Raw genomic sequence first — 60,774 nt, 5'->3', positions numbered from 1 at the left:
TGGTGAAGGCCACCTCGCCGGTGACCGGCGGGCATGGTCTTGGGCGAGGGCCAGCAAGCCCTCGACGGCCGCTAGTGAGGGCCGCCTCGCCTGCCAAAGTGAAAGAAAAAGAAAGAACAAAAAAATTAATTAATTAATACATTTTTTTAAAATTATTTTTTAAGAAAATTATTTAAAAAATGTTCATGTCTATCCCAGTCGCACCACATAGGATAACATGCATCCACGTCAGCGATTTCCAATCAAAATTAGCTGGATGAACTGAATTGGTACTAATACATAAATGTTTATAACTAAATTGATTCAATTATGACCAAAAAAATTGGTCCAATTGAAAATTTTAGGACTAAATTTGTATATGTTTAGAATTTTTTTTTTTGGTAGTTCTCCCCAAACTAATGCCTTGCTTAATAATCGTGGTACGATGAATAGAAGAACTCTATATTTCCCAGTATCAAAAAGCATATGACAAGTCGTTGTATGAATAGAGACGATAATGCAAAACGAGTTCATTTAGATGTACATACAAGAATTGAGTAAAACATGATACATAATATCAAACTTATTTTCATTTCCTTCGAGAACTAGCACACGATTCGTTGATATTTATGAGATAGGGAAGTTCTCTTTCGCATCTTTTGGGAAGGAACAAACATGGACAAAACACTCGACAATTTTGAAGTTAAATATACGAGTATAAGTTTTTGACGCAACTCATCTAGAGTAACAACTCATTCATGGATATCATATTGGAACTTTCGTATTGAAATTGGCAAAATATCGGTTGATCAATTAAGCGTTTGATTAGATTGTATGCTATACATTAATATGTTGCTCAAATCACGACGTCCGACTCTTCAATTAATCTTTAAGGCCGCGAATAACACTCTTTCGGTAGGGTCTCCGACCAGACATTGTACGTGAAATGGCGGGAGAAGCATATGTTCTAAGCATATCCGTGTGCCAACTTTGCAAGATGATCTATAAAAAGAAAGCTCAACATAGGATTTCCCAAGTTTTGGATTTGAGCCAAAAAAAAAATCTTTTCCTAAAAGTGTAGAATTTGAGCGCCTGCTCCTAGGATTCCTCGAAGCGATGTTGACATATTAGTGGGCGGAAAAAGGACAAGGAAGTGATGGAGAGACCTCTGAGACTACCCTCTTTATATGGTCATATTTCAAGTGCTTCCTGAAAAGACAACTCAAATAAAACAGAGAGGCGAGAACAAGGGAGGCAAAATGACTGCTTGGCACGGAGTTTCAATCGCCATATTTCTGCTCTTTTCTGTTCCTGAGATCGCGCAAAGTGGTCCGGACGTTACGGTGCTATACAGTATTTGCAACGTTAACCGCTTTACCAGTTCCGATGATTATGCTGGCTCTGTGGCGGAAGTCTTCAACCTTCTGATGAAAAAGACCTCGACCTCAAATTACAATCTTTATGTCACGAGTGATCCCAAGTACGGCAGCCTTTGCTACGGTCACGGAGCATGCAATGGGGTGCTCAGCCACCAGAACTGCGACTCCTGCTTGAAGTACGCGACGGGCTTAATAATCGATCAGTGCGAGTTCAGCATCGGAGTTCAATTCCAGCTAAAAGATTGCAGAATCAGGTACGAGAATCGTCGATTTTCTGAAAGTTGAGCTGCTCTCGTTGGAGAAAGCAAGGGCTTCTTCAAGAAAGCGGGGAAGCATTGGATGAATGTGCTTAGGCGTCGGGGTTTTAAAAACCACCCACAACGAGGGTGAGACGATATCACCTGTTAACCCAGATTGTTTAGCTTTCGGGACATGTGATAGTCTTTGCTTCACCATCACAGAGATGTATGCAATCTTGTTGTACTTTGCTAAAATTGGGACGAATTTGGGCAAGGGTCGGCCTCACCCTCGCCGGCTAGCACATGCCATGGAATTGAAAGAATGTCAAAAAAAAAGGAAGAAGAATTTTTTTTTTCAAAATTATAACAAAAAAGTTATTGTCAACGTTGGTGGTGTTATATAGGACGACGGGCGGCCGTGTTAGCAATTTATGACTTAAATTAGTCGGATGAACCGAATTGGTACCAATGTGAAAATATTTAAGCCTAAATTGATCCTATTGAGCTTAAATTGAAAAGAATATGTGTGTGTTTGTTCTGAGTGACAAGCGATACAACTCAATATTGGACCACTTCAATTTGTATAGTTGTACATGCCTAAAATGTTTCTATTTCAACGGTCTTCATTAGTTTCGCGAAAAATAAATGATTTTGAAAATATTTTCGTAAGAATAATCACCTATGCCGCTTATAATAATTACTTAATGAACAATATTTGTGTGTCTAAATATTCTCGTGGACGATAAAATCATTTTCCATTCATTCTTTTTGGTGAGCGATACAATCGATATTTTTAGGGAGATATTTTTTGAATCATTCATTTTTCACAAAACTAACGGAGTGTATGAAACTCGAATTTGAAATATTTGACAACATCATCGTACTAATTTTAACAAGTAAAATATAAGAAGAACTCACAAAAGAATTGACATGAATGTTATTCCTCGAGTCTCCCGTTAGGTACCTATTTAATCTAATTTAGTCAAATTATGTGCACTTTGAGAGGTCAGTGAGGAGCTCAAAATGGGAATCCTCTCTTTTGATGACCCATCTCCCCCAAGTTCAACTTTTTTCCCTTTATTTTATTCCTACGGACTACGAATGGAATGGCTTTACGAAATAACAAATCGAAAGAATTTCTTTTTAGACAATCACTCCTTGTCCCGCCCAAGGTCTATGGCCTAATCCTAATACATGGTAAACCCACAATTTTAGATCTAATCTCAATTCTGTGTTACATTTTTTCTTATCTAAAAAAAGAATCAATTATAGGTTCAGTCCGAAATCTTTCCCTAAGTGTTTTTATAAAAAAGAAAAAGAAGAATACCAACTTTAACTATATTCCAAAATCTACTCCGAACACATTTTTTTGCTAAAAAAAAATCACAAACCTTCAATAGAGTCTTGAATTTGCCTTGTTAACCCTTCTTCCAAAAATTGCCATTGGTTGTTTCATGTGGTATTTTCACATCGGTAACAAATCGACATCAGCAAGGTGATGTAAAAAATTACCTTGAAAATGAAAAAAAAAATTAATAAGGAAATTAGGGATGACTAGCGCTGACTTTTGGACAAAGGGCTAATGGGAGCAGATTTTGGACTAAAGTTAAAAGTTCATGGTAGATTTAGGACTAAACGTAAAATTGAGGTTTATTTGGATTGGACGTGAGGGGCTTTTTTTTCAAAAAAAAAAAAAAAGTTGGGGACAGAATGAGTTCCGAACTTAACTTTACATTTTTTTTTTCCAAGGTCTATATATGACCACGTTTCAATATATCACCACTAAAATATCTATCATTTATCATATGAGAAATCTATCAATCAAGAAATAGAAAATGAAGTCCTATGAATATTATCCCTTAATCTTTCATAAAATTACCTAACCTAATGCAATCCACGATTGCATTTAGCTTTGTTCCTTTTTGACACAATTGAGAGATAAGTATAGCCATGTAATATGTTACATAACACAAATAGAGTATTCCTTGCACATGCCGGGAATCGGATAAGTTGTGTGCCTCGAGTATTTACAGCAATAGTGTACGCTCTTAAAAAGCTACGCTTTTTTGTTGATTTGAATTAAAAGTATTTCATTTCCCGCCCTAATCAATCTTGTGTTGATATGAAACACATGTCTTTGCTCGTAAATGGGGAATAGAAATAAAAAAGAAAATTTATTTCTGATCAGAAATAGGATTCGAGAAGAGAATGATTGTCACTCGGGTCCCAAATCTAGTTTTGGATCACAATCTGATTGAAGCTCTCGAGGAGGAAGGATATTATGATTGGGCCGGGCTCTATGTATGGACCGAATCAGGTCGGCTAAATCGGAGTTCAACCCACAAAGGAGAAAACCCTAAATTTTCCCCCCCGTTGCGCTTCTCTATATATATATGATCCAAACCGATGGCCTCGAGAAGCAGCGTCGTCTATTTTCCAAAATTCGCTTTCTCCTGTCAAGACTCCGAAGTCTCACAGATGTGGATGAGTAAAACTACGCTGCGCATAGAATGACAGTCGTTAGCTTATACGTTCTTGGATTTCTTGTTATTGTTCTTCTTCTTTGTCCAATTTGAGATTTGTCGTGGAAATCATGCCTCCCACGGGGATCCCTCTGGTCGGGCGTGTCATCGCGGTGATTTGGAGGGACGTCCTTCGTCGTCGATGGGAGAGGAGGCGTAGAGCGTTGTGCAGGGAAGTTGAGTCGCTTCGCCTCAGCTCTTTACCAGGCGCAGTGAATAAACACCCTGCAAAATCTCTCAAACCCTTTTCCCTTCGTCGTCTCTTTGTGGGTCTCTCTTTATTAGAAAGAAGTCAAGATTTTGTTGGGTGGGAGGGGGTTCGGTTCTTGTTCTTGATCAAAGGCGGGGGGGTTCCGATGATGGCATGGAATCTTTGAGACCTGATTGTCTTGTGACTTGATGACAATTACAAGCATTTTTTGGCTGAGGATCCCTTTGCTTTTGCCAGCAGTTTGAAATCTTTTTATTAAGGTGGGGGAAGTAACTTTCTTTGGCGATTTTGCTACATGATTTATCTGGGTATTTGGGGGGGAATTCAAATGATGCAATGTGCACTGGGCTCTGAGGCAGTTCCTAAACTGCCCATCTTGATGGACAATCGCAGCCTAGAAAAGCTCTGTCTGATGATGCCTCGCCTTCATCTATTGTTTTGTGTGAGTTTTAAAGGCCTGTTCTTTATCAATCTTCTCAGTTGTAAGTAACTTGCAGTTGTTGATTGATGAGTGAACTTAGAGTCTCTAGGCTCTCTCCACTATTGTACAAGGTTGTCTCGACTGGTTTTGGAATGAATGCATTGTGAGCAAAGGGAGCAGAGGCTGTGGCTCTGCGGTTGTCCCCACTTGACAAAAGACAGCATTGAGGCGCTGGCTAGTATTCAAAGAAGACAATTAACATGAGTTGGCTTCTTTCTCATCTAGTAGAATCGTAGAAATGCAGCTGGGGAGTAATAACTGGATCTCCCTGGAACTTTGGACTCAACTTGGATTGGAGTCGGAGTCCACACACTATCGAACTACAGTACCACACAATCTGTGTTTTTCTCGAAACTCGACTGCTTTGCCAGTCAAATCGATCATGTGTGAAAATTGTTAAATTGTCTTTTGAGTTTTATTTAGTGACGTTAGCATATATCCTATCTCACAATTTTTAAATACTTAACCTGAGTTGAAAAGATGTTCTTCGGTTAATCTGAGACTCTAAAATCACAATTGATTTTAGGCCTAATACCAAAATAAATAAATAAATAAATACCTCAAATTTTTGCTTTGTCCCAATTTTACCCTAAATTTTTACTTTTATACTAGTTCTACGGGTTAGTACTAAAAAAATCCTCAACTTTAGCATATGCCTTAATTATATTCAAATTTTTTTTTGTAACATAAAACATCTTTAACTTTTACTTTTATTCCAATTCTAACACTATTGGTCTTTCATCTATAATCACAATTATTTAATCTTACGTGGTATTTTTACGTCATTCGGCAAAGCTAACATGAAAAATCCCTGCACTTCTCTTCTTTTATTTGCTTTCTCTACATATTGTGAGAGATATAGAGCTATACATATTGTCGGAGATGTAGAGCTACTTGAGACGGCGCTAAAATAGTTAGACATGTACGAAAGGCTGATGGTGGTTAAAATTGAGAGAAAAGTAATAGTTAGGGCTTTTTTATGAGACAAAAAAAAAATATTGATATAACTGGAACAAACGCTAAAATTGAGGTTTTTTTTTTTTTTGTATTAGATAGGTATAATTGGGAGAAAAATAAAAGTAAGGGTTGTTTATGAGATAAAAAAGTTTTGGATATAATTGTCACAAATACTAAAGTTTGAGTTTTTTTTAGGTATTAGGCCATTGGTTTTATCTAAAGACTATCCAAACTTATTTGTGGATAAAATTTTCGTGTTATAGCATTTTCTTTATTGACACCACTGGGAAAAATCCGAGCTGGGGAGAAAAGAAGAAAACAATGCACAAACAAAAAGCAAAAGAGTTAAAAAAGAAAAAGAAAAAGTGAAAGGGTCCATTTATTTGGCGAAAAATCTACGGGGAAAATAATGTCAATCCTTGATGTTTCGCTTAGATTAGGAAACCTAAGTCAGAAAAAATAGGTCATGACCTCGATGATCGAATCCATTTCTTCATCTTTTGCTACTTTAATTTCAACGGTAGACATTTAAGAGTGTGAATATGGAGCTGGAGGTCTATGAATACCCAACAAATTCCATGCTCGGTTAAATCCACGCTTTTAATACGTCAATGCCTCTGCCCAATGCCAAAATCGTAAGGGTTGACTATGCATTTTTGTCTTTATGCTAAGTAAAAACTATAGTCCTACCGTAAAATTTGTACATAGCATTTTCTACTTAAAAAAAAGCTCATAAACATTCAAATTACATTTTCTAGAACGATTGGTCATTTGAAGCAATTGATAATACAAAGCTACTATCTATTTAATCAATAAAGCTAAATCATACGATAATTAACTAATACCGACTTCAATTGTAATTTGTAAACGACTTCATCTTTTTTCACAGTCTCGTATTTAGTTTAACAGTTTATATATTTGCATAAAGAAATGTTTACTTCAATTTTTCATTTGTAATATTTATGAAATGGCGACATTTTTTTTTAATATACTTAATAGTGATGGTTAATGGACCTTCTCATGTAGAGAAGTAATTAAAATCGATCAATTTGCCTCTAATTTCTTATAGGACAATTTATTTGAGGTTTAATTTAAGCTTAGATACTGTTAATTCTGCAATCTGGGATACCTTATTAGAAAAAAAAAAAAACAATGAAAGAATAATAGCCAGAAAAATGTAAATAGAAAAGGTTGCAAATTGCATCGCGCTTGCACAACACAAAGCGACAAACAAGTCAAGCTGGTTCGGGTTCGGGTTCAGTTTCAGGCGTGCCTGACCCGAAAATGATTCGGGTCCGCCCCATTTGCTCCTTCGACTCTGAGCAGTAAAGAGCAGAGGAGGAGGAGGGAGACACCAACTGCGATTGAAGATGTATGCTCGCTTTTGCTTCTTCTCTCTCTCTCGAATGGCGACTTTGTGGATCTTGCTCTCGCTTGCGTGTTGGAACAGTTTCGCCGGCGCTTCGTCATCTTCCTCCTCCGAGGCCTCCATGCACACCAACAACTGGGCGGTCTTGGTCTGCACCTCCCGCTTCTGGTACGACTCTCTTCACGTCCCGAATTGCACTTTCGAAATGAATTCTTATCTGAACCAGGTGGTCTTTGTTCGCCTCTTCCACAATTAGCTTGTTAATCCGCTTTTCCTTGTCCCGTGAAAAGTTATGTATTGGTTACAATTACATAAACGGTTGGTAACGAATGTGGAGTTAGCGAGTTGCGCTCCCTGAATTGGCTCAACAATACGACGACGACGATGATGATGAAGATGATGATTGCCTTAATCTGCTTTTATTTTCTCGCGAATTATGTGACTGTAATGGGAATGCTGGTGATATATGTGGAGCAATAAAGCTAATTGATCTTCCCTGTATTAGCTCTCTGTGCTTGATGAACTACCTGCAAAGCCTTCTTGATTTACATTTTCGGCACTCTGATAACTTGCTATAATGTTCTTAAGCACTTGATGAGACGATAACTATGATATGATGGCACCTCAAATTTTATATCTAAATATTTACTACGTTGCTTTAGCAGAAAATTGGTCATGAAGCCTAATTGTTCTTTAGCACTTTGGTCCCATGGTTTCCGTTAGGTTGGAATTGGGATTTTAAGTGATGGCATAGTTATTGGAGTCCCAAAGTGGAATTTTCCATTTATCCTGTCTATATCCTCGATCTCATTACATCGCATGACACACACAGATTGAGGTAGTCTTGGACATTATATCTATGAACAGCGACTTTGTTCCTCAGTCTATGGCAAGGTTGCCACCTATTTTGACCCATTAATTCTTTTGGTTCAGGTTCAATTATCGGCACATGGCCAATACTTTATCCTTATACAGGTTAGCTTTTTCAATTGCAGAACAAGCTCCTTGTGGCTTTCTCTATGTTTTCCATCCTTATCTTTGACTTTGCAGGACAGTGAAGCGGCTAGGTATACCCGATGAGAGGATAATACTGATGCTTGCAGATGATATGGCCTGTAATTCCCGCAATAAATATCCTGCACAAGTCTTCAACAATGAAAATCACAGGCTTAATCTGTACGGAGATAATGTAGAGGTGAATGTTTCTCCACTTTTGCTTTTGCCCTTTTAAGCTTCTAAGCCTTCTAATTTAGTAATTGTGCGATTATTTTCCATGAAAGTGATGTGGAAAGCCACATGAAAATGGAACATTTATAGGGAAGGTACTCTCTATATTTGCTTGTATTGTGGACCTTTTCGTTCTGTTCATAAAACATGTATGTAATGGAATAGTTAGCTTCCTGTTATATGTGTTATTTCATGCATGCCCATGCCTACCTCACATCTAAGGGCCATGCTTAGCCCTATAGATCATGCTCGGCTTGTACGCTGATTCAATTTTGTTACTTTTTGCTTTTCTGTCTAGTTAGTATGTGTCTTACATGTAATTTGATGGCTCAAGTGGTTAATCCAACGAACTTCAATTGGGTACCTAGTTTGTTGCACGTGCTAGATAATTGTTTACTGGCTTTTACGTGGTCGTATGCATTAGTTTATTGTAGCTTCTTTTACTGACATTTTGAAGCTGCATATCTGTGGGGGAACAAGATACCAGTCTATGTGCATGTAATGTGTTATGCTACTATTAAGAAGCAAATTAACATGCTTATCTGTCCATCTGTTACATACTGGCAACAATTTTTATTTTTACGGAGCCAACATATATGTCATGCTTCTATAAAGGAACTATTTTTGCTTCAGAAAAAAATAATTGAGAAGTTTCCAGGTTGATTATCGAGGTTATGAAGTTACTGTCGAGAACTTTTTTCGGGTGTTGACTGGGCGTCATGAAACATCTGTTCCAAGATCCAAGCGTCTTCTAAGTGACGAAGGAAGCCACATTCTTCTTTACATGACAGGGCATGGTGGAGATGAATTTTTAAAGTTTCAAGACTCTGAAGAGCTACAGAGTCATGATTTAGCTGATGCAGTAAAACAGATGAAAGAAAAGCGCAGGTTAGATGATTGATCAATTACATTTAGGTTTTCATCCATTCGTATGTAATTTTTTTGGTTGGAAATAGATCACTCAATTAGCCATCGAAGTTCTTTTTTCCTTAATAACGGTTCTACAATATAGGAATTTGTAAAGTGTCCAACAAATTTAGATCAATGAAAGTATGTAAAGGAACCAATGATAGTAAGTATATGAGGAATGATTAGGAGAAACCAATTAAGACGAGGTACAGGCCTCAATCTATTGAGATACGTACATCTGTTCGAATAACAAGTGTTCTGAACGCGGGAAGAAAGGACTACCCTTCAACTTGTGGTGATATCTCATGTTGTTATTTGGTACTTTGGCTTGGCGATCCTTTTATCAAGATGGGTTCTTGGAATTGGCTTTCAAACAGATATAATATCTTATACCCTTTCATTCTTGTAGAGACTCAAGATAATTTGGACAAAAAGGTGATTGTTCTGGAACGTTTAAAAGTTAGAGTCACTTTCATTTAATTGACACCACTAGAGATTATTATTATGACTTGACATTGTTGAGACTTGTAAAATATGTTGTGCCCTAGTGTCTTCATTCCTCTTGTCATTTGTACTTGTATCAGTAGTTTGACATTAGGGCCTTCTCAAAGAGCTAGCTCGGTCCTTCCTTTCTATCATTCGGACAGGCATCATTGAGATATTGTCATATCTGTCTTATAAAAACTGATAATTCACTATTTTGTCTGGCGAGGTTTATGATGTTTAATTGTTTTCATTTTAGGTTTAAGGAGCTACTTATAATGGTGGATACATGCCAGGCTGCCACTCTCTTCAACCAGGTATGTGATTGTCTTGAAGGCTGTTTTTTTTTTCATCTTTCTAGGGTATCAATATGATTGTTGAACATTTTTCATCTTTCGGTACAATTCAGGCCTGTTGGAATGATTTGGGCTGTCTTTGATGCTATTAGTATGGTCACAGAGCATGACAATTATTTAATTCATTTAGTTTGTTTAATTTAGATGTGGGGGCTTATCAGATTCTCCCGAGCTCCTAAGTGACTACATTCCTTGCAAGCATTTGCTTTTGTTAATGGATTTCGATCAAACGTCTGAATCACTGCATTGTCATGTCACTATTGCTGTTGACAATTCAACTGAACAATTGATGTTAAACCTTTTAACCATTTGAATTCAATTTATTGGGTTAAATGAAGAATAACCAATGCGATCATGAACCTTCAATTTTTAGGGAAAGTGAAGCCTGAAAGTTCAAAGAAATAGGCAGTTAGACTAAGATTTGGAATGTTGGATCCTATTGAAGTCAGTAAACATGCACCATTTTATCATACTTGAGTGAATATGGCATCCTCATACTATTAAGCTTCCACGGCATCAATGATATTCTTTTGTAGAGCATTTCATTATACAATTGCTTTGTGCGCGCGCATGCGCTCATGTGTGTGTGTGTGTGTGTGAGAGAGAGAGAGAGTTTCTTGTCACTCATAAGAGCGATGTTCTTTGAACATTGCAGCTTCATTCCCCGGGAGTTTTGGCTATTGGAAGTAGCAGGAAAGGAGAGAACTCCTACTCACATCACTTGGACTCTGATGTAAGTATATTGTGCGCATTCATTTTTGGCCAGGCAATTACTGGTGTTCTCCAGTGCCTGCATTCTTCCTGATAGTAGATGGATTTGCTGATGCCCTTGGCATTGTTAATGTCTGTGGAGATAGGTTGGTGTTTCGGTCGTGGATCGTTTTACCTTTTACACCCTTGCTTACTTTGAGAGGGTGAATATGTACGACAATGCTTCACTAAGCAGGTACCTGCGACTATGCTACTAAACTAGATATTAGGCAGTTTCTTATTGTTGCTTTATGTTGTACTTCAAACTCTGTCCATTTTGTCTGTCCTTGGTGTTCATGATATTTTTTCCAACCCTATGGTACTTCTAGACATAACGGTATAGCATCTCTATCTACTCAGATTAACTGATGATATTTAGTAGTGCAGTGGAGGTTTGGTGGACCTCTTGTTTAATCTTTGAGGGTCATCCTAAATTTTTTTATTATACATACAGCCATATTTGTGCAGAATGATTTTGTGATAATTGGATAAATCAATCTATTAGCTTAATTTTTGGTTGCTTTGCAGCCTTTTCAGTTCGTACAACCCTAGTTTGTTGATGTCGACCACATATTACAGAACAGATTTGTATCAACGGCATCTGGAGCAGGTATGGAACTATTTCGTTGTTTCAGTGATTCTTAGATCGTTTTGGATCCTTCTATTTGGTCTCTTGGTCAAGTAAATGCATCAGAAGTTCTCGAAAAAGTAGACATTTGATTTGGAACAATCTATCTAATTTTGTTGGGGGTAGCAAAAATCATTGCAGCATAATACTGCAGTTACTGACTTTTAGAAGACATGCTTTTCTGGCTCTAAGCTAATTTTTATGTTCCATGAACATGAACAAAATAATCAAATGAATAACTATGTAGGAACATCAGACTGTAAACTTGCTTTAAAATTTTTTGTTTTCGTGAATAATGGCTTTTTCTCATTCTTTTATCAGAATTTAATCCTGTCAAATTTTTAAATTTTATTTTATCCAATTGGAGTGTTTTAAACTCTCTCTCTCTCTATAGGTGCCTGTGACGAACTTCTTTGGTTCAGTGATGGAAACAATCTACACTGATTCACCTTACCGATCTCCCCAAAGAAAAGACTCCCATAAAGGTGATATTAGAATGTCTTCAGACCAGTCCATTGAGGATGAGAAAGGGAAAATGCCATGTGAAGCAGATGTGGTTGACAATGGTGACCTAGATGCGGTATATGAAACTTGATTATTTCAATATCGATTTTTGTTGATATAGGTGATTTAAATGGCAGTGGACATGCCTGCAGGTTCAACAGGGTCTTCTTGGATATATTTGGAGTGATCTCCATATGAAGTTGGAAAGTTTTGGCGATGGTGATACCTTAGTGTACTATGGAATGCTAATGTTGGCTCCATTTTTGGCAGTTTCAACATGGATATCCTTGTGAAGGTAGAGGAACCCTTCCCTGTACTTCAACTCTTGACGGGCTGTTGATGCGTTAACGTCACTTTGCATGCTTTTCCTCTCCATCTTTTCAGTGGATCATCTGACTTCGTTTTTCTACTTGCACTTCATCTGGATCCTCCATTCACTGAATGTTTTATTTCATGAATATTACTAAAGTCTAAAGGTGACTCGAAAGGAAATGGTTGTTGGGGCCCTGTTGGGATACTACTTGCGTAATACAGAAACAACTCACATTCATTCTCTATAAATTTCAAATAGGCAGTGCTTACTGTAGGATGATCCCACCAACAGACCTAACTAACATCATGGGAGTCATAGTTCTTTCCGCTCTATTCCAGGTTACGATACCCTGCCAAGTACTGAAATTTGCTTGTTTTGGCTATGAAGTTGGTTCGGTTGGCCGGGATGAATCTTGCCTGCATTGACATGGCTGAACTTCGGTTTCTGAAATGTCTTCAGTATTTATTTTCCTTTATCAGGTCTCCTTGTTTGTAATGCATTCAGCGTGAAGAATCTTGTGGGCGTGTGGAAGGCCAATGCTAGTGAGGATACTGATGCAACGGCAGATGTTTGCACAGTGTGCGTAGTGCGGAGAAAAGGAAAACCCGCAGCATCAATCAGGTGCGAAGTTGCACAGGAGGGTTGCTGACCACCAAGATGGCACTTTGATTTGTGCTTTCATGCAGCCCGGCTAGGCTATGCCAGGATTGTTTACGCACTGGAACGACGCTTTATTCGTTGTACCCCAGGTCTAGGGACACAAATCCTATGCCGCCACAAAATTTTCTCGGAGGCCCCTTTTTTGTTGCTTTCTCCTTTTGTGCGATTTATCTCCTGCCAGAAACTTGTACTACTAAAACGAGGCTTTCTAGTTTGGCTAAGGAACCCTTTACATCCTCCTTTTTTAAATTATCCATCGTGCTTTAATGTTTAACGTGCTTCTTGAATTTCTTTACACGCCTTAATCTGTTAAAATTAAAGAAAAGGAATGCAATCAATTTGGCCATTCTATAGAAAATTCTAAAATTTAGGAAAATGATGTGACAATCTACAGCAATATTTTGCTTCAATTAGATGTGGCAATCCATGTCACAAAAATGCAAGCGTTGTTACAATAAACTACACGATAAGAGTATGTCGAGTGAATCTTTGAAAATTCAGAAATTACGTTCAATAAAAAATAAAATGTTTAGAGAGCATGTTAAATTAGGGGTGAGCAAATTAGATCGGATCGGCCCGGAACCGGACCGGATTGGGCGGGTTGATCCAATCCTTGAGGGGGGTGGTCCGGTCCCCGGTCCCAATAAATGGGACCGGTGACTAGGCGGTCCGATCCTTGGTTCCAAGTGGATGGGACCGGCCCGGACCGGACCACCCATAATATATATAATTATTTATATATATAGATATATACAATTAAAAAAATGAAGCTTTCATTTGTTTTCAATATTCATTTCTCAAACCATTTCCATTGTTAGGCAGTACACTCTTGAAATGCGGACAGCCCCTCAATGTTATGAATGCGGTATATCCTATTTATTATGGCATTTTTCAGTGCATTATGTAGTGAGTGTACGTTGACATGTTCTTTCCAAAAAGAAATGATTCGATCGATTCATTTAATATAGTAGTAACAATTTCTTACTATTCATGCATTTTCGTTGTTCATTTCAATGAGTAATCCCGTATTTTATTTAGATACGCTGCTTGGATGTTGAATCCGTTTAGTGAACAACATCACTATTAGTATATCTTCGCCGACTAAGTTTTTTCGATTCTGTCCTTTATATATCTCTATTGTGTCAACGGTTAGATTAATGTCATTATTAAACTTATCATTATGTGAAGACACGCCTTCATTATAAAAGTGAGCAAACCGGACTAGCATGCTTTTTTATTCAACTGGAGTATAAATTATAAATTAACATGCAATTGAAACATATTGTATTTCAATGGTTAGATTTTAGCAATCCTACTAGGCCGGGACCGGGATTGGATCGGACCGCGGGTCTCGGTCCGGTCCCGATTCGGTCCTTGGTTCCGAAAATTTGGGGATTGGAACTATTGGTCCGGTCCTAGGTTCCATATCGGGACCGGACCAGCCCGGACCATGTACACACCTATGTTAAACATCGGAAAAACATTTTAGGGGCCGTGTATATTCCTATATCAATATATTTCTGGTACGACGCACTTGTGATTAGGATCGCATCTTGGTTTAAAGAAAGAGAGAGCTTCATCTTCATAATCAGAAAACCCAAGCCAAGCCATCGCCAGACTACATGTGGCCACTCCCTCTTTCAAGTTTCAACTGTCTGTTGATTCTCTTCGGCGCGCTTTAGCTTCTTGTGTTCGCGCGCACTTGTTCCTGGTAAGATGATACGATATCCATTCTTTCGTCTTGCTTCGCCATCGTCGTCTTCCTCTTCTTCTTCCAATCATTGTTGTCTCTCCCTGCTTGATCCTGCACTCTGTATGCCTTGCTCATCGCCTCGCACGTCACCTGTTCGATTGAATTACCCCGGCAGTGAACTATGCACAAACAAAGAAAATGCATATTCTCGCTTTGGCTGACGTAGATTTAACATGGTTTTAGCTTTTCCGGTTATCATGATTGTCTCTCCATCATTATTTGTATTGCGTGCTCGATTTCCGAGGGTAGAATTTCGTGGATTATTAAAGCCAACAGGTTTATTTTGTATGGAAAGATTTAGAAGCCAAAAGGCTCTTGTATTCTTAATGGGCTCTTGCACAATTCAGTCGAAAAACATGATATCGCTTCAAGCGCTGGTTTCTATATGGTTTTACTTGCACATTTGCGTGGGCTTAATTGGGTTTAAATATGAAGCAACATCTGTTAACTCTCGGCCACCAAATTCAAACTTGCGTTTCTGTTGAGGATTTTGACCTTGTCTTTCCATGGTTTCGTTTTGACCTATGAAACAATCTAATATTTTAGAGCTTCCTAGGACATTAGAAGAGGACAGACTTCAGTCCTTTGAGCTGGAATTCATGGGTCATTGGTTTTATGGCTTTCTTTTTCTAAAAGAACATGTGTGAACTCTGTTCCTTAGGCATGACGCACGTTTGGCACACATGGATAATTGAAGTTCGCCATATTTTTGACAGATGCTGCAGATTCACGTACTTCTCCTTGAGAGACACTATGATTGAGAATGTATTCATGTGCCGGCCACTTCATGGGCTATCCAAAAGTTCAACTCTTCCTTGGTCCTTCATCCTTTGGCAAAACCCTCTATTACGTTTCTCTTCTTCTGAGTCCAGTCCCCCACAATCTCAACTGCGAAACCAAGAACAGGACTGTTCTAGTTCTTACTTTATTGGGTCCCCTGCTCGGGTCCAGAAGCTCATAGCCTCTCAATCAGACCCCCTCCTTGCAAAAGAAATCTTCGACTTTGCCTCTCGTCAACTGAATTTCCGCCTCTCTTATGCTTCCTTTCAAATTTTAATCCTCAAACTGGCCCGTGCAAAGCAGTTCACCCTCGTTGATGATGTTATCATTCGCCTTAAATCCAGCTGTTACTCTATCACTCCTTCTCTCTTTTTGAACCTCTTAAAAATCTATGCAGATGCGGATGTTCCTGATAAAGCCCTTAAGACCTTCTACACTATGCTTGAATTCAACTGTAAGCCTTCGCCCAAACACCTAAACCGCATTCTTGACGCACTCGTTTCTCACCGGAACTATATCCGCCCAGCTTTTGATCTCTTCAAGAATGCTCATAGACACGGGGTCTTGCCAAACACTAAGTCATACAACATTTTAATGCGCGCCTTTTGTTTGAATGGTGATCTTTGTATTGCCTACTCTTTGTTTAATCAGATGTTTAAGAGAGACCTACTTCCAGATGTGGAGTCGTATAGAATTTTGATGCAGGGGTTGTGCAGGAAAAGTCAAGTTAATACAGCAGTTGACTTGTTGGAGGATATGCTGAATAAGGGCTTTGTCCCTGATGCCTTGAGTTATACTACCTTGTTGAATGCTTTATGCAGGAAGAAGAAGCTTAGGGAGGCCTACAAGCTTCTTTGTAGGATGAAAGTCAAGGGCTGCAACCCTGATATTGTACATTACAATACAGTTATATTAGGGTTTTGCAGGGAAGGGCGTGCAGCTGATGCTTGTAAAATACTTGAAGACATGCCATCAAATGGCTGCATGCCAAATTTGGTGTCTTACCGGACATTGGTTGGTGGGTTATGTGATCAAGGAATGCATGATGAGGCAAAGACATATGTGGAGGAAATGGTATCAAAGGGTTTTTCTCCCCATGTTTCAGTTTCCCATGGCTTGATTAGAGGCTTCTGCAATGTTGGTAAGATTGAAGAAGCTTGTGGAGTAGTTGAGCTGCTACTAAAGAATGGGGAAGCACCTCACAGCGATTCCTGGCTCATAATTTTAGACATGATATGTGAGGAAGATGATAAGGTGAGAACCCAAAATTCTTTACAAGACATTTTGAAGATGGAGATAACACGCCACACAAGAATAGTTGATGCTGCTGCCTACTTGGAGGGATATGTGATTGGGAAGATACGAGCTAAATCAAGGAGACAGTGAATGCTCTGGTAAATCATCCATCAATCTATGGATGAGATGATATCTGGTGGAACCATATTCTTTCAAAGGAATGAACGTGATCCCATGGTCATTATTTACTGTTTTGAGCTGTTTTACGTGCCTCTTTCCAGTGTTATTCTGCTGTCCTGAAGTGGTCCTGTTGTCCTTCTTTTTCCATTAGAACACTCTAAATTACTAACAATCATTAAAGTTCAGTTCCAGAATTTGGTTAGTAAAGTAAATGATAGAGGCCAAATTAGCACTGCTGATTAGACAGCTCTCCATTTTATTTGGCCAAGCTCGCTGTCAAGATTTTTTTTCCTGGTAGAACAGGCAGGCGATGTTTTCAGAACTAGACTGGAATGGCCAGTTCAAACAGGTGAACCAACGCTTTTCTTTATCATCAACCATCTGTAGTCAAAACTCAGATTGAAACTAGCAATGATAGACGGAACCTGATTCAGTTGGGTGTTGTGTGAAGGTGAAAGATGAATGTTAAGGTTAAATCCCATGCTCTCTAGGAAGTTGCCAAAGGTGCCTCATCAATCCAATTCATCCCCTGATCGAAGTATGTATCAGCTTTTCTTGTTTGAGTTTATTGTGTCCTGGTCTCAACATTACAAATAAACTAGCGTTCTTTTACACGCAGACAATGCCACCCTTTTGTTCGAGCACATCCAAGGAATTGCGTCATTCTTTAAGTGGGAAGATGGGAACACTAGTGTCGATGCTATCTCTTTTCATTATATTATAGATAGGCAGATTGGGAGCAATTGAACATGATAGAATGCTTAAATATTAAACCGCCCCTTTATCTAACAGTTTAAGTTTTTAGAATAGTTGGTTGTGATCCCACAAAATCTCACATGGTAACAGAAGGTTTTGAGTTCAAATCTTTCTAGGTCCAATTCGCCTCCCCAATTAAATATGTCCGTGCTTAGTACTAGGCAAAAAGACCAAGCTAAGCATGAGGGAAAGTGATAAAAATGATTAAATATTAAACCACGCCTTCATCTAACATTTTAAGCTTTTAAAAAAGTTGGTTGAGAGAACAAAATCTCTACCTAATTATATGAGCGCATTTTGATAGCTGGAGTGAGTGGTAAGTTGTGTTGCCAATTACCACGACATATGTAGATTTCGTCTAAAGAGGGGATGACCTATGAATTGCCGATTGATGTACTCATGATCGGACTAGGCGAACTGGTTGACTCACCAACTGGATCCCCTCCAGTGTTTTTCGCTCCTATCCTAGTTTTGAGCACAGTGGCTTAGGTTTAATTTTGCATCTTCGCCTTTAACTATTTCGCTTATGCTTTTCAGTCTCCAAACGGCTGAGGCTAGAAGAGAGAACGAGTAAAATCTTCAACAGAGTTCCTAATATAAAGTAGTTTGTGCTTTTCAAGTGGGTCTTGGTTTCATTATCTCATTTTAGTTTTAAGTAGGAAAAATCATGCCCTCCCAATATGGTTGCCTTTAGAAAAAAAACATAAAACAACTTGTTTGGCTCAGGTTATTGGGAGAGTGAGACTGCTTAATTTACGCTCAAATCTTTTAGGTTTTGTACCTTGGGATGTTTTGCCTTCTAATAACACAAGCTGAACTCTATTCTGTTCCTGGCATTTTCTTTTTGTCAGCACGAGACTAATCATCTACATTCTTGCCATTAATTTGGACAGAGACAGGCAGGTGAGGCAGTGACCGGTTTACATGTGGTGCTCCACACCGTGGTGAACAAGTTGCTTCACATTTAGAGAGATTGTTGGCGACTCTTCTGCATATTGGAACCATGCTGAGAGATTGACCCTCGAACATGCTCAAGATGGCAAGATATTTCAAGCAGAACTGATGGCTCGTTGGAATGTGTTTTTTTGATGGTTTTTATAAGTTCCGGGATGGGAAGTATCCAATGTTGGTGCAGGCGAAGCCATAGCCATGCAAGTCAGGGTGGAATAAGGCAAATTTTTTGGTATGGCACAGAACGAGGTTTTATCAAAAGGAATATTGTAAATTAACAGAAGTCAGTTCTTCGAGTGCAAAAGATATTTGATACTAAAAACAGAGAAAGCTCTTGCCGTTACCATTTCAAGATGAATCTTTCGGGCATTGCCTAATGACATATAGAAGCAGCCGCATATGATATCTGCGCACAATTCCAAGAGCTTACTTATCGATTACCTCATCTTGACCAACTCGGACCACTTGTTTACCGACGTTACGGCCCTTAAATAGTCCCATGAGAGCACCCGGACAACTCTCTAGCCCTTCCACGGTGTCTTCCACATACACAATCTTCCCTTCTCTGATGTAAGATATCGCCTCATCCAAGAATTTAGGGTACATGTGATAGTAATCAGCTACCATAAAACCTTCCATCCGCAACCGTTTAGACACGAGAAGCATAAGACTTTTAACCCCTTCAGGCTTATCCATGTTATACTGCGAGATCAATCCACAAACTGCTATCCTGCCGTGGAGTCTCATGTTGAGCAGCACCGCATCGAGCATTTTGCCCCCGATGTTCTCAAAGTATATGTCAATGCCTTCAGGAAAGTACCTGCCACGCCACTATATCAGTACCCCCCCTAGATATTTCGATGAACTACAGTAATGGGTACATGGACATCGACCTGTTTAAGACTTAAGTACTTTTGAAGCCATCTACAGTCATGAAAATGGAATGCTTATACTGTATGTGAGACATGGCGCATTCATCCAGACGCAGTTAGGTATCTACTCCTCACTAATGAATAATTTGGTAGTGTTCGTAAATAATAGAAAACACTACCATGATGTTTTCCACAATAAGCTAGTGAAGCCAAGTGAAATAAACTCTGACGTACCAGCTCATTAGTAACAACTGTTCTGCTTCTTGATGGAAAGCATACAATGGGAAGGCGCTACTTAGCTCATTAAACAAGAACCCACTAATATAATCACACATCTTATAAAGGATTAAGTCAATGGGCACCCATGAACACTGGCTAACTGATTAAAGAGATTGTGTGCTACTTTTATGCGGAATTCGTATTTGGAGATGGAACTATTCCATATTGAATATGCTTAACAAGTGACCGTTTCATTAAAATCTCTTTTCCAGGTGCTTGAACAGCTGATAATCCGTTGTGATTTCAGAATCTTCATGAGCGTCCAGACTAATTGTTCTCACCTTTTCAAAGCAGCATCCAGATCCTGCTCCTTATTGTAATTGAAGGCCTCATCAAATCCACACTTGCTTTTCAACAGATCAACCTATTGAGAAGGAAACATGAGGTGTAAGGAGAGAAATCTCTGAACTCGCGTGTATTTAAGGAGAGACATTCTTCGAACTTGCTTGTACTTAGTCTTCTTAATATGTAAAATCAACGCACACAACCCTCCAAATACAAGTGAATGCCAGGAAATTCCATGACATTATAGGCGATGTGAGATGCTTGGGTCCAGTGGATCTTAAGGAACCTTGTGCCCCGACTTTCATGAGTAAACTAAAGCACATATGAAGTTATGAAGTTAAACTAAATACAAAGTGCTGTAATGAGGGGAGAATGGGACAAGATGGAAGTATAATGTAAGTTGGGTAACAACTTCAAATTCTGACAACAAGTAGCCCATCAATCTCTGAAGAGCTGTTTCAAGAATGATCAAGAATAACATTAAATTTCTCGTTTTACGAGTTACTAATTTCACATAAAAGTATGTGTACATGGACAATGGCCTTTCTTAGAGTATGATCAATGTTTTGAAAAGTGTTCACGTATAATTAGTTATATGGAGCTACCTTTTCATCACTACCAGCACTACCGACAACATAGCAGCCCTTCAGTTTTGCAAGTTGACCCACAAGGTGTCCTACTGCACCGGATGCTGCTGAAATGAAGACATATTCACCCTTCTTCGGTGAACATATCTCGTGCAAACCAACATAGGCAGTCAAGCCAGTTGCACCTATGAAACAAGGCATTGCAGCAGGGAATCAGAAACTCAAGTCATGGGAAAAGCAAGAAATTGCTAAGCTCCTGTCCTATTTGCCAAATTAAGAGAGAAACAACAGATTACACCATGCACATGTCAATAGCACTGGACAAAAAAAAAAAAAATCAGTCATTCCTTAAGCACTTGTGTTTCGGCCATCTTTTGCAAATAGCAGATCCAAACAGACGAATTTGAAGCAGACTACCGTGAAGGCAACTGAATCCTGGAGGATGGAGGTTGACTACAGACAATACATGCATGTCAGTGCTGAACATGCTTGAAGTAACCTTGTTACGTAGTATTGTTAGTCAAACCGTTTTCTCTCGAAAACTCAAACTGCTACAAAATGAATTCAATAACGTACTCATAGCATATTTCCTAACACTCCCTACTCGCGTATATGCTGGCCTTACAGTCAAAATACAGGAAGTAGACATAACCACATTGACTAAATAAATAAACAACTGGAAAACAAACAGAATACGTATGAACCAAACCAATTCTTCACAAAAGCTTAAAATCTGTTAGAAAACAGGCCAATACTACAGTTATTGCATAAAATTACTTAACGGGTATGATAAGCCAAAGGCAGAGAGATGTGGACAAATTCATACCCAAGATTCCGAGGTAAAAGGAAGGCGGAATATCGGTGGTCTGTATCTTGAAGAGCGTGTCAGGTGTTGTGATCACACTGTACTCCTCCCACCCAGTGATTCCCCTAACCAAGTCACCCTTCTTGTAATTTGGATGCCCAGATTCCACAACTCTTGCCACTCCATTCCCAGAGACTACCTGCACTAGTTTTAACCAAAACAAGCCATGTTATTCCGATTTAGCTTCCCCAAATTCTCTCTTTTCCACCTCTGATTTTCAAGAACGCAAAAACAGACCCTGAAGCTGTGCCCCAGATAAACCCAACGCTGAAAATTCTGTCAGTACAGGTTCAGGGAGAGAGAGAGAGAGAGAGAGAGGAGCTCACAGAGCCCGGAGAGTAGGAAGCGAAGTAGGAGGGATTGGGTTGAGGCTTGCGCATGCGCAGACGCATGTAAGGGTCGACGGACAAGTAGATGTTCTTCACTATGACCCCACCGGAGCCCTCCTCCACCTTCAATCTCACATCGCTGGTCTTGATTTCGAAGTCTGTTTCTTTTGGGAAGCCACAGACGTAGTCTTTCAGGATCACCTGCTTGTTCCTCACCACTAACACCTCTTCTCCTTCTCCCCGCGGACACTCCATTGTCACCCAACTCTGTGTCTATGGCTCGTGTGAATCAGACGCTTGGGAAAGTGAGCGGAGGACAAGATGGGTGGTGATGAGAATGTGAATCCCATCTTTTTCAGAACTAACGTGTTCCATGCCACTGATTTTCCGTTTTCCCAACATCGATTACGTTTCATATTACTGTCTTTAATTGAACTGCCAAAATAAGAACCGTCTTCTTACAATCAACTCAGGTGGAATCAGCAGAATTTTGGTCAAATTCCACGCTACAAAAGAATTGCTATTGCGGAAGAAAAAGAATATCATATCATGCAGGTCTTATCTCAAGACTCTCGTAATTAATGGTTGACGTAATATTATTTACACAATGTACCAGTCAAGTAAAATTCCAAAGAATAGGCCGGGCGTGTTCTTATTTTTTCAAATAGGAGTCTGAAATGAATTTTATTTCAAATAAGAATCTGAAATGTCCTCACTATTTATAAAATAAAAAAAGCCAAATAAAAGGTATTTTCTTTTGACAAAAAAGGGTATTTTCTGATTTTACATTTTCTACGTTTTTTTTTCTTTTCTTTTTCCTTCCTCTTACCGACCATAGGTGAGGGCCGGCCTCGCCTTCGCCTGGGGGCTTCGAGGGCAATCCTCCCTAGATCGGGTAAGGGCTCCCCTAGCCCTACCTAGTTGAGGGCAACCCTCACCAGATCGGGCGAGGGCTGGTCTTGCCTGTGGCCGGCGAGGCCACCCAACCCTCATTGTTGACTAGCTATCATTTGAGATTGGCCATCAGCGAGAAGTAAGGAAAAAAAAAAGGAAAAAAAGGAAAAAAAATCAGACAATGTAAACAATGAAAATACACTTGACTTGGCCCTTTTTTAAAATAATGAAGACAATTCAGGTTTTTATTTGAATTTCGATCCATTCTAAATTCTTATTTGAAAAAATAAAAGCACTTTAGGGTCATGTAATAACTTCACTCTACAGTCACCTCCGTGACAGATGGAGTATTGATTTAGATGTTATGGTACTAACAGGGCGAACATAAATGACTCTGAAAAAAATGATTGCATTGTTGTCACATAAAATTGTTCCAGTTATGCGACTGTGTATCAGGGCAACATCATTCCAAGACTTCACTACAACAAAGTAGATCACACCAAACAGAGATCTCATTCTCTAGCTACTAACTCGACTTGTTTCCCAACAATGTTGCCGCTGAAGAGTCCAATCAGAACCGAAGGCCCCCGCTCGATCCCGTCGGCTACGTCTTCGATGTACGCAATCTTCGCCCCTTCGATGTAAGGCATCACAGAGTCCAGGAACTCGGGGTACTCGTCGTAGTGGTCGAAGACTGCGAATCCCCGATACTGAACTCTCTTTTAAACAATGTGCGTCACGTTGGCGATGGAATTCTCGACCCGATTGAGATTGTAATCCCAAATCATGCCGCACCCTGCTATCCTGCCATGAACTCTCATGTTGAGGAGCACCGCGTCGAGGGTCTTCCCCCCCAACGCTCTCGAAGTAGATGTCGATGCCTTGAGGGAAATACCTGGCGATGGTCCACAAGATTACACCATGAAATCTGTGGATAAGGCAATGAATTCAGACTTGGTTACAAAATGGATGGAGACTAACCTCTTCAAAGTTGCATCGAGATCAGGTTCTTCCTTATAGTTGAAAGCATCATCAAAACCAAATTTGTTCTTCAACAGATCGACCTTTTATGTTTTTGGGAAAAGAGAACACAATTAGCATGAGGTTCTATTCTAAGTATAGCAACTGAGCTCACCTCAAATCAGGTCATTTGACAAGTATCGGACATTGAGCGAAGTACCGACCTTTTCTCTACTTCCGGCGCTGCCCGCGACGTAGCACCCCATGAACTTTGCGAACTGTCCAACGAGCTGGCCCACAGCCCCGGACGCGGCCGGTATGAAGACATACTCTCCTTTCTTAGGTGAACGGACTTCATAGAAACCGGCATAAGCGGTCATTCCGGTCATGCCTAAATGAATACGCACCGACAATCACAACTAAGTAAGATTGTTCATTCAGCAAGCCTAGCGAGCTGAACATCCTACTTAGCAAGAATACCGGTGCAATAGGAAAGGGGGCATGTCGGTTTGGGCGATTTTGAAGAGGATGTCAGGATCGATAAGAATACTATACTCTTCCCATTTGGTTTCCCCCCACACTAGATCGCCTGTAACGGCCTTGGGCCCCACGTGCTTCCGCTGCGCCACTCTGCAAGATATTGTCCGCTTTGAACACACAGTCCTCACGGTTTTGTTCCTCCGAGCGTCGCCCATACAACGCTCGGAAAACACGTCTTGCAAGTCTAAGGGCACCCAAGCCTTATAAACCAAGGCAAGGCTCTCTTCCTAGGCGATGTGGGACGGGGATGTCACATAATCCCCTCTTAGCGGCACAGGCGTCCCAGCGTGCCCTCGGCGGCACCAGCGAGCGCCCGTTGCGGCCCCACATGCTGTCGGAGGTTGGCTCTGATACCAACCGTAACAGCCTTGGGCCCCACGCGCTTTCGCTGCGCCACTCTGCAAGATATTGTCCGCTTTGGACACATAGTCCTCACGGTTTTGTTCCTCCGAGCGTCGCTCATACAACGCCCGGAAAACGCGTCTTGCAAGTCTAAGGGCACCCAAGCCTTATAAACCAACCCAAGGCTCTCCTCCTAGGCGATGTGGGACGGGGATGTCACATCGCCCGCTTCGAATTCCGGGTGCCCAGAAACTAGGGGTGTCAACGGTGCGGTTCGGTCCGGTTCGGTTTTTTTTAATAACCGAACCGAACCATTATGGTCAATGGATGAACCGAACCAGATCATCACTCGAACCGAATACGTCTTGAACCAAACCGAATTTTCGGTTCGATCCTGTCCGGTTTTTCGATTTTCTTAATTGTTTTTTTCCCCTTTTTTTTTAAAAGGAATTTACCCTTTAAAACAAGAAAATAACCCTGTTTCATGTAATTGTCGCATCGATGGAACTTATTCTTCTCCCAAAAATGATGACAAACAAAATAGAATCAATTCTGACTTTACTTGGAAATCAATTAAGGATCCAAATTGCTAATTGCAATTCCGAATCTCCATCTCTGTCTCCATCTATCTACTAATATTTCCCAAAAAATATAATAATAAAGAGGCAAGAACCCCAAAGAGAAAACAATGGGCTATTACAAGTCATTTGTACATGTACAACTACAAAGTCACTTGCCCCGTTAGAATCCCATGCTCTACAATTCGGTGGATTTAGTACAAAGACCACTTAGCATGCAAAGTAATTACTGACTTAACAACAACCTCTCCAATTAAAACTGTGATAAAAAGGCAATAACTACAGCATTTTTCTATGGGTTCCGGAGGACATTGACATTTTCCGGGGAATGCATTTGCCTTTTGCGATGACTTCTCCTCCCTCTTCTCCTCCCTCACAGCATCTCCCACCTCGGCCTTGGAGCTCATGTTGCACAAAATTAGACACATTCACAAATTGGAAAAAAAGAGAAAGGAATTTGCAAACTCTGCAACAAAGTAAATGTTAAAAGCTTTGGTATTTGTTACCAAACAGGGGATATAAAGGCCAAGATTATGTTCAAGATGAAGATAGATAGATATGGATGTAGTTTTTCCACTTGCGACCTAGATAACCAATTCAATGTCTTCGATACATCAGATAGTTGGAGTGGTCTATACTTGATCTTGCTGCTTTGAGATGATGCTAGAGAGTTCTATTTTTGTACAAGAAAAGTAGAGAAGAATCAGTACAAGGATGTAGAAATCATCCAAGACCACTTCCATATCAATGATGTACCTTCTCCTAGCTGGAGTTTGCTATGAGAAAATCAAACACACGTACTTAACTAATCAACCAAAAATAGAAGACCAATCTGAACTGCATGAGTTACGTAAAAGAATATGATATGTCAACAACAAATGCTGAATCCTCTATTGATCGGAAGCTAAGCAAACAATCTCCATCGCGCAAGAGAGCATAAACACCGATAAATTATCATTCCTTTCTTATTGTTCTCTCGTATTACTATAGTTAAGACCCAAAGAGGTTCTCTACCGTAATAGAACCCTTAAAGCGAGGTGCCCCAAGACCTTTTTTTTTTCAAAAGAAAATCAACTAGAAGTAGCAAGAGAGAGATACCCATTTCACGGCATGAAATGACAAACAAAAAGCTATAGACCATAAATGTGATTATCAAGATGTGACTCACGGTGTCTTCTGTTTGGATGAGAACTTGTGTTGAAGGAGTCGAAGCAACCGGCAGCGATCCAGAGTCGGCCATTAAGCGGATAGCGAGGCAAGGAGCCAAAGCAATCGCATGCAATCTAATGGAGAGAGAAAACAATGTAGTTCAGTAAGACTAAGACGTTCACCAACCAACAATTTTTAAAATAGACCAAGGCTTTTGAGGGATGCGAGGGAAAGGTTAAACAAATCGAAATTAAATATACATAGCATAAATCAATGGAGTGATATGATCTTGGCTTCACATCAACACAAATTGAAGTAACAATTTTTTTTTAAATTGAAGTAACAATTTTTTTTTGTCATTAGACTTGTTATTAAACTTGACAGCAAGTATTTGACATCAAGGCATGAAATCGGTTTAAGAACCAAAATACGTTACTACTGCCGCCTCTTCTTTTGCTCAAAATATTGCTTTTGCTTCCATTCATAGAAAGATTTTAGAAAGAATAGGTGGTTGCCTCTTACCTTTTCCAAGCAGACTTCCTAGAGCGGAGCGGTGAACAGGATGAGATCAACGATAGCAATCCAGCAAGCACGAGCGCTAGGTTCGGACAAGTAGGAGGAGAACACCATTTAGCAGGGGGGACGAGAAGAACGGGCTATGGAGAAGCAAAGCGAAATCGAGCTTGCTCTAGATCTTGCCGTGAGGTCGACCGGACAGTCGGATGAGCTCGTCCGTTCGGATCTAGTCCTTATCTTGTGAGTTGGGCAGGTCCTTGAGGTGGATCGGGAGGGACCCAACCAAATGTTTGGCGATCTCGGAGGGTTTAAAGTGGAAAACTTTGAGGGAGAGGACGGAATCGAGGTGGCAGAAGGCGCTAGGGATTGTGAACTGTTCGTTGCGGATACGTCGGGTTGAGCCGTAATCGTTGGACTTGGTGGCGAGGCGGCAATCAAGATCGATCCAGAAGATGGCGTATGGCTTGAGGTCGCCGTTCTTCCGGTTGGCATGCTTGATGAGGTGCTCGACGTTGATGATGGTGAGGTCGAGCTCGAGGGGCTTCAATGACGGGATGCTAAAGGAGAGGCTGATTAGGGTTTCACGGGAGAGCTTTTTTTAGGGGTAAAAAAGAAGAGAGGCATTGTAAAAGCTTAAGTTAATAAAACGGGCCTTTAAGAAGATGGGACTTTTTTTAGTTCGGTTAACCGTATACCGAACCAAATCAGTCATAAGTTTCCCGAACAAAAAAACAAGAATGATTTTTTATTTCATGACCTAAACCGAAACCGTACCGAACTGAAATGCGTGAAATTTTTGGTTCGGTTCAGTTAACGGTTCGGTTTTATTTTGACACCCCTACCAGAAACCACAATTTTGGCCATCCCATACCCTGTAATAGGCTGCAATACATCCAACATCATCAGCCAAATTGTCATTAACAATGTCTGTCAATGAAGAAATCATTCTTTTCCTTCCATAATCTAAAGCTTCGGCATTTGTCGCTGAACCAAATAAGTGAAAGAAAGACTTACGGAGCCCAGTTCGTAGGAAGTGATGTATTTTCTTTGCGCGGTCGACTTCATGAGGATTCGCATGTAGGGATCGCATGACAGGTAGAGATTCTTCACCAAAACGGCTTTCGATCCCTGATGAACTTCCAGCTTCATCTCGCTCATCCTCACCTCCATGTCGTCTTCTTTCAGAATCCCGCTCATGTCGTCTTCTGTCGATCCCTGATGGAACGGGAAGACCTAGGATGTAGAAGATCATAACAAGAGGGATTCGGCAGATTTGGATTTGCAACTCCCCCCCGCCCGCCCCCCCCTTCTTTTTCCTTTCTCTCTCTCTTCCTCTCTAGTTGGTGCTCGACTCATGCCATTACAGTTCGGCCTTGAACTTTATCTTGTAGTATAATATGCATGACTATTATCTAGTTGACGTCTCTTGTCTTACTATCTCAGAAAGAAATTGGAAAATATATTGAGAAGGTCCAGATCGTCCCCACAAGAGTAATAAGCCGGTGTATTCCAGGTTTGTGGTACTATCCCTTAACGAATAAGAATGGTTACATGCCGAAATTCTCTATTGTAGCAAGTCGGAAGTACTATCATGCTAACAACACTTCGCGAAGCAATATTAATAGATCAGTTGAACTAACTTTTATCGAACGATCTTGAGTGGTAGAGATCTGTTGTAATGGTGCGTGTTTCGACTTGGTGCGAATGCAATTAATTGTGCGAGGTAAGGCAAGAACGAAGACATTAGTGGAAAGGAGGAGAAAGAGATGGCCTTGTCATTATTGATTGGCGGACCTTCCTCTACCAATTCCCAGTTTTCCACGATTTGATCAGTATGTTGCATGATACGTGGGAGATTGAGGAAACAAAGAAAAAGACATAAATTCTCTACCCGTGACTTAAAATCATTCGAGTTCATGATGCTTCCAACCTTGGAGATTCCAGCCGCCCAATCAATCATATCCTAGGATACGCCTTGTCGAGTCTCTTGTCTTGGTATCCAGGTATTGTGGATTACTTCCTTCGTAGATAAGAATTAGGATAGGTGTCAAATGGAAGTGCAGAGATACGTTGTATAATCAAATCGGGCTGACTTTTTTTATATTCTTTTTGTTAGGAGATAAACTGCTAGTAACTTGTACATTAAGAGCAGCTAATTAAAAAGTTATAAACTATGTCTTTTCTTATGTTTTCATGAGAACTATGCGAGATTTCCTCATGGCACTAATTCCGAATTAACCACGAGCAATGTTTGCATATGAAGAGTGGGCAAAGAGTCACTGTCCTCTGATGATCAACTTTGAAACCTAGCAAATAATTGTTGGAGGTGCTGCCTGTCTGTTCTGATCATTCGAAAGCAAAAAGTTATCTGTTAATTTTCAGGCCAAAGTTTTTGAACCTTTCATAACTATACTACAAGTCGTATTCATTTTTACCGTAGGTATTGATTTATGTGACACCCTTTATATATTCCAAGAGGGTTTGGGTGTTTTTTTTTATTATATAGAATCATCCTTAGTTCTGGAAGGAAATATTTTTGCGATGAAAATTAGTTGATCCAGCTACTGTGGTTGATGGAAAATGGTAAAAAGTCTGAATTTGGCAAGCCAAAATTCATTTTGAAAGAAGCAATCTAGGAAAAAAAAAAAAGGAGAAAAGATCCATCTTATTTGATTGCAGTTACTACATCCCATGCCGGGCTTTTTTCCAAATTACGATAAATATTTTTTTTTACCAAAATAGGCTAAAAAATATATATTTACTATTTGGGGTCCGATCGGCGTTTAAGCTGCCGACCGCAGCCCGCTCGGCATTCAGAGTGGCGAGCGGGAGCCTGCTCGCCCCCCCCTCTTTGCGACTGCTGCACTGTAGCGGAATTGCTGCACAGTGTAGCAGTTTGCAACCTGCCGAACGGGAGGGCCCCCCCTCCTCACAAGCATTGCAGCGCCTTCACAAGCGTTACAAAGCCTTCGGCTTTGCTTAAAGTAGAGCCGAAGGCTCTCCTCTCAGAAGTGAAGACTCTTAGAACTCTCCCTCCTCTCGCACTTTCAGAGCCCTCCCTCCTCTCGCACTCTCGGAAATTTTTTTCATTTCACTCAACTCTCGTACTCTCCCTCACTCAACTCACAAAGTTTCCCTCGGAGAATCCTCCCTCATCTCGCCTCAAAACGCCCTTGGACGCCTTCTCATTTCTGTCGTTCAATTTTTCTCGCTCTTACTGTTCATCAGCCTTATTTGCTTGTTGAAGGAGATCCCCCTCACCTCGGGTGCCTTTATTGATGTTATTATAGGTTGTTAGTGTTTTTATTTTATTGTTAATATTTTCGTCATGTTTAAATTAATTTGCGAATTTTTTATTTTGCAGAAGTTGAGACAAAAGCAAGGCCGGTCTCCTTACTCGGTGCTTTTTCTTGATAGTTTGAGCTCTTAATTAGGCGTGTGCTTACCCTTGATAGTTTGAGGTAACTTTCATTGTAATTATTTTTTGCAGTTTCGTAAGTATAGATTTATTTATTTGGTTATTATTTATACCTGAATCATCTATGTTACTTATAGTTTGTTGTTTGTGATATCATTACCAAGGTGATGGTGTCGAACAAATCTTACATATAATAAATTCACATCATTTCGTCAAGTTTGGGCAGATGTGGGGAGGATAGCTAGGGTAATGTTATACGCTCGGAATGAAGAGAGACGGTTAACAATGAGGATGCACCCGTTGGGCCACACGAGGATGACCCATCTAAGTCTGTTCAGCCAACCTGGAGGACTCATTGAGCTCTTCTAGTATGTGATATCATCCCTTATACTTTGGAGTATCATACGATAAATTTCGCTTCGGAGTTCACTATAGGGTTAGGCTAGGCGGATTTCGATGCGGGATTCGCCCGGTTTGCCGCCCTATTTTCCCAAGGGATCTACTTTTGCATTTCCCGACAATCCACAGCCGCAAACTCCAGCTACTTTTCCTGCTTCATATGAATCTGATTTCCCTCATTTTTATCCATGCCTTCCTACAGTAGGATATGTACGGTCCGGGCATGGGATATTTTCACAAGATATGCCTTCATTATTTACACATCCTACTTAGCCGGATCCTCATCCTCATCGGTACAATACTAAATCTGCGGAGCACCGGAGAGAACTTGATTACGGAATAGGAGGTCATGTCGGAAGACGACATCGTTAATAGATATAATTGCGGTTAATGATTGTTATCTATTATGAAAATTGCATGTTTTTCATATATCTCATCACTTTTTTTCATAATTATGTAAATGTTATAAAAAAAAGAAAAGGTCGTCCCGCTCGGCATTTGGAGAGCTGAGTGGGGGCCTCACTCGGTAGTGTGGGGGCCGAGCGGGGGCCCGCTCGGCTGTTCAAACTGGTAAATATATTTTTTTTAGCGTATTTTGGTAAAAAAAAATTATCGTAATTTGGAAAAAAGCCCTCCCATGACTGTGTGTCCTGTCGGAATAGCGTTTTACAGCCAACTTTTGATCTCTCGACAAAAGTTCCATAAATGTTCACTTCGAGAACGGATGCTTTTCATACCTCATTCTAAAATCACGAAGTCGAACCTGTGCACCTATAGTGAATCGGGACACCTCTCCGTCCACCGCGATCCAAGCATGCCTCTCAATCTTTAAGTCGAGAGTGTGGCGATGCAAACTGCGTGGCCATAGGAATAGCAAATGCTGTCACTTGCCGAGGAAAAGATGTGTAGTAATCATGAAAAAAAAAAAAAAATTGTCTTCCGGATCGAAATGGTCTCCACTGCGAATTTTGTTCACAAGTGTCCGAGTCTGGATCCGCTCTTATAATGCCACAAATGTGGAAAATGAGGCCAGTTCACAATTCTATTGGAAGCAACCATTGATGCTCTCTATCTTGCTTTTTCTTTTTCACTTGCTTCATTTTCAATGTTACCGTATTCCTCCGCTCTTTACTTAACCGATCCGGCCCGACCATAATGTTTTCGATCCAGCACGGCAACATCATATGGTACCACCTTCTGTCCTTGTTTCTATCGTTTTGCTAGCTAATGAAAGATCCTTCCTGGTGTTACCAACTCTCCTTGTATCTCATGCTCCGCTTTGACATTTACTAGATCATATACTGCATTTGTGCTGAGATAAAATTGCCGTGATAATCAAGATTTTCTTTCTGTCCTTTCTTTTCTCGTCTTTGGTTCTTCATTTTGTTGATTGGCTACTTTATAAATTGATAATGTAATGGACATATAACTATGGTTTTCTTTTGTACGAAAATAGAAGGATATATAAAAGCTTGGCGGAAGGTGGACTCCTGTCGAAACAAAACCAAGACACAAAATCTTATATTCAAATCATGGCTGAGAATTACATAAAACACCCAATAGATGCAAGGCCGGGCTCCATTAGTCCAGCATGGTATAATGTGAGCTACGACACGACATGCCACGGGCTCAAGCACCAAATTTTCGTGATATTTTTTCCCCTATGATAAAATTTCTTCTGGTCCTCAGTCAAATATTAGGATCCACTCAATTAAGTACGTATGACTCTCTCATTATACCAACTCTAATTAAGATTAGAGTCGCTGTCTCTCCCCTTTTTTTTTTTTTTGTGGGGGGGAGGGAGGTTGGAGGTGGCGCTGCTTTGTATTGTTGGGGCAACTACAAGCAACTGGAAGGTTGTTCCAAGCCAGAAGCTGTGCCAGCAGCATGGGCACAAGATGCTGTGGCCACTTGGTTCCGGTAAGTCAGCTTCACGTCTTGCATTCTTATTCCGGTGCACGGATACTTTGAGCTGCAGTCGAATTTCACGGCCACTGTGGTTGCCGATGTCCCGTGGATATCTTGGTACGTCACGTCGCTCACTCTAACTCCCGAAGCCTATTAATAGAGAGAAATGACAACTTGATCAATAGAACAAAATGCGGGGAACTGCCATTCTATTTCACTTCACTGACGGGAATTCGCAAGGAGGGAGGTTTTACCTGATTAGGGCAACCGGAGTCGGGGCAGTAATTCTGATCGATGATGATCGGGTTTTGGACATTGTTCATGATGGCGTGCTGGAAGAGGATGTTCTTGGCGAAGCTGTTGCTCTGCCTTGCCCACGACTTGATCCTCACTCCATTTTGCGTGCCGGTGAACGTGACCGTCTTAACCGTCACATTTTGGACGCCGTCCTCTTGTTGATCCTTGCCTAGACTCCCAATGCTGAAAACCCAACACACAGAAAAATTAATCTCCAAGTCAATAAATTATCAATACCAAATTTTGTGGGCCATAAGATATATCCATATATGAAATAACCAATTAAATACCTGATGCCGTGTCCCGGTCCGCAAGCGATGTTTTCGATCCGGAGATTGTTGCTGCCGGGGCCGATAGAGACGCAGTCGTCGCCTGTTCCGATCTTGGAGTTGAGGATGGTGACGCCGGTGGAGGCACCGACATGAATGCCGTCGGTGTTGGGGCTGGTCCCAGAGGCCGACACCTTCACGCCTTGCATCTTCACATTCTGGCAACCGTTGATGACTATGTGGAACATCTGGCTATTAAGGGAGCTGAGTCCACTCACTAATATGTTTCGGGAGTTGCTGATTAATAAGTTCTACAACCCACAAACACCAAAAAGACCAAACACTAATCAGCCACAATGTTACACGAAACACTTAACACTCTTCATATCAAATCATTATAAAAAAAAAATGCATAATCCAACTATTAATCACGGTGAAAATTTCACATGATCAGGGGCATTGGGTATCACATAGGTGTGGGTCCCATTTGAGTTTCTTAAACAAGAATGTGAACCGTTGACCTTCGGGGACATGATCAGCATAACTTTAGTATAACCAAGCAACGCGAAACTGAAACGCTGAAGGGCTTAATTACATTCCCATGATGAAAGCGAAAACCTCTTTCACGTATCATTATTAGAATAGTTTTTTCTTTGATTCTTTATTTTATGCAGTGCAATAAACACTAAAATAAGACGATCAAACCACCCCACCCCACCCAAGTACTCAACTTCTCCGAGCGAAAGGACGTAAAAACCCTGCTAATGTAACTGCTGTTTTTAATTTACCGACTCAGTTCAACAATGCCGAATGGACTCCAAAAGTCCAAATCAGTTTAAGAGGATGAATTAGGGAAATGGAGATGAAGAAGACTGCTGCGTGTGTTTCTGGTTGGGTTGTGGGTGTATATCACTCATCAGCATATGTATACGTACCGTAGCCCCGCTAGGGCAGCTCTTGCCGGAGAGCTTGCAAGCCCAGAGGCCCGTGCCTTGCCCGTCGAGGGTCCCCCCAATCACCGACACCCCCGTCACGTGCCTGAGCACAATCCAGTTCCCTGCATTCCCGTTCACTTTGTAGTCGGAAGGCGCAACGAGCGTGCCGTCGATGCGCACCGTGATGGCCGAGTTCTTGCATGGCCCGTTAAAGGAGGCGGACCGCACCAAGAACCGGCCCTGCGGCACATAGATGGTGGCAGCCCTCGTGGACCCGCACGCGGACGCCCATGCGCTCTGGAAGGCCTTGCTGGAATCCATCTTGCCATCGGGTTTTGCGCCGAGGGAGACCACGTTGTACTGAATCGAAGCTGCATTTGCCAGTGATGGCGATTCGGACAACAACATGAAGATGCTGAAGGCGAGTACCACCACCGCATGATAATTCAGACAAGCGTTGAAGATGAGTCCGGCCATTTTCTTGGGCTTTTTGAGAGAGAGAGAGAGAGAGAGAGAGAGAAGTTGAAGGGTGGGTGTTCTTGCTGTGTTGCGTTGTGGTGGTGGTGAGGCTGGAACGGCTGTGGAGTGGGGGGTACTTATAGGGGAAACTGAGTTTTGCTTGGCAGAATTGAAATTTGGAAAAAGCAAAAAGGCCAAAATGACCGGAATGCCCCTTTTACAGGGAACTTTCTGCTTGCAATGTCAATGGGCCGTTGACCGGATTATGATGGCCTATAAACAAAAAAATACTACGAATTGCAACAAAGCAAATAATGGAGGTGAGAAGTCAATGTAGAAAGAAAGGAGTGGTCCATTCTCATTCCCTCAAAAGTCACCAGCCTTCGCTTCTCTTGACCCACCAAATTTGTTTTGTTCTTCCGAATCCTTTGCTTTAATCTCTCTCTCTCTCTCTCTCTCTCTCTCTCTCTCTCTCTCTCTCTCTCTAAATGATGCTCTACCAACCATCCAATGCTTATATACATATTAATCTCACATAACTTGTATGAGTTTGCAGCTTATTTCCTGAATGATCTAGGCTGAATCTAGCTTCTCGAGCCTTCCATGTACCCAAATCCGAAATCGTAGGGAGGCGGGGGGCCACTTCAAATCTCGTAAGGCTTAATGATATAACTCAAATGCTGAGTTTGGTCATTGGGATTTTTACACATGATAGGATTAGATAAGATATGATATAAAATCCAAGGATTTTGCTATATTCTATCCATGTTCGATGACTGGCAATAATAAAATCGGATATTTTCACATTCTATTTTGTCTATTGTTAGGTATGAATGACATATTAGTATAAATGAACCTAAAAGTTGCGCAAATGAAAATGATAAGACTCTCTCATGACAATCTTGCATGCTTCATTTTTATTGCTAATTTTTTTATTTTTTTCCTTTTCTTTTTTTAATTCTTTTCTTTTTTATTTATTTTTTCCCTTCCATCATTCTCAAATAAAATTTTACTAACTAGTATATTATGCTAATATTATAAATTACTAAAATAACTAAAATATGTAATTAATATAAAAATATATATATTCAGAGTTTATATTATAAGATAGAAATAAATTCAAATACATAAATAAAATGGGAATAAATAATAATGAAATTATTTTTATTTTTTCATTATTTTGAAATTTTTATAGAAGAAATCAAATATTGTTTATATTCTAACACTATTTTAATTTTATTAGTTTGAGAAAACTGTTATTCGAAAAAAAATAACTTATGCATTAGGGTTATTAGAAATCATATCCACCTTTATCCGACCTTCTCATAGGATAGTTTTATCTAGGCTACATTCCTCTTATATCCTAGTATATTATATCATAAGCAGACACCAAACACAAGATACGATAAATTTTATCCTATCCTGAATTTTATCCCGACTACCAAACGCATCCAAAAGGTTTAGTGTATGACCTCTCATGTTATACACAAGTCGTATAAAATGAATGATTATACGGACCTAAAGGGAAAAGTGTCCAAAAAGTTTTAAACCTTTCAATTGTACCAATTCAGTCCTAAATCTTTTGCATTTGTGCCAATAAAGTTCTAAACCTTTCAATTGCGCCAGTTTAGTCGTAAACCTTTTACATTTGTACTTATTCAGTTCATCATGCCAATTTTGGATGGAAATTGTTGATGTGGACTCTAGTTATCCTACGTGACACCGCAGACACCAATGTGGACATATTTTTTTTAATAAATTCTTAAATATTTTGCTAATTTTTTGGCTCTTTTCTTTTCTTTTTCTTTTTACTTTTTTTTTTTGGACGGAGGGGCGGCGACCCTCGCAAGCACTAGGCTAGGGCCGCAACGCCCTCGGCTAGTGTTGGTTTTGGTCACCGACCCTATGTCCCAAAATAATAATAATAATAAAGTAAATAAAAAAAATAAAAAACATAAAATATTTAAAAAAATGTACACATCAGCATTTGCAAGGGCTACATAGGTTGGTGATTTCCGGTCAAAATTGGCCGGATGGACTCAATACGCACAAACGGAAAATGTTTAAAATTACATTGTCACAATTGAAAGGTTTAGGACTGACTAGCATCAATGCAAAAGATTTAGGAGTAAATCGGCACATTTGAAAGGTTTAGGACTGAATTGGCACAAATGCAAAAGGTTTATGACTCAATTGGAGTCACAATTGAAAGTTTTAGGACTGAATTGGCATCAATGCAAAAAGTTTAAGACTTTTTGAACATTTTTTCCCAATCCTAAATGTAGTATGGTTGGCCAAAGATTGTTAAGACTCTGCATAATATAGTACAAAGTGTTCTTACAAGTTTTCATTGAACCATGTTCATTATCCACATGTTGGATACATGCATTGATGGACTCAAAGTGTACATTCACTTGGAAGACTATGGCAAATTCGATGACAAGAGCACGTCGAGAGATTGCTCCAAGTAGACTCCTCTCTCTCTCTCTCTCTCTCTCTCTCTCTCTCTCTCTCTCTCTCTCTCTCATGCGATGAAGGTAGTGTTCCTTGCTTTTTCATCCATTAAGATTCACTACCTTCAAGGGGGAACAAAAAAAAGGAAAGGGCCAATCCATTTACTTGATGAACTATATTCCAAGAATTAAGGCTTGATTACGGAAGGAGCAAGGTTACTTTTGGCCTGCTATCCATGATCTACCCAAGAGAAAAAAACGACCCAATATACTCCTCATTCGACGCTAGTTTTTGAGTTGATTGAGGAGTGACGAAATGTATGTCATCTTTTTCCACGTTTTAAGGCTCACAACTTGGAATTTTGGACAGACGTTGAACGACTTTAGAATGCAAATGTTGTGTTTTTCTTTTTACATTCTTTGTAGTAAAACATAGAGAATGCAAAAGACCACATGGCCATGTTGGGTTGCTTTTGAAGGAAGAGAATGTCAATGTTCAATTAGTTGGAGTTGCAGACAAAAACAAGTCCGAAGGGAAAAGAACAAGTTAAAGACCCTTAACTTATTGGCTCCGCAAACAAAAACATTCCGCCGTTTTCCTGGCTGCTCTTATTCTCGGGTGTCCCTTCTCTCCTATTCTTCGCGTTCCTCATTCTTTTATCGAAACATGATTCATCATCGCCATTTTGTTATGTATTTTGAGTTGGAACATGTACAATTTATCTCCATTTTGCGCCAATAACTACAATGGCCATCGATTTGCAAGGGCTTTTAGATACAGTTACACAAACATGGACGGTTCTTCTATTAAAAATGTTTGGTCATGCATCCAAAGTCTCGATGAAGCGAGAGAATTGTTAGCGGCTCGGGCAAAACCAGCTTCGAGAGTTACAGGCATTCCACATCGGAGAAAATAAAAGAAATAATAAGTTAAGACATCATTTGCCTCTGTATGATGTGAAAGGGAAGGAATAAGGTGTCAGTTGTTATGCTGACTTTCCGGGTCTGTACACTACCAAACTGAAATGAAACCGAAGATTAATAAGAAAGTAGACTTGAGGCAAAATGAGAAAGGCTTGGAGGAACGTGGGGAGCGACGTGACGGGTGGAGGATAAAACGGAGGAAATATCGCTAGGCTCAGTCCCAACAAAATGGCGTGGCCCCTGCCATCCTCAGTCTTCCGTAATTTCTTTTCAATGTTTTCCTTGATTGGTTATATCTCTTTATAATGACACCATCGCTTGCTTCATCACATTTCAGATTCGATCTTTGATTGCGTGTTGTCGTCGTTCGTACATTCATTACCCCTGAAAATCATGGTCTATATCACTTCGTTCTTTGGACATTTAGTGCATCCTACTTTACCCTATTATACATGTAACACCAACATGTATCAGTTTGCTCAAGCTCATGCCAAGCGACGATGCTTACCCGCAGTTAAGTGTGCTTAGAGAGCCGGAACCGTCAGTGATTACTGAAGTCAAGTACCCCAAAGATTAACCAGCGAAGCCCAACGGCTATCGTGGAAAAGCAATGAGAGTCTTGACCAAAGCTTTGTCAAATGACAATGATTGATGCCCAACAAGATTTGGTGTGGGCAGATGGGAACACTTGACGTTCTTAAAACACAACCAGGACAGATCTCAGGCTCATTCTAAGTTTGAATAATGGCATGTGGAGCACTTACCTATCGCAGATTCCATGCATTTCAAATCTGAATAGTGTCATTATCAATATTAGATAAGGACTAGGTGTTAATAAGTTGTAAGCCCTATCAAATCGAACTAGCTACGGATCTGCCCAATCATATGTACATAAATAGATAATAGATATGTATAGCTGATGGGCCATGTTATAAGCTGCTTGTTTCTCGTTTAATACCACAATCCATGTGGAGCAACCACTGTTTGTCAACTCCAGAGAATATTATGGTGGGGTACGACCTTTTCTTCCTGTAGACTCTCTCAAGCTTCCACATGGCCGAATTCCAATGTCGACTTCTCCTTCAAGGCATCTCATCTCAGCCAATAATTTTAGCCATTAAGCAAGCTAGCATCATTTTTATAGACATATATTTTTGCCTAATTTGATTTAGTTAGTTGAAACGGATGGAGGCATTTTAACCGTAACAGTTACGTTCGGTACCCCCAACAAAAAAAAAATTAATAGTCATAAGATATTTGTTACCCATTTAACTTATTTTTCTACTTTTTTAAGTTTTGACGAAGTCATGGACTTAAATTATGACCTAGAGAATATTTCGACTCTTGTAGGAGCTGTGATTGGATATGTATGTATAGTTTGAAGATCACATCTACTTGTGTGCCATAAGTGAACCCGTAAACAGGAGCTGCCGGCGATGAGCGTTGATGAGCTTGCTTCGAGGTCCATTCCCCGCTTTTGGAATAATAATTAAATGGTGGTATGATAGCCAAAATGGAATGAATCTTTCCGAAAGGAAAAGGTTTCCCTTTGAATGCAATCAATGGGGATCTACCAATGAACAAGTTCATGCACTTGATTAACTTGCTGGGGTTGAAAAAACATTTCGGAGATGTGATTATTAATCTTCATATAAAAATGGTTGAAATGTAACAGAGTGGCAAGATTGTGGCGTCTTCAGGGATGGATTCTGTGTCTTTACACACTAGAACTAAATAGAAAAAAAAAAATTAGGGTCTAGTCAACTGCAAGAGCACACATAAGAGCCATGGATTATTGCTGCAACCGGCATCAATCCCATGTGATACCCGTCTCTCTATAATTCTTGTCTTTAATCTATCCGTAGTACGGTACTATGACCTTAACCCTAACATTAAGGCTGTTTAGGGATAAGAGGAATCATCTTTTTCGAAGTCTTGTTCAGGATGCAACAAAAATTTAGATCGTCTCCCGCCAATTTTACTGAGCTCATGAGCTGAGATCCTGGGGAAAAATCCTTGGTCCGCACATTGATAAATACAATGGTCCATTAATAACTGAAACAACTGTTGGAGAAGTGAGATTCGACAATGATTTTGGGCGTTGTTTGTTGAAGTTGTTCGATCCCAACCGAACGAATTATGCGGGATCATTCTACTGTGCATACTAAAAAGTTGCTGCATTGGCAGCACCTACTTACTTATGCGATTGAAATTGTTGTAACGAAGTCCAATTTATTTATGGAAAACATGTGCATCTTTGGACAGCAACTGACAATGTCACCAGAGTCCGAAGAAGAAGAAGAGGAGGAAGAGAGTTCTGGTTTTACGGGTTTTATGAAGCGTGGAACATGAATGCACGATGCCATGTTTCGGGGGTTCCTTGTTTCTTTTTTTTGGTCGAAAGGGGTTCCTTGTTTCAGGCAGATTGTGTTGTGAGAGAGAGAGAGAGAGAGAGAGAGAGAGAGAGAGAGAGAGAGAGAGAGAGAGAGGGAGGGAGGGAGGGAGGGGGGCATGTGATGGGCTATAACGTAATGCAAGTGGCGACCAGTTTACGCGACTGTTCCATTTGCATATTCTATGCAAAAGGAATCCGATGGATCTTCAGTTATGTAAGGCACATTTCTTAGTTTTTAGCTAAAAGTAAATGAACATGTATTTGCACACCATAGGTCTTTAATTAGGTAGGGTCAGGTTTCATATTTTGTTCTTCGTATTGCAGATTCATTACATTCTTATCTCGAGAAACTTAATTTAAGTGCGGGATTATGCCACTGGGTTGTTATGCCAGTTTTCTTTTCATTAAAAAAGTTTTAATTACGGTCATACTCCTAAGAATATTTTGTTTTCAAGAGCAACCCAAATAACCATCTTCACATTGTTTTCCACATTTATCACTTTATTTATTCTATTTTTAAGACCATTTGTATTTTTCTCCAAGTCAGGTTGAAGGAAATTTTCCATCACCTCATCTGTAGGGTTCTTTTGTGTATAAATGTTACACAAAGTTACATAATCTCTCTCTCTCTCTCTCTCTCTCTCAAGCTTCCAAATTCTAAAGATGGAAATATAATTTTTTTTTATTGCTGCAACTCTTTGGATTCTGATTCTCTTTCGCATCAAGAAACCACACTATCGTTCTTGGGAATAGGACTAACTATTGTTCTTGTGAATATTACTGTTGTTCTTGTGGCTATGTGATGGCTCCTATATATTTCGTACTACGCAAGTTTAACTTAATTCTAGTGCAAATAATTTGTTGATTTTATAGATGTGTATTACAGATGATTAGACTATGACTCCTCTCCAACTTAATTCTAGATTCATCACAATCTACATCAGCGGCATCATAACGAGACACCATATTACATCTGGCCAAAATAACAATCAAATGCCACCTTCTTTTTTAAAATAACCCTGCCAATTTTTTATGCCCAACAACTTGAATATATGGGTAAATCACCTTAAGAGTGTCATATTTGGAAAGCTTTTCAAGTGATCAATTAAATATCATAGCTTGCAAAACCCTTTCTTTTTTTTGGACAGACCGATCACTTTGTTAGGAGCACAAAACATTGAAGAAAATTAAGGTAGAAAATAGGAAAAATGACAAAAATGACCCCTGAATTTTGGCTTAATAAGCAATGTGGTCAACAAACTTTACCTCGATGTCCAACGTTGCCCATGAACTTTTAATTTGTTCAATGAGATCTCTAAACTTTTGGTATATGTTCAATTTAGAATTTGAATTATATGAAAATATTAAATGTTATCCTTCCATTGATTCAATATCATAGACAACATTAAACATTTCATATAATTCAAGAGCTATATTAAATATAAACCAAAAATCCAAGGTCCATATTGAACAAACTAAAAGTTTACAAACCATATTGCACATTGGACTAAAATTCATAGGCCATTTATATTCTATACATGCATACTATTAAAGTAAAAAAAAAAAAACGTCTCTGCTTCAATGTTACTTTTTTTTATCGGACTCCACAACTGCATCAGTATCTCACTTGGAGGCTAATCTTCAAAACCACAATAGTCTTCCCTAGTCCTTATTCATCTTTGTAACCCAAATTATCCTATTGCGGCGGCCTCCTCATCGCTACCCATTGAGGCCAACCGAGGCAATGGATACTTTTAGTTTCTTAAATGTGACAACCTTAATTAACATATCTGCTAAATTTTTCAAACCAAAAATCTTCTCCGGTGACAATGTCCCTTTATCAAATAGCTAACAAATATGATGATACTCAACTCAATGCGCTTAGACCTTGAGTGCAATATCGGGTATCTTTATGAGACATGACACTCTGATTGTCAAATAATATTTTTATCATGCCCCTTAACTATTTCCTTTAGAAAATTTTTGGACCAAATCATCTCCTTGACAGCTCCAAATACATCAATATACTTTCCTTCAGTGATTAAGAGGAACGCACACTTCGGAAGTCTAGATATCAACTGATTGCTGCACAACCTAAGGTAAAAACACAACCAGAGGTGCTCTTCCTATTATCCAAGTCACCACCAATATCTGCATCGACAAAGCCCTCTAAAATAACACTGTTTTCCATAAAACGAAGTGATATACCTGAAGTGCCTCTCAAATATCATAATAGCTAAGAGAATAAAACTAGGAGTGCCAAAAATTGTGTACAGTACTCACTTTAGTGCCAAAAGTTTCGTCCAAATCACTTCAATACCAATTTTTGAAAAACGATCACTTTAGTACCAACTCCGATTTACTTAGCCGAAAATCCAACTTGGCTTTTTTTTATTAATATTTGAAGTTGACGTGGCTCGTCGTAGGTCCAATCAACAATGAAAAAATTTAAAAGTTGAAAAAATATTTTTAAAAAATAAAAAATTATAAACTTAATTAGTTTAAAAAAAATAAAAAAAGCCGAAAATTCAACAAAAAAAAAACATGTGCAATAGAGTTCCTAAAAATTGTCACAAAAGTAAAATTAAATTCTAAAACTTGTCAAATTGATGCAATTGAGTTCTTTTGTTAACTCCATCCATTTGGACTAACCGAAAATTCTGGCGTATTTTAGTATTTTCTCTCTCCTATGTGGTAATGACGTGGTTAAGTTGACGTCATTTTGGTTCAAATTCAATTTTTAATACAAATTTTATTTAAAAAATAAAAATTAACTAAAATATTTTAACTTAGAAATTTTATTTAAAATAAATTGAAAAATAATCTTATGAACAAAAAAAGCTAAAAAATAATAAGAAGACCGGGTGGGGAGGGGGATGGAGAACCAGGCGACGAGGTTGAGGCATGACCAGCCCGGGTTTGTTGGACCTCGGCAACCCCCTCCCCACCTGCTCCCCCGCCTTCCCCAACCCCCCCTCTTTTGTAAAATAAATTTATATTTTTTGTTAATTTTTAAGCTTTTTTTCAATTTATTTTAAATAAAATTTATATTTTAAATTTTAGTTTTAGCTTATTTGTAAATATATGCTTAATTTTTTAAATTGTTTTTAAAGTTTGGAAGTCCAAGTGGTCTTAATTTTTTTTTTAAAGGCCACTTCATACTAAACATTTAATTATAAATGCCGCGTATTAATTTTGGTTCGAATATCTCGCCGGAGACACTTAAGTGATCTTTTTTTCTCCATTTGACACTTGAATGATCCAGCAAAAACTTTTACAACTAAAGTGAGCCCCGTACATAATTTTTGGCATTTCTAGTGTTCTTCTCCCCATAATAGCCATTTTGTAACCTCCGAATGCCTTACTTCTATATTAGCCATATATCTGCTTACTACTCCCACTGCATGAGCTATAAATGATCTAGTACACACCATAGCATATATGAAGCTACCAACAGCTGATGCATAAGACACCTTAGCCATGTACTCTCGTTCCTCATTTGTATTTGGCGACTACTTTTCGAGAGCTTGAAGTGACTTCCTAAATGAGTACTTCCGGGCTTTGCATTCTAGACTCCAAATCTATACAACATCTTCTCAATTCACTTTTCTCCTTGATCCTCATCACGGCTTAAACTCTTTCGACAATTTTTGCTACAGTATGTTGATCTCCCTCATGTTTGATTCTACAATAAGCATATCATCACATATAACAACAAACTAACATAGCAGTTATAATATTTGTTAAAGCAACAACGATGATCTATTTCACATCTAGTATACTCGTTTCCGCTCATGAAAGTATCAAAGTCCTTGTTCCGCTATCTAAGACCTTGTTTCAATTCATACAAACTTCTCTTTAGCATCCATACAGGATTTTCTTTACTAGAGACTTGAAGACCTTTTTGTTATACCATATAGATACCCTCCTCTAAGTCATCATGGCAGAATGTAGTCTTTACACCTCACTGCTCCAAATTAAATTCTCGATAGCAACATAATTAAACATTAGTCATATGGTATTTAACTTCACCACTTGAAAGAATATCTATGTGTATTTAATTCCTTTCTTTTATTGAAAACCTTTCACTAATAAGCTTTGTTTGTACTTCTTGCTGCTATCGGGTTCTTCTTTGATCATGTACACACATTTGTTTTGCAATACCTTATCCCCTTCTAGTAATTGAGTTAAAACACATTTTTTTGGTTCTTCTAGAATGAATCCAACTCACCTTGTATCGTTAACTCCCACTTAAGATAATCTTCATCTCGCGCTACTTTCGAAATTTTTTTCTAGTTTGCCAATGTCAATTAAAAGTAAATAATACAATGATGGAGAATAGGTCCATACAAGTCTAAATGTTCAACAAGATCTTCTTAAAGTGGGTTCATGTGTATGTGGATCTTATTTTAGCTTTTTATCAGAGTCCACAACAACAGCTGCGAGATTCCTAACCATGACATTTTTGGGAACTCCCTCAATTCTATCTCTCTAGGCCTCCATTTGTTTCCTCACTAGATTCTGCTATAGAGTTGTCCTTGTACAACATGTTTCCATTGAACAAGGACTATGGAGATCCAATCTCTCGGTTGCCACACCTACTTCGGATTGAGGGGGGTATTGATGTGTATTTTATATGTATAATGGAGTATTTCTGTAACTATGTTTTTATTTATACCCTTATGTAATTAGTCGCTCCTATAAAAACATAGCATACAAGCTTAATTAAGGCTGAGCAATCATAAACACTTTATCGTTACTTCCTCTCCCATTCTAAATATGAACATTGTTCCACTCAAAATCTATAACCCAAATGTCCACCCTTGCCGCTATTATTACCAGTGACCTCGTCACTATCACTTCCTACATTGACACATCGAAGTCCCTCTCTTCTTTGTGTCATCTCCCTTCCCTCCTCAATCCAGGATAGTTGAGAGCCCCCAACATCAATGAGGTTGGGAAGCCAAGAGGTCCTCCACGGCTATTATGAGCTCACTTCAAGGTGACTGCAATGGTGACCTTGACTTTAGGTCGCGAATGCTTAATAGTGTAGCTAGTTCATAATTTTTGTTTACTCGAGTTAGTTCAATCCATTCATTCACGTTTTCAGGATTGGCACACAACCACAATGAAATAGAGTGTAGAAGCGAGAAAAAGAAATCGAGACACACGATTTATCCTTGTTCACCTTTAAACTAGGGTTACATCCAGCAGAGAATTTTACCATAATTAAAAACCCTCCATATCTCTATCACAATACTTAATTACAAGCGAAAAAAAGTATATATATAACAGTAGCTATTCATGGGTCCAAGCCTAAACTACTACTAAAATATAGGCTCAAACTATAAAAGTCCTCTGGCGAAGTAGGACCCCAATGCATTTCTGTCAATGGGAAAAATGAACCACACCCCTACACATGTCAATCTTAATTCATGTCCGCATACATACATATAGACCCAGGAGTGGGCTAAATACTCACTATTCAGCTCGCCCTCGATCCAAACAGTGAGCATCCAGCCCTCTCTCGGTTCGTTTATGCCTCCCCAGGCTGGCCCTTGATGCTCCTTTCTCTTCTCGTTATGAATTCACTCATTTTAGCGTCTGGCAGAGCATAATTACTCACGTACTACGAGAAATTTTAATATGAAAGTAGTAGTACGAGATTTTTTATCTGTCATCAACTCTTGTTTCGAATTATTTGAGCTCAAGATGCTTCTTTAGCAAATCAAATTTCCCCATATACGCAAAGAGGTCAAAACATATTTGCTCTAAAGGATCAGAGGTGGATAACTTACGCAACTATTTGTGACATTCCCTAAAAAACTTCAAATTGGCTTGGATGGGGTATCAATAACAGAAAATTGAAATGTAACGATTTTCATCATCTCTAGAGTCAAACATGTCGGCAGCATCAAATCGAGTAAGATGAATGTAAGTAGAACAAAAAATAAAGGGTCCTTTCTCTAAAGGACCACAGTACTAAATATCACAGTCTGGCACCAACGACACTTTGCCTATAATTATACACAAATAGAAAGAGAACATGTACAGCCCACACAAAAAAAAAAAAAAGGGTTTGAGCGTTCACGATAAACTATCTAGTATTTGAATTTTTTTTTTCTAATTAGTAGATAAACTCTCTAGTAGCATGTCCACAAAGAGCAGCTAATTATCAAGTTACAAACTTCTGTCTTGTCTTAGAATGTCCGATGAACCATACAAGATTTCCTAATGGCATTAATTGTGTAGCACGAGCAATGTTTGCGTATGAAGAGTGGGTAAAGAGTCGCTATCCTCTGACGATAAACTTTGAAACCAAGTAAACAATTGCAAGAGTCGCTACACGTTTGTTTTGATCTTTTGAAAGCAAAAGTTATCTGTTAACTTTCCGGCCAAAGTTTTGAAAATTTCATAATTAAAGTATTACATACAATTATAATTTTTAATTTATGTCTCACCATTTATGTATCCCGAGAGGTTTTGGGCGTTTCAAATTACATATAATCATTATATTTAAAGAGTCAAAAGTAAAAGTCACTATTGCTTTCTCAAAGAAAATATTCTTATGATGAAAATAAGTTGATCAAGCTATTATGGTTGACGTAAATGGTTAAGAATTGGGCTCTGGCAAGCCGAATTCATTTCAACGTCTGTGACATATGCCGCGGAAAAAAACAAGACAGAGAGAGGAAACTTTCATTAGTGGACTAAATGAAAATAAGATGCAAGGCCAGGCTCCGTTAGTCCAGACCACAATAATGTGAGCTTAGGACACGCCACAGGCTCTAGCACCCAATTTGTGTTATACACTAAACAATCTTTCCTACTATATAATTTCTTTTTCCCTAACTTGGGGACAACTACAAGCAACTGGAGGGCTGTTCCATGCCAGAAGCTGTGCCACCAGCATGGGCACAAGATGCTGTGGCCACTTGGTTCCGGTAGCTCAGCTTCACGTCTTGCATCCTTATTCCGGTGCACGGGTACTTTGAGCTGCAGTCGAACCTCACAGCCACCTCGGTCGCCGATGTCCCATGGATGTCTTGGTACATCACGTCGCTCACTCTAACACCCGAAGCCTATTCATAGAGAAAATGAGTCTTGATCAATACAAGGAGACCTGAATGTACACCTTAATATTTTTTTATATTTTAAACTGCTAGTCAATTTCACTTGAGTCGTGGAATTTGGTAAGGATGGAGTTTTTACTTGATTAGGACAACCGGAGTCGGGGCAGTAATTTTGATCTATAATGATCGGGTTTTGGACATTATTCATGATGGCATGCTGGAAGAGAATGTTCCTGGCGAAGCTGTTGCTCGGTCTAGCCCACGACTTGATCCTCACTCCATTTTGCGTGCCGGTGAACGTGACCGTCTTAATCGTCACGTTTTGGACACCGTCCTCTTGTTGATCCTTGCCCAGACTCCCAATGCTGAAAACCCACCACACAGAAAAATTAATCTCCAAGTCAACAAATGATCAATGCTAAATTTGGCAAGATATGTGATATATATCCATATGGGGTAATGATGGTAAAACAACCAATCAAGCACCTGATGCCATGTCCGGGTCCACAAACGACGTTTTCGATCCAGAGATTGTTACTGCCAGGGCCAATGGAGACACAATCATCGCCTGTCCCGATCTTGGAGTTGAAGATGGTGACGCCGGTGGAGGCACCAATGTGAATGCCATCAGTGTTGGGGCTGGTCCCAGAGGCCGACACCTTCACGCCTTGCATTTTCACGTTCTGGCAACCGTTGATGACAACATGGAACATCTGGCTATTGAGAGAGCTGAGTCCGCTCACTAATATGTTTTGGGAGTTGCTGATTTCCAAGTTCTGCACCAAAATGACCAAACAATAATCAACCACCGTGTTACACTAAACACATAAATACATTATACAAAAATGGGTAATCCCATCATTAATTATGGTGTTGATTTCCCATGATTCGGTGCATCCGGTATCACATGGCTTGGGTTTGGGAACAGAGGGTGACCTGTGGTCCCATTTGAGTTTCTTAAACAAGAGTGCGGATGGTTGACCTCTAGGATTAAAAACAGCATAACATTAATACAAGAAAGTCTTTTTTTTTTTTTGTTTCTTATTTTCTTTTTCGCGCTCTGTTTTCTTTCTTTTTGTTAAAGTAGGAGAGTTGTTCGAACTCGCCAATGCATGGGCGCTAAAAAAAAATGTTTGCCTTGCATAAAAATTAAAATGAAAATACCAAACTCCATGTGCTATAATCTTTAGTAAGTAGCAAGTGCTCGACTTTTCAAACGAAAGGAAGAAAAATCTTGTTATGGTAACGTCTGTCAATAAGGCGAAATGGACTCCAAAAGTCCGAATCAGTTTATGATGACGCATATGAAGATGTAGATGAAGAAGAATTGTGCGTTTGTTTGTGGTTGTGTAGTGAGTATATATGAACGTCATGTATACGTACCGTAGCGCCGCTAGGGCAGCTCTTGCCAGAGAGCTTGCAAGCCCAGAGGCCCGTGCCTTGCCCGTCGAGGGTCCCTCCAATCACGGAGACCCCCGTCACATGCCTGAGCACGATCCAGTACCCCGAATTCCCGTTCACGTTGTAGTCGGAAGGCGCGACGAGCGTGCCGTCGATGCGCACTGTGATGGCCGAGTTCTTGCATGGCCCGTCGAAGGAGGCGGACCGCACCAAGAACCGGCCCTGTGGGATGTACACGGTGGCAGCCCTCGTGGACCCGCAGGCGGACGCCCATGCGCTCTGGAAGGCCTTGCTGGAGTCGGTCTTGCCATCGGCTTTGGCGCCGAGAGAGACCACGTTGTACTGAACTGAAGCTGCAGTTGCAGGTGATGGTGAGCCGGACAACAACATGAAGATGCTGAGGGCAAGTACCACCACTGCATGACAGTTCAGACAAGCGTTGAAGAAGAGTCCGGCCATTTTCTTGGGCTTTTTGTGAGAGAGAGACAGAGAGAAGTTGGAAGGGTGGGGGTTATTGTTGTGTTGCGTCGGTGTTGGTGTTGGTGTTGGTGTTGGTGGTGATGCTGAAGCAGCAATGGAGTGGGGGGTATTTATAGGGGAAATTAAGTTTTGAATGGCACAATTAAAATTTGAAAAAGAAAAGAAAAAAGGCCAAAATGACCGAAATACCCCTTTGTCGGGGGACTTTCTGCTTGCAAATGTAAAAGGGTCGTCGACCGGATTACGATGGCCTACAAACAAAAAATACTACGAATTATAACAAAACAAATAATGGAGGTGATGCTGAGTAGAGTAGTAACTGTAGTATATTCTGAAGAATCCATCCCGAATAAAAAGGCAAATCCTTTTACTCAACCATATTCCAAAAATTAAGGGTTGATTACGGAAGGAGCAAGGTCACGTCTGGCCCCCATTAGGAAACAATGAGCTATCCATCATCTACCCAAGAAAAAGAATCAAATGAACGCTAGTATTGAGCTGATTGAGGGGTGTCGAAATGCATGTAATCTTATCCCACGTTATAAGGCTTCCAATTCGGAATTTTGGACAGACGTTGAACGACTTTGGATTGCAATGTTGTTGTGTTGTTTGTTTTATGACGTTCTTTATAGTAAAACATAGAGAATGCAAAAGGGCACATGGCCATGGTGGGTTACTTTTGAAGGAAGAGAATGTCAATGTTTTGTATAGTTTTGTAGTTATAGACCAAAAAAAAAAAAAAAACAACTGAATATGTATCCATAGGAAAATGAAGAAATTGACAACCCTTAACTTATTGCCTCGCCAAACCAAAACATTCCGCCATTTTCTTGGCTGCTCGTTTTTTGGGATGTCATGCCCTCCTATAGGGTTGAACATCGTTCCAATGTAGAACCTAGAACCGGAAGGAAAGCCTGTCCGATTTTATGTTTCAAGATATGCATGGTAGATTCCAAGTTTCGAAAATTAGGGAACCTATTTCAACAGTTATGTTTCAAAATCCAGGTAGGTGGAACCTATAACATGTGGGCAATGAAGGCTCGTTTAGTAGATAGCGAGCTCCAGCTAAACAGAAAGTTTTCAAGTTTGGAACCCTTGTATAGTAAAGGGGCTTGTCCCGCTTCAAGTGTCCTAAGATCCGGAAGAAGTAGATTGGTTTGTTCACCGTTCGGGGGTGGAAAATTCAAGGTACAAAAGTAGGAAAATAAACAGCAACCATTTATTATATGGATTTTCTAGAAGTTTTTTGTATTTTTCTTGGTATATGTACCGTTCGATCTTGCGTTATTCCGTGGCATCCGATGATGAGTATATAATCCGAAACTACAAGTCCGATCTTCTATTTCCGACGATATTATGACTAAGACTTTTCCTTTGTTAATATTTCGTATGTATTTGTATATCTAAATATGAGTTGTGGTCAAGCGGATTGTAGTAACAAGTGGTGGCCATTAAAGGTGGTGATTCACCGAAATTGTTCAATTGAGAATACAGATGGAACATGAGTAAATCCTAGAATCGACCCTGGAACATGTGATAAGGTGGATTTCGGGCTTCGGGATATGCGGGGTAAGTTCTAAATTCCAAAAAATAAAGAACGTGTTTTGACGAGTAGATTTCAGGTTTTAGATGAAACTTGTGCGGAACTTGGGACCATTCATCCCTACTCGCCTTTCCCTTCTCTACTATTCATTTCCTAACACATGTTAATGACGCATGAAAAGTCTAGATAATGATTCATATGCTTAGTACATAATCATAAAATGGTCGTGATTGACTCATTACGCCATGCCATCTAGCAACAAATCCATAGAATCATCTTCGCAAGATTGAAAGCAAATCGACACCCTGCAATTAGTGCCAATCCAAAAGGCAAATATTTGTTACACCTTGTTTGCTAGACAACTTGTTCTATTCTGCAACTCTCAAAGGAGTTGGTTAAGTTGGTTGAGATTTGGCACCGAACCACAATTCAATGAACTTGGTCATGCATTCGAGTCTTGACGAACAAACTGAAGCGAAATTAAAAAAATATAATAATAATAATAATAATAATACACTAGTAATAGTTAGGTTACAAAGATCCAACAAATTGAAATGGGCAAAGAGAGGATCTGTTGGGGGCAAATGAGAAGGCCTTGGAGGAACTTGGGGAACGACGTGACTGGTGGAGCACAAAACGGAGGAAATATGGGTCGGCTTAGGCGCCCCCCACCCCCCTCACATAAATAAAAAAAAAAGCGTGGCCCCCACCATCCGCCGTGTTAATCAACCAGTCTTCCGTAATTTCTCTCCAATATTTTTTTTAATGGTAATTTCTCTTTGAACAATACTTCCCGGACAATACCGTCAGGAATAATATAATCTCACCTGTAAATCAACACACCATCATTACATGTTTTACATAAAGCACTCATTAATTGAGAGGTCGTGTGGTCAGAAATAATAACAATATTGTCAAACTATCAGGCTAGTAAAATCCTTTCTCTTTAATATGATTTCATGATGTTGTTGGTAAAAGAAATTTTGGCTGTATACATTCATTACCCTTTAAAACTTGCCGTTTGTATCGCTTGATTCTTTGGGGTTTTGCTGCATACTACTTTACCCTATACTTATACAACAACGTGTATCTGTTTGCTCAAACTCATGCCAAAACTAGATGCTTAGCCATAATTAAAGGCGATTGAAGCACCGGAACCGCAGCTAATTACTGAAGTCAAGTATCCCAAAGATTAAGCAGTGAACCCCAACGGCTGTCGGGGAAAAGCAATGAGACTCTTGACCAAAGCTTTGTCAAATGACAAGATTGATGCCCAACAACATCTGATGGAGGGCAAATGGGAACACTTGAAGTTCTTGGAATACAACCTGGACAGATCTCTGGCTCATTCTAAGTTGGATAATGACATGTCGAGCGCTTACCTGTCGCATATTCCTTGAATTTTGAATCTGAATAGTGTGATTATCCCTATTAGATAAGGAGTTGAATAATTTGCAAGCCCAATCGAGGTTTCTATTGTTATGTATGGTTGAGAGGCCATGTTATAAGCTGCTTATTTCTCGTCCAATGCCACGATGGATGTGGAGCAACCACAGTTATGTCAACTCCAAAGAATATTATAGTGGGGTTTGCACGACCTTTCCTTCTTGTTCTGGTCGTGAACGAAGATTGACTTTCTTTTCTCACTTTCTAATGCTTCCACATGGCCAAATACCAAGTCGACTTCTCTTACAAGCGATCTCATCTCAGCTTATGTAGCCACAAGGCAAGCTAGCATCATTTATATGTACATGTATTCGTTTAACCTGGTTTAGTTAGTTGCGCAAATTGAGACATTTCAATAGCAACAATTAGTTGTGGTCCCCCAAATTCAGATTCAAGAATATCGATTATCCCCTTTTTTTCAAATTTTTGCTATTTTCAATTTTCGATGAAGCGTTAAACTTGATTGCAGGAGAAAGAATGCCATATACCTCAATAGCACTTGGCTCTTGCCAAGCACTACGTATAGTTTGGAGGTTATATATGCATTAAATGAACCCATAAAAATTCGTCATACTCACGATGGGCATGGATGAACTTGCTTCCAGGTCCATTCACCACTTTTGCCCCGATCATTAAACGGTGGCATGATAGCCGCAATGGAATGAATCTTGCCGAAAGGAATAACTTTTCTTAGGAATGCAGTCAACGGGGACCTACCCATGAACAAGTTCATGTATTTGATTAACTTGCCGGGGTTGAACAGAGATATGGGAGATGTGATAACTAGTCTTCATAAAAGCTTGGTCGAAACGTAAGAGAGTGCCAAGATCATGGCGTCTTCAGCGATTGATTCATTGTCTTTACACACTTGAATCAAACAGAAAAAATTAGGGTCAGGTCATGTGCATGAACGCACACGAGAGCCATGGATTATTGCCGCAACCGGTAACAATCCCATGTGACAAACCCGTCTCTCTAGTGTTTCTTAACTCTCTCTAATTCTTGTCTTTAATCTAAGCGGAGTGCAATACCCTAACCGTAACATAAAGGCAGCATATGGATAGGAGGAATCATTTTCTTAGCGAAGTCTTGTTCAGGATGCAATGATTTGTGTCCTAATCATTGAACTGAAAGGTCAGAGGGAATGATGAGCCTCATAATTTAGCAAATGCAATAAAAATTTAGTTCCTCTTCCACCAATTTTGGTGAGCTCACATGCCGAGATCCTGGGGAGAAACATTTGGTTCGCGCATTGATAAATACTATGGTCCCATTAACGACTCAAAAAAAAACTGTTGGAGGCGTTGTTACTTAAAGTTGTTCGATCACTACCTAATAAATCATGTTGAACCATTATACTGTACAAACTTAACAAACTTCCAAAACAACGTTTCCGCATTCGCAGCACCTACTTACGTATGCGATTGAAATTGTTGTAACAAAGTCCAATTTATTTGCGGGAAACATGTGCATCTCTGGACAACAGCTACCAATGTCGTCCTTCTGAGTCCGAGGGAGAGGAAGAGAGTTCTGGTTTTACGGGTTTTATGAAGTTTGGGATCCGTGAATGCACGATGCCATGTTTCAGGGGATCCTTGTTTCAGGCAGAGAGGGAGCCAGGCATGCGATGGGCTATAATACAATGTGATGCAAGTGTTGACCATTTGATTTCGGCAAGGCAATGAGGACTTTGGTGAGACCCGTGACTGTTCCATTTGAATATTCTCTGCCAAAGAATGGAATGGATCTTCAGTTATGTAAAGCACATTTCTTGGTTTGTAGCTAAAAAAACATGTATTTGCATACAAACCTTACCCCCACTTTGACCCTATACTTAACCTAAGACACGTCTTATCCATATCCCACATGCTTTCTTTTTTCCAAGATAGTTAACTCTTATTTGACCAAGTAAAGCAAAAAATTGACCAAGAACTAAGTTGCATGATTAACCCTAAATGACCGCCATGGAGGAACCTGCAGCTTGCGTCGTCCTAGTAGAACCCTCAAGTAAAGTGAGAATTACCAAAAAAGTCTTAAACATATTGCAATTGTATTAATTCAGTTCTATACTTTTTTTTTTTGTTGCTAATTTAGTCCTAAACATTTTGCAATTTGGCCAATTCAATCCATCCAACTAATTTTAGCAGGCCGGCTATGGCATGGATGTCGGTCGGCACTGATCGTTAGGTGATGTAATATTTAATTTTTGGTTGATTTTTTTAAATCCTTTTTTTCCCTTCCCTCTTCTTTCTCCAGCCGGTCACCGCCGTCGCCTCTAACCGACTAGAGGAAGATGAAGGAAGAAAAAAAAAAAGAAGAAAGGAAAAGGAAAAGGAAAATAAAAATAAAAATAAAAAAATTTCAAAAAATTATTAAAAATATTATGTCGCAAGATGGCCGGTGCCGGCCAACGCCCACATTAGCGCCGGAACGTCAAAATTGGCCGGATAGATTGAATTAGCACAATTACCAAAGATTTAGGACTAAACCGATAAAAAAAAATGTTTGAAACTAAAATAGTATAATTGCAATAGGTTTAAGATCTTTTTTTCAGTAATTCTCTCCCCAAGCAAAGCACAGGCGCGTGTCTTCGTTGGAAGCATTATGCCGGAGACCACATTTCGGGCACAGATTAACTTCTTCTGTGTGACAAGCTAGAGCCATCTTTTGGAGCAAGCTCGAGTCTTGCGTCGTATAGGATTTTCGCTTTTAGGGTCGTCCTACCGATAGTACTCGTCGAGGGGTCACCAAGGATGTTGACAGTGGTTCAGTGAGAGTCCTTATTGTCGATATTGGTGCAAGACATCGGAGAGGGGATGGAAAGAGAGCGGTGATGGGAGATGAGTCTTCGTGAAATGGGGTTTGAGACTGAGAGTCGGAGAGGAAGAACGACAAGTCAATGTCATGGAGGTGGACGATAAGGTTGAAGAGAGGAAGAGAGAGAGAGAGAAGGGCAATTTGACCTTGAGGACAAGGTGTGCGTCTTTCTCCTGCTCTTGCTCTTCATTGCAAATTGTAATTGTAAATTCGTGCAAATTTTTCGATTGCAACCTAACTTATCCCCAAATCCAAGAAGTGGGCCAAGAACGGAACCAGACGACAACGTTCTAAACTTTTTGTCGTGACTATCGTTTCTCCAGCGAGCCAAGTCAAGTGATTTAATATTAAATCAATGACATGCAAATTTTCAAATAGCAGAAGTCGCCAATGTTTCTAATTTAAGTGATAATTTGAAAAATTATAGCACCGAAGCAAGTGCTACATGAATATTATGACACTGTTAATGTCCTTTTCCCCCGGCCAGCCCGAAAGTACTTAACCCCACGGCCTCGATTGCCGCTATTATTGCCATCAAATTGAGGTCGGGAAGCCAGGAGGTGATCCATGACTATCCCGAGCTCACTTCAAGGTGACAGCAATGGTGATAAGTTGGCGGAAAATTTTCAATTAAGGGCCTATAGTATCATTATTTTCTCAAATAAGAGCCTAGAGTGGAACTTGTTTCAAATAAGAGCTCGAAGTGCTCAAATTATTTCAAAAAAGGGCTTGGTCAAAGGACACTTTCGTCATTTACTTTTTTTTTTTTTTCTGTTTTTCTTTTTGTCATTTCCTTTTTTCTTTTTGCCTTTTCTTTTTCTTTTCCTTTTTTCTCCCCTCCCCTCCCCTCCCTAGGCCATCTCCGGTGTCGAGCTACCCTCGCCGACGTCGGCGATGGTTACCCTCACCCGCCCAAGCATCACTCAATCTCTCAATCTCTTGTCTCACTAATCTCCATGGACGACCTCAGTTCTCAACAAAGGCTTGCGCCCTCTCTCTCTCTCTCTCTCTCTCTCTCTCTCTCTCCACCATGGAGCACTTCCATATGAAGTTTTCCATGCCCAGAACAAGACCCGTGACCTCTTCTGCTCCTTGTTGCGAACTTCACAAAGGTCATTTGAACGGGAACACATAGGTTACAGAATCACGGAGCGTCTGCGACCATCCACAAGAGGGCTCTCCTTGCGCGAAGGTTACCCTCGACCCTCAAGCGAGTGCTGCCCTCGCCCTTGCTTGGGCCGGCAAGGCCGCCCACGCTTGATGCTAGCCCGGGTGAGGGTAGCCCGATACCGACTCAACAAGGGCGGCGGCCGGCCCTCCCCCGAGGCCTAATATGGTCTAGGAAGGGGGAGGGGTGGGGAAGAGAAGGGAGAAAAAAGAAAAAGAAAAGGCAAAAAGAAAAAAACAGACCAAATGAAAAATAGAAAAAAAAATTAAAAAGTAAAAGGACAAAAATACCCTTATTTCAGGCCCTTCTTTGAAATAATTTGAGCACTTCAGGTCCTTATTTGAAACAATATCCACATGATGGCACTTCGGGCCTTTTTTAAAATTTTCCCTAAGTTGGCAGCGTCAAATCAATTAAAAATATACTAAATATCAGTCTTGTAGTAATACTAAAACAGAAGAGAACATGTACAACACCCAAAAAAGAAAAAGAAAAAAAAAGACAGAAAAAAGTTTGATCGTTCAAGATAAACTATTCAGTAATTTTTTTTTTCCTAATTGGTGGAAAACCTTTTTAGTTTGATATCCATTAAGAGCAGCTACATATAATGTTATAAACTATGTCTTGTCTTAGAATGTCCGATGACAACCACACAAGCTTTCCTCATGGCACTGCTTTTGTGGCACAAGCAATCTTTTTATACGAAGAGTGGGCAAAAAAAGTCACTGTCCTATGAAACCTAGTATATGATTGTTTGACGTGCTGAGCAAAAAGTTTTCCGTCAACTTTCCGGTCAAAATTTTAACATTCCATGAATAAACTGCAAGTATTATTTATTGTTATCTTAGATATTAATGTAAGTGTCCATTTTTATATATCCAGAAAGGCTTTGAGGGTTCTTTATTACATACGATAAAGAGCAATCAGTAAATGTCGCTATTGTTGAGGTTGATGTCTTATATTCTGTTATCCAAGAGATTATGAGGCGGTTCCGAAAGGCTCTCGATGATCGCACAAAGACGGGGGTTCCGCTCCCCGATGAGCGGGCGGGGGTCCGGGGGGGCCGCCCTGGCGGGGGTCGCGAGGGTAGCGCCCCCGGGCCGCCAAAGGCGTTTTATGTTCAATCACAGAATGATTTATATGGGAAAGTTAAATATTTTAGGCTATATGGGCAATTTTGTAATTTGTGACATATAGGGTTTCATTATATATATTTAGGGCGAAACAAGTCTCTATAGAGAGAGAGGGTGTGAGAAAGAGTGGCAGTACACTTTTCTAAGTTATTAGTGAAACAGATCTCATCTCCCCGTGGACGTAGGTAGGCGGAACATCTCCCATGCTGAACTACGTAAATTCTTGTGTTGTGCGAATTTCATTACTTTCTTACATCGTTAATAGGATCGAATTTAGATATTCGACAGCTATTTCTTGAAAAAAAAGGAAATATTCTTACGACGAAAATCTAATAACCCAGCTATTACGATTGATGGAAAATGATTAAGCATCGGACTTGGGCAAAAGCAGAATTCATTTCGACGTGTGTGACCCAAAGAGAAAGCTCCCAATATTGGATTAACTGAAAATAAGATGCAAGGCCAGGCTCCAATAGTCTAGCACATCATAATGTGCGCTAGGACGCGCCGCAGGCTCAGGCACCCGATTTGTGTAATACACTGGACAATCTTTCCTACTAGATAATTTCTTCTGGTCCTAAGTCGAATACTAGGACTCGCACAATTAATGACGAATCACTTCTGGGCTTCACTAACCCTAATTAAGATTGGCGATGGTATCCCTTTTTTCCCCTTTATTTTTGGGCTTGGTAATTTGGGGACAACTACAAGCAACTGGAGGGCTGTTCCGTGCCAGAAGCTGTGCCCCCAGCATTGGCACAAGATGCTGTGGCCACTTGGTCACCGTAAGTCAGCTTCACGTCTTGCATCGTTATTCCGGTGCACGGGTACTTCGAGCTGCAGTCGAACTTCACGGCCACCTCGGTCGCCGATGTCCCGTGGATATCTTGATATGTCACATCGCTCACTCTAACACCCGAATCCTATTATTAATAGAGACAATAAGATCTTGATCAGTACAAGAAGATCCGAATGTACACCATAATGTTTTTTTTTTCTATTATGAAATGCTAGTCAATTTCACTTGAGTCGTGGAATTTGGTAAGGATGGAGTTTTTACCTTAGTAGAACAACCGGAGTCGGGACAGTAATTCTGATCTATGATGATCGGGTTTTGGACATTGTTCATGATGGCGTGCTGGAAGAGAATGTTCCTGGCAAAGCCGTTGCTCGGTCTGGCCCACGACTTGATCCTCACTCCATTTTGCGTGCCGGTGAATGTGACCGTCTTGACCGTCACGTTTTGGACACCGTCCTCTTGTTGATCCTTGCCCAGACTCCCAATGCTGAAACCCACCATAGAGAAATATAAACCTTCAAGTCAACTAATGAACAATGCTAAATTTGGCAGGACATGTGATATATATCCATGTGGGGGAATGATAGTAAAACAACCAATCAAATACCTGATGCCATGTCCGGGTCCACAAGCGACGTTTTCGATCCAGAGATTGTTGCTACCGGGGCCAATGGAGACACAATCATCGCCTGTCCCAATCTTGGAGTTGAGGATGGTGACACCGGTGGAGGCACTGATGTGAATGCCGTCGGTGTTGGGGCTGGTCCCGGAGGCCGACACCATCACGCCTTGCATCTTCACATTCTGACAACCGTTGATGACCATATGGAACATCTGGCTATTGAGTGAGCTGAGTTCGCTGACTAATATGTTTTGAGAGTTGCTAATTTCCAAGCTCTGCACCCACATACACCAAAATGACCAAGCACTAATCAACCACCGTGTTACACAAAAACACTTAATACTCTCCATTATAGAAATGGGTAATGTCGTCATTAGTTATGGTGTTGATTTCCCATAATTCGGGGGATCAGGTATCACATGGGTCAGGTTTGGGAACAGAGGGAGGCCTATGGTCCCATATGAGTTTCTTAAACAAGACTGTGGATGGTTGACCTCTGGGATTAAAAGCAGCATGACATTAATACAAGAAAGTCATATTTTTTTTTTGTTTCTTATTTTCTTTTTCGCACTCTGTTTTCTTTCTTTTTGGTAACGTAGGAGAGTTGGTCGAACTCGCCTAAGCACGGGCGCTAAAAAAAAGTTAGCCTTCCATAAAAATTAAAATTAAAACACCAAACCCCATGTGCTATAATCTTTAATAAGTAGCAGGTGCTCGACTTTTCAAACGAAAGGAAGAAAAATCTTGTTATGGTAACTTCTGTCAATAAGGCGAAATGGACTCCAAAAGTCCGAATCAGTTTATGATGACGAATATAGGAAAATGCAGATGAAGAAGACTGCTGCGTCTGCTTGTGGTTGGGTATTGGGTGCACGTCACTCATCAGCATATGTACACGTACCGTAGCGCCGCTAGGGCAGCTCTTGCCGGAGAGCTTGCAAGCCCAGAGGCCTGTGCCTTGCCCGTCGAGGGTCCCTCCAATCACGGAGACCCCTGTCACGTGCCTGAGCACGATCCAGTACCCCGAATCCCCGTTCACGTTGTAGTCGGAAGGCGCGACGAGCGTGCCGTCAATGCGCACCGTGATGGCCGAGTTCTTGCATGGCCCGTCGAAGGAGGCAGACCGCACCAAGAACCGGCCCTGTGGGACGTACATGGTGGCAGCGCTCGTGGACCCGCACGCCGACGCCCATGCGCTCAGGAAGGCCTTGCTGGAGTCGGTCTTGCCATCGGCTTTGGCGCCGAGAGAGACCACGTCGTACTGAGCGGAATCTGCAGTTGCAGGTGATGGTGAGCCGGACAACAACATGAAGATGCTGAGGGCAAGTACCACCACCGCACGATAATTCGGACAAGCGTTGAAGAAGAGTCCGGCCATTTTCTTGGACTTTTTGAGAGAGAGAGAGAGAAGTTGAAGGGTGGGTGCTCTTGTTGTGTTGCGTTGGTGTTGGTGGTGCGGCTGAAGCAGCAATGGAGCGGGGGTATTTATAGGGGAAATTGAGTTTTGTTCGGCACAATTAAAATTTGAAAATGGAAAAAAAAAAAAAAGGCCAAAATGACGGAAATGCCCCTTTGTGAGGGGACTTTCTGCTTGCAAATGTCAATGGGTCGTTGACCGGATTATTCTCATTCCCTCATGTCATCAACCTTCTCTTTGACTTGACCCACCAAATTGTCATTTATTCTTCAGCATCCTCGCTTTCTTTTCACCTCTTTCTCTCTCTCTCTCTCTCCCTGTCGTTCGTGCGATGATGGTCATGCTCCTCGCTTTTCCATCCGATGTAATTCCCTCCCTTTTAGCGTTGAAAACAAGAATGAAAAAGGCCAATCCATTTTACTTTACCTTAAACATATTCCAAAAATCAAGGCTTGATTACTGAAGGAGCGTGAAAAAGAAAATGTAAAATATTGTAATGGACGCCTCATTCGACGCTAGTTTTCCTTTCTTTTCTTTTTTTTTTTTTTTTTTTGAGTTGATTGAGGAGTGATGAGACGAATGTAATCTTATCCCAGAAT

At 40.2% G+C, this 60,774-nt stretch overlaps 6 protein-coding genes, 2 non-coding genes and 1 pseudogene across 16 annotated transcripts; 4 read left to right on the top strand and 5 right to left on the bottom strand.

The window, feature by feature from the left end:
- The first annotated feature begins 4,471 nt into the window (after window positions 1-4,471).
- Window positions 4,472-4,550, top strand: LOC115745325. The gene has a single exon (XR_004015911.1). It is a non-coding gene; the product is annotated as a small nucleolar RNA R66 (small nucleolar RNA).
- Window positions 4,551-4,654: 104 nt separating this feature from the next.
- Window positions 4,655-4,746, top strand: LOC115745326. The gene has a single exon (XR_004015912.1). It is a non-coding gene; the product is annotated as a small nucleolar RNA snoR118 (small nucleolar RNA).
- Window positions 4,747-6,972: 2,226 nt separating this feature from the next.
- On the top strand, window positions 6,973-12,905 carry LOC115745215 (putative GPI-anchor transamidase). Of its 2 annotated transcripts, none has more exons than XM_048274794.1 (11): window positions 6,973-7,305; window positions 8,071-8,112; window positions 8,188-8,332; window positions 9,023-9,252; window positions 10,016-10,073; window positions 10,768-10,845; window positions 10,970-11,058; window positions 11,391-11,472; window positions 11,885-12,070; window positions 12,147-12,289; window positions 12,812-12,905. In XM_048274794.1, the coding sequence occupies exons 1-10, from the start codon at window positions 7,139-7,141 to the stop codon at window positions 12,285-12,287; spliced, it is 1,218 nt and encodes a 405-aa protein (XP_048130751.1). In that variant the 5' UTR covers window positions 6,973-7,138; the 3' UTR covers window positions 12,288-12,289; window positions 12,812-12,905. The 2 variants fall into 2 exon arrangements, with proteins under 2 accessions (XP_048130751.1, XP_030536513.1); XM_030680653.2 differs by having other exon boundaries at window positions 6,974-7,305; window positions 12,787-12,905.
- Window positions 12,906-14,559: 1,654 nt separating this feature from the next.
- On the top strand, window positions 14,560-18,903 carry LOC115745214 (pentatricopeptide repeat-containing protein At4g01400, mitochondrial). Of its 6 annotated transcripts, none has more exons than XM_030680652.2 (3): window positions 14,560-14,678; window positions 15,437-16,948; window positions 18,557-18,903. In XM_030680652.2, exon 2 carries the CDS (start codon window positions 15,474-15,476, stop codon window positions 16,884-16,886), a length of 1,413 nt encoding a protein of 470 aa, XP_030536512.1. In that variant the 5' UTR covers window positions 14,560-14,678; window positions 15,437-15,473; the 3' UTR covers window positions 16,887-16,948; window positions 18,557-18,903. The 6 variants fall into 6 exon arrangements, with proteins under 6 accessions (XP_030536512.1, XP_048130736.1, XP_048130734.1 ...); XM_048274779.1 differs by lacking the exon at window positions 14,560-14,678 and adding an exon at window positions 17,368-17,454 and having other exon boundaries at window positions 15,084-17,265; window positions 18,566-18,903; XM_048274777.1 differs by lacking the exon at window positions 14,560-14,678 and adding an exon at window positions 17,368-17,454 and having other exon boundaries at window positions 15,084-17,265; window positions 18,524-18,903.
- On the bottom strand, window positions 18,761-22,229 carry LOC115745217 (2-alkenal reductase (NADP(+)-dependent)-like). 2 transcript variants are annotated; one of them, XM_048274803.1, is made up of 5 exons: window positions 21,838-22,229; window positions 21,473-21,650; window positions 20,665-20,831; window positions 20,056-20,138; window positions 18,761-19,401 (listed from the first exon to the last, which is right to left on the bottom strand). In XM_048274803.1, the coding sequence occupies exons 1-5, from the start codon at window positions 22,093-22,095 to the stop codon at window positions 19,050-19,052; spliced, it is 1,038 nt and encodes a 345-aa protein (XP_048130760.1). In that variant the 5' UTR covers window positions 22,096-22,229; the 3' UTR covers window positions 18,761-19,049. The 2 variants fall into 2 exon arrangements, with proteins under 2 accessions (XP_048130760.1, XP_048130756.1); XM_048274799.1 differs by having other exon boundaries at window positions 18,761-19,443; window positions 21,838-22,225.
- A 1,017-nt stretch (window positions 22,230-23,246) lies between these two features.
- LOC115745256 lies at window positions 23,247-28,016 on the bottom strand (annotated as a pseudogene).
- A 4,449-nt stretch (window positions 28,017-32,465) lies between these two features.
- LOC115745216 (polygalacturonase-like) lies at window positions 32,466-34,628 on the bottom strand. Its single transcript, XM_030680654.2, has 4 exons — window positions 34,046-34,628; window positions 33,132-33,421; window positions 32,799-33,024; window positions 32,466-32,694 (listed from the first exon to the last, which is right to left on the bottom strand). Exons 1-4 carry the CDS (start codon window positions 34,520-34,522, stop codon window positions 32,476-32,478), a joined length of 1,212 nt encoding a protein of 403 aa, XP_030536514.2. The 5' UTR covers window positions 34,523-34,628; the 3' UTR covers window positions 32,466-32,475.
- A 12,336-nt stretch (window positions 34,629-46,964) lies between these two features.
- Window positions 46,965-60,219, bottom strand: LOC115745279 (polygalacturonase-like). Of its 2 annotated transcripts, none has more exons than XM_048271365.1 (5): window positions 60,147-60,219; window positions 48,733-49,219; window positions 47,836-48,125; window positions 47,489-47,714; window positions 46,965-47,358 (listed from the first exon to the last, which is right to left on the bottom strand). In XM_048271365.1, exons 2-5 carry the CDS (start codon window positions 49,207-49,209, stop codon window positions 47,140-47,142), a joined length of 1,212 nt encoding a protein of 403 aa, XP_048127322.1. In that variant the 5' UTR covers window positions 49,210-49,219; window positions 60,147-60,219; the 3' UTR covers window positions 46,965-47,139. The 2 variants fall into 2 exon arrangements, with proteins under 2 accessions (XP_048127322.1, XP_030536600.2); XM_030680740.2 differs by having other exon boundaries at window positions 48,733-49,176; window positions 60,113-60,211.
- LOC115745278 (polygalacturonase-like) lies at window positions 58,028-60,136 on the bottom strand. The gene is made up of 4 exons (XM_030680739.2): window positions 59,660-60,136; window positions 58,744-59,033; window positions 58,398-58,623; window positions 58,028-58,260 (listed from the first exon to the last, which is right to left on the bottom strand). The coding sequence occupies exons 1-4, from the start codon at window positions 60,134-60,136 to the stop codon at window positions 58,042-58,044; spliced, it is 1,212 nt and encodes a 403-aa protein (XP_030536599.1). The 3' UTR covers window positions 58,028-58,041.
- Window positions 60,220-60,774: the final 555 nt, after the last annotated feature.

The sequence above is a fragment of the Rhodamnia argentea genome, chromosome 1 (genome assembly GCF_020921035.1).
Source record: "Rhodamnia argentea isolate NSW1041297 chromosome 1, ASM2092103v1, whole genome shotgun sequence".
NCBI lineage: Eukaryota > Viridiplantae > Streptophyta > Magnoliopsida > Myrtales > Myrtaceae > Rhodamnia > Rhodamnia argentea.
This window is presented reverse-complemented; position numbering and strand designations above follow the sequence as displayed.

Coding starts and splice junctions, on each gene's coding strand:
- LOC115745215 (XM_048274794.1), top strand. CDS start 7,139: ATGTATGCTCGCTTTTGCTTCTTCTCTCTCTCTCGAATGGCGACTTTG. Junction 8,113..8,187: donor AATACTTTATCCTTATACAG/GTTAGCTTTTTC, acceptor TTGACTTTGCAG/GACAGTGAAGCGGCTAGGTA. Junction 9,253..10,015: donor CAGATGAAAGAAAAGCGCAG/GTTAGATGATTG, acceptor TTTTCATTTTAG/GTTTAAGGAGCTACTTATAA.
- LOC115745214 (XM_048274782.1), top strand. CDS start 15,360: ATGTGTGAACTCTGTTCCTTAGGCATGACGCACGTTTGGCACACATGG.
- LOC115745217 (XM_048274799.1), bottom strand. CDS start 22,095: ATGGAGTGTCCGCGGGGAGAAGGAGAAGAGGTGTTAGTGGTGAGGAAC. Junction 20,832..21,472: donor CTTTTACCTCGGAATCTTGG/GTATGAATTTGT, acceptor CTTGTTTCATAG/GTGCAACTGGCTTGACTGCC. Junction 19,444..20,055: donor CTGGATGCTGCTTTGAAAAG/GTGAGAACAATT, acceptor GTGGCGTGGCAG/GTACTTTCCTGAAGGCATTG.
- LOC115745216 (XM_030680654.2), bottom strand. CDS start 34,522: ATGGCCGGACTCATCTTCAACGCTTGTCTGAATTATCATGCGGTGGTG. Junction 33,025..33,131: donor GGACCGGGACACGGCATCAG/GTATTTAATTGG, acceptor TTGGGTTTTCAG/CATTGGGAGTCTAGGCAAGG. Junction 32,695..32,798: donor ACTCCGGTTGCCCTAATCAG/GTAAAACCTCCC, acceptor CTCTATTAATAG/GCTTCGGGAGTTAGAGTGAG.
- LOC115745279 (XM_048271365.1), bottom strand. CDS start 49,209: ATGGCCGGACTCTTCTTCAACGCTTGTCTGAACTGTCATGCAGTGGTG. Junction 48,126..48,732: donor GCTGCCCTAGCGGCGCTACG/GTACGTATACAT, acceptor ATTTTGGTGCAG/AACTTGGAAATCAGCAACTC. Junction 47,359..47,488: donor ACTCCGGTTGTCCTAATCAA/GTAAAAACTCCA, acceptor CTCTATGAATAG/GCTTCGGGTGTTAGAGTGAG.
- LOC115745278 (XM_030680739.2), bottom strand. CDS start 60,136: ATGGCCGGACTCTTCTTCAACGCTTGTCCGAATTATCGTGCGGTGGTG. Junction 59,034..59,659: donor GCTGCCCTAGCGGCGCTACG/GTACGTGTACAT, acceptor ATGTGGGTGCAG/AGCTTGGAAATTAGCAACTC. Junction 58,261..58,397: donor ACTCCGGTTGTTCTACTAAG/GTAAAAACTCCA, acceptor TATTAATAATAG/GATTCGGGTGTTAGAGTGAG.